General features: G+C 58.2%; 2 protein-coding genes across 3 annotated transcripts; both read right to left on the reverse strand.

Moving 5' to 3' along the window:
- Positions 1–6,602: 6,602 nt before the first annotated feature.
- Positions 6,603–7,920, reverse strand: FOXL3 (forkhead box L3). The gene is made up of 3 exons (XM_068524919.1): positions 7,814–7,920; positions 7,322–7,490; positions 6,603–7,013 (listed from the first exon to the last, which is right to left on the reverse strand). The coding sequence occupies exons 1-3, from the start codon at positions 7,918–7,920 to the stop codon at positions 6,603–6,605; spliced, it is 687 nt and encodes a 228-aa protein (XP_068381020.1).
- Positions 7,921–15,717: 7,797 nt separating this feature from the next.
- Positions 15,718–54,255, reverse strand: FAM20C (FAM20C golgi associated secretory pathway kinase). 2 transcript variants are annotated; one of them, XM_068565373.1, is made up of 10 exons: positions 52,577–54,248; positions 50,640–50,815; positions 44,697–44,775; positions 24,808–24,900; positions 24,283–24,398; positions 18,727–18,907; positions 18,063–18,172; positions 17,823–17,904; positions 17,145–17,204; positions 15,718–16,584 (listed from the first exon to the last, which is right to left on the reverse strand). In XM_068565373.1, the coding sequence occupies exons 1-10, from the start codon at positions 53,185–53,187 to the stop codon at positions 16,335–16,337; spliced, it is 1,758 nt and encodes a 585-aa protein (XP_068421474.1). In that variant the 5' UTR covers positions 53,188–54,248; the 3' UTR covers positions 15,718–16,334. The 2 variants fall into 2 exon arrangements, with proteins under 2 accessions (XP_068421474.1, XP_068421475.1); XM_068565374.1 differs by lacking the exons at positions 15,718–16,584; positions 17,145–17,204; positions 17,823–17,904; positions 18,063–18,172 and adding an exon at positions 18,209–18,524 and having other exon boundaries at positions 52,577–54,255.
- Between the last annotated feature and the right edge of the window lie 15,042 nt (positions 54,256–69,297).

A 69,297-nucleotide genomic window follows, 5' to 3' on the forward strand; every position in this document is an offset into this window, starting at 1 on the left:
GCAAGAAAATAAAGTGCATCCAGATTGGAAGTTACGAGATAAAACTCATAATTTATTCACTGAAGACATGGTCATCTATGTAGAAAATCTGATGGAAACTACAAAAAGCTAATAAGTGAGTTTAGCAAGGTTTTGGAATTCAAGATCAATATACAAAAATTAATTGTATTTCTGTAGACTACCAACAAGCAATCAGACCTTTAAAATTTTAAAATACAATTCATAGTAGTATCAAAAATATGAACTACTTAAGATGTCAGTTTTCCCGCAATTGATCTATGGCTTCAACACTATACTAATCCATCACAGCAGGTTTCTCATAGCAATTTACAAACTGATTCTAAAATTTATTTGGCATTTCAAAGGCTCTAGAATAGCCCAACCAACTTTGAAAAAGAAAAGCAAAGTTGTGAGATTAACACTCCGCACTTTCCATACGTATTTTAAAGCTATAGCCATAGATACAGTGTGGTATTTGTGCCGAATAGACAAGCAGATCAATGGAACAGAACGAGAGTTTAGAAATAGACCCATACACGGACAACTGATTTCCAACAGAGACATCAAAATAATCCCACAGGGAGAGGGAATTAATGGTGCTGAAATGACCCTATCGGGAAAATAAACTTTAACACATTCCTGATGCCATACCCAAAGCTTAATTCAAGATGGAGTGTATAACTAAGTGTAAAGTATAATACTGTGAGCTTCCAGACCAAACTGTAATATAAGACGTTTATAACCTGGGGTTACCGGAAGGGCAGTGGGGAAGGGTTCCTGGATGAGGCAGCCTGGGCACAAACGTGAGTTAGCAAGGCTGAGAGCGAAGGCGCCCAAGGCGAGGGCCTGACGTTTGGCCCTTTACAGGGAGCAGAGAGCTGGGCCGCCAGGCACACTCGGCTCGGAAAGCTGGCAACTCCCGGCTCTGGGTCGGGGAGCAGGACATGGTCATGGTCTCTTGAGGCAGAGAGAGGGGAAGGGGCCTCTTTTATTTACTGCAGTTGTAGAAATGCTAAAAAATGAAGAATTATTTTTTTTTAAATGGAGTAAGTGGCCAAACAGGGCTGCGAGTTTTAAGAGTAGTTTTAATGCTTACGTTTAACAATGTTTAATACCGACTGCAAAGCGTCATCTCATTTGGAGATAATATAGAAAGTGTACCTGCAGCCCTTTGCAGACGTGAGGCCCGGAGCCCCGACATCCTGCCACGGCTCAGGCCCTGCGCCCGATCCTGGCTGTCCGAGGCTGCCTGGAGGCCCTGGGGAGGGCCTTGGCCCCATTTGGAGTGTCCTGCGTGAGGCTGGCAGCCACAGGCAGACAGAAGGCACTGGGGCCTCGACGGAGCAGGGCAGGAAACAGGCTGCATGGGGAAGTCTGGGGGAGGAAGGCGTCTGCTGAGCTTTCTGTCAGGCTCCTCGGGGACGATCCCAGGATGCATGTGCTCTCGGGCCATTTGGAAAGTTCTCGTGGCCTGACCCCGTATTTGTGACGCGTCCTGGATGTCCTCAGCACCAGCAGACCCGGGGCCTGAGCGCCGGGCACACACTCCCACCTGGGGGGCAGCAGAGACTTGCGTCTGGAGTGAGGGGCCATCAGTCTGGGGATGTTGCGGACACGGTTTTTCCGAGGTTCCGTGAGCAAGGCCCAGTGCTTGGTCCTGCCCCAAGTTATGCCTCAATCAGTGTTAGAAGGCGTTTGACATTTCCTTTTGATTTATGCACCAATCTTTACAACCGGCAGCTCTGATCACGTTCATCAGCTGTGGGTGCCCCTCCTCTGAGAGCACGTCTCACCGCGTCCCGCTGAGCGGCTCCGGGAAACGGGGCTCACCACGGAGACCCCAGTGGGACCCCCACCAGCCACTCCACAGAGAAGCTGTTCCTGCAAGACCTGGGGAGCTGCCAGGCACCTTTGCTTTGCATACACGTTTCTTGGCACAAGAAGGAGCGGAAAAGATGTTGATGTGACACACACTCACGCGTGTACACTGGTGTGTGCACACACTCTCGTGTGCACACCCGTCTGAACACACTTGCAGGCGTATGCTCTGCTCAACCATGCGCACACGCAATGCACACTCATCCACACCCACGTGTGCACACTCACCAGGGCTCACAGAAGCACACCTGGCAGACACACACACATGGCCCGTGCACGCCCAGTGTCCAGACACACACAGAGCACCCCAGGTGGGGAACCCTCTCTGCTCCCAGTGGTCAGGGCCCAGGGCAGACAGGACTTCCCGTCACACCCGGTGGACGCAGCGATCCCACTGACGGTGCCCTTGGCCTGGACCAGTATCTGAGGGAGGCGACGTGCTGAGCCCCTGACCCTTCCCCGCAAAATGCACCAGGCCTTCCTCCTGTGTCCCTCCTCTGGCTGAAATGCCAGGCTCCCTGCGTGTGGATGGAGTCCAGGCTGCCGCAGAATCAGTGGCGCAGAATCAGTGGCGTGGCCTCCCCAGGCTTCTTGTGGGGAGCAGACCCTCCTGTCCCCGTCACCTGAATGAGGCTCTGTCATCCAGGATGCCCGTAAGTGGGTGGGGGGGGGGCAGGCGGTGTCACCCTCAGGAGCCTGGCCCCTCAAGCCTCGGGCTTTGCTGCGCCCGCCATGTCTCCCACACCGAGAGGCCCTGGGACTTGCGGTCTGTGGCTCCCCATCTACATTTGAAGGGATGGAGGCAGGTATGAAGCAATTAATGGCAGGAATGGATACAGATCCCCTCACCATCTGGAGCCCAGTGCTTTTCGTGGGTGTCTGAAGAGACAGCTGGTCTGAACCCTCTCTTCTTGCCCCCAGTTCAGGGACAAACAGTGTGGTCTCTTGGATCGTGGGTCCCTGGGCTTGGTGGGGCAGAGGGCACACATCAGCTGCCCCAGAGGACGGCGGGCTCCTGGGTGAGAAGTGTGGATGGAAAACCACCACCTGATGGGCAACAGGGTGAGGCCCGGGCAGGAACCCAGGAAGGGAGGACCCATCCTCCCGCCTCCCCACTCGCATCCCGCACAGAGCCAAGCAAAGTCGGAGGACGGAGAGCTCCAAAGCTCCCACTCCATTTCCGCTTTTTGAAAACGGCACAGCCGCGCAACCTCTCTCAGTTTATTATAAATCTAATACTGGGAGTTTCAGCTGAGTGAACTCACGTCTTGTTTGGACTCTGGGCCTGAAGTCGCCTAAAGCTGGGGAAACGTAATTGCACAGCCGCACGTGAGGACAGTTAATTTGTCCTCAGCGGCAGCCTGACAAGCTGTGCCTTCGGTTCTGGGGAACCGGTTTCTCCAGAACAGCAAGGCCCATTTCCATAAGATGCACTTGGTATTTTTAACAGGATGAAAACAAGCAATTTTGCAAATGTTTATGGACTGTTAATTTGGCCAAACGCAGAAGCAAATCCAGGTAACAGACTGTCCTTCCTGGGTTCCTCTTGAAGTCAGGCCTGCGGGCCTCACACCAGGCTGACCCCCGTGGTGGGGGGCGAGGGCAGTGCTGACTCCCGCCTGACTAGGGGGGGCGGAAGGTTAGTCTGCTCAGGGGTCCACACCCTCGAATTCCCAGATTCGGGTCCCTGGCACTTGCTCAGGGGTCGAACGCTAGTGGACGCAGTGAGTGGGTGGAGGGGCCCGGAGTGTGATTACCTCTAACCTCCTGGCCAGAGGGTGTTACCTCCTTCTCAGCCAGGCATCCTGGGCACTTGGAGTGGGGAGGGGGGGCCCAGGACCTGCCCCCCTGAACCTCAGTTTCCCCATCTGTGAAATAAGGCTGTGTGTCTGCCTGTCGCTGCTCACAGGGCTGCTGGAGCTGGCAGGACAAGGCCACTCGTGTTTACATATAGGCTTGGCAGTCGAGGGCTCTGGAAAGGGGAGCCACCCCTGTGGGGATGAGGGGAGGCCGCCGGAGGGGGCATCCACCCCCCCCCTTGGTTGTCATTACCCTGTCCTCCCCTCAGCCCTGCAGCACCCAGCTTGGGTGCAGGCCCCTCGCTCGGCCGGCTGCTCTGAACAGGGACACCCCACGGTCCATGGGCGGGATGCCGCACAGCCCGGCAGCCTGCTCCGCACAGCGGCAGCTCGCACGCGTCTCCCACACGCAGCCCCCCGACTTTGCTAATGGAAACCTGGTGATCCATGACGCGTGTGGCCGACATCTGCTTGGGGTAATGTGCTGGTGATGTACGTATCGGTGATCAATCAGCGGATTTGCAAGAGAGGCATAAAGTGTTTAATTATAATTGCGTTGGGCAGGTGTGGCTGGTGGAGGCGACATTTGAATAGGTCAGGCCAGCCCTCGCCCCGCTGTGTTGTTGGGGATTAAATGCCATTCACTCTGAGGGCTGGGAGGCTTTCTGAAGTCGCAAGGTGTCACACGCTGGCAAATTGAAAATGTCCCTTTGCTTCTAAAAACATGATTGATATCCTTTGCAAAACAAATGCTACACCTCACAGTACACAGATCTCGCGGCCCGGTGCCGCCCCGTGGCTGCGGCCGCCGTGGGCCTTTGCCCAGGAACGTGTGCAGGGAGGCCTATCCGAGGCCTCCTCCCACTCCAAGGCTGGTGCCTCCAGATTGTCTGCTCAGGGCAAAGCGTCTTCCCATCTCAATGAGGCTTGATCACCAGAACGAAACTCAGGAAGAGAACTCGAAAGGTAAAATGAAACGTTATTTGCTCAGTTGGTAGCAGAAAAATATATCTTCAGATACTCTATATGCCGTATACTTGTGTATAGAACCACCTGTATCCTGTCACCACCTGAATTATACCTGGTATAATTTAAAATGATGCTTTCGGCACAACTGACAAGGGGGTATAAGTAAGAGGAAGGAGACAGACATAACACATGCCCACGAGGCACACGCATGCACACACGTGCATGTGACCACGGCACGGAGGAAGCCGTATGTTAGCAGCCTGACCCCGGAGTCACACGCCTGCGTCCTGGACCTGGGCCTGCTGTGCTGCAGGTCCCCGACTTGTAGATGGGATGAGGGGAACAGGGCTGGGGTGCTGGCCAGCGGACAGTTGGCACTGGGGGCTCAGCACTGTGCCTGGCCAGCCCTGAGAGCCCACAGACACTGGCTGCTTCCCCAGCAAAGAGTGCTGGCGTGGGTGTTTGCGAAGGCACGGTGATCTCCACGTTACAGACCCTGGTCCTCTCCCATTGACAGAGGCTGCCTTTGGCGGCCTGGCCAGGCCGAGAGGACGCTGGCGGAGCGAGTGGGCACATCACCGCCAGTGCCCCTCTCTGGAGTCAGGGCTCGGCACCTCACATGAGTTACCCCCCTCTTCTCAAACCAGTGAAAGGAACACGTGGGGTTTCTATTTACAGGGCGGGTGAAGGAAGGAATACTGTGATTTAATGAAATGCCCAGCCTTCTGAATCAGACGCGACGCCGAGTGTAAGCGTGTATTTTGCGTGATTCAGCCTGTCTAGGCTGCTGCCTGCCTTCATCTAGCCCCAGCCCCAGTTTCTCCGAGTCCGATAAAGCAAGACTGTATTTCCCAGTCGAGACAGCCGGCCTCCTTGGGTGTGTTTTTGCCGTTTACAAAATTAGCCAATCATTGTCACCTAGTGAATCAGATTAGGTGTAATCCATACTAATGTTCAAATTAAGTCAGGGAAAGCAATTAACTCTGCAAAAAAGGGCTGGTGAAAAATGACAAGGTTGGTCAAATAGTTTCAGTGTGCATAATTGTGTTTTTTAAATGCCCATCTTTACACGGTAATTAAATCATTTACATTTCAAATGGATGCACCCACCTCCAATGCTTGTAACTGTGCACTCCCTAACCATACACCTCACAGTGCAGCGGGAATTTACCAGCCGTCTGCCTCGGAATGTCTGCTTTCTCGGGAAACCAGCTGGATGGACTGTGCCAGAATAGGGCTTACTCCCTGCTCAGAAGAATCAAGAAAAGTGTGCTTTGCCCCCATGCTGTCCCAAATTTGGACCTCCCTCCCTTCCCCCTCCCACCCTTCCTTCCTTCCTTCTTTCGTTTATAAAAAGTACACAGAAGTTTTAAAACAATCATCAAATATTCTGCCCACAACACGAGATGCATTTGTCACTTCCAATCACATTACCCATAACAGGGACACAGTCAGAAACCTTGGGCCACATTCACGGGATTGATTAATAGCTGACTCGACCGTCTGCACTTTATTATTATTGCTTTCAGCTCTAAAGGAAGATGCCCACCAGCTTCACTGACTGGACACTTAGCTCACCGGCAGCTTCGTGCGCATCCGTCTGTGAAGCAAACACTCCAACGTTACCTTGACTCTAAGTGAATGTGACCCTGAACCCACGTTCTTAGTCCTCAAGCAGGATCACCCGGTGAGTCTAGAGCAAACCCTTAAGTCGTCAAACGGGAACCCGATGGGTTTCATCTGAAGGGATAAAGCCACAAAATGGAAATGAGTGCCTTTCATCAGATCACCGTCTTTCCCTCCAACCTAGGCTGGTTTCGGCGTTCAGCCTGAGTCTGTGGAAGTCTGTGGGATGTGGCAGAACCTCATTTCTCCATTTGAGGTGGGCCCAAACCACCCAGAAGACCCCAGACTGATTGGCTGCCAGCCCCGGAGGGGGAGCAGCCTCAGCCCCTCTCACATCGTCCAAAGGTGAAGGTTCATTTGCTGGGCCTCCAGCCGAGGGTATCTGCCCGCCTGCGCGTAGGTCGACCTGAGCCCGGGAAAGGGGTCGGGGGCGGAGAGGATGTAGTCGATGCTGAACTTGATGTCCCTGTGTGCCTCCCTCCCCAGGGCGGCGGGGCTGGCTGGGGTTGGGGCCTCGCGGCGGGGGACGGGGTTCCCCCTCGCAGTGGCCGGCTCAGGGGGACCCCGGGGCGCTTCCGCGTCTGCCGCGCGCGTCCCCCTCGCCTCCTCGCGCTTGGGGCCGCGCCGCCGCCGCCGCCGCCGGTAGTTGCCGTTCTCGAAAAGGTCCAGTAGCGACTCGCAGCCGCCGGCGAAGGTCCAGTAGTTGCCTTTGCCCTTCTCGTGTCCATGGGTCCGCGGCACCTGTGCGAGCGAGGGGCTCAGCGCCCGGCTGGCTCCCAGGTGCGACCCGCCCGCCGTGCGCGCTCACTCGGGGCCACTTAGGGTGAGCCCTGGGCAGCCCTGGAACGACGCGCCCCGGCCTGGGGTTGGGGGCGTCGCCTGGTGAGCCGGCGGAGGCAGCCCAGTTTGCTAGGAATGAACTTTCCAGCCACCGCCGCTGCAAAGTACACCCCCGCTCCCCCCGCCAATCAGGGCTGACTCGGTCCAGGTGTCGCAAGGCCTGGGACCCTCAGGGGCCGCTCGGGGGCGGGGGCGGGGAAGGGGCTCACCTTGACGAAGCAGCTGTTGAGGGACAGGTTGTGGCGGATGGAGTTCTGCCAGGCGCGCTGGTTGGCGCGGTAATAGGGGAACTTGCGCATGATGAAGTCGTAGATGCCCGACAGGGTCACCTTGCCCGTCGGGCTCTGCTGAATGGCCATGGCGATCAGCGCGATGTAGCTGCAAACAGGGGCGCTCAGGCCAGGCGGGCGCCGGAGGCGGGACCCCGGAGCGCGTCTGGAGTCTCCCCCGCCTGCCCTTCCCGGCCGGACCCGCTCTGCTCTGCCTTCCCGCAGGGCGCCGAGAACTCCCAGCGCCGCTCTGCGCAGACCCCAGAAGCTCTCCCTCACACCTGGGGGTTCCCCGGGGAGGGTGGAGAAGCTTCTCGGCTACCTCCAAACGTGCGGACGAGAAGAGACCCCTGCCTCATCCCAGGCGGGTCTTGGCCCCCTCGCGGAGGAAGGCCGCTGTCCCCTGCGGCCCCGCCCCGGCTCCGCGGTCACCTGTACGCCGGCCGCGTGAGCCGCTTCTCCTCGTCCGAGCTGCCCGCGGGGTAGTCGTCGGCGTCGTAATTGAAGCAATTGTAGGGATACTGCGAGCTGTCAAACATCGTGGTGCGCCAGGCGCCTGCGGGGCCGCCGCTGCCGCCGCCTCCTCCGCGCCGCCCGCCGGCGCTCCAGGTCTGCGCGGAGGTTCTCCCTGGCGCGGCGCAGCAGCGTCTGAACTGCCGGCTGCTCTCCTCCTGAGCTGGGAACCCAGGTTTCTGGGGTTCCCCCGCCCGCCCCCACCCCGTCCTCTCGCATCCAATCCCGGAGCAGGGGAGGCCCCAGTCACCGGTAGAGCGGCCGAGGGGAGCGGAGCGGGCTCGCGGTGGGCCTCTGACCGGCGGCAGGAGGAGGGAGCCGTGCGCTGGGTGGACCGACGGGCGGGGCGCCCACCGCCACCGCTCCGGCCTGATGCGCCTCGCGCTTCCCGCGCTGGCCCCCAGGCTTCAGGGCAGAGCTCGCTGGGTCCCCCAAGCCTGGACCCACCCTGAGACATGTAGGTTCTTCCCTGGCTCCTGGCTCCCCAGAGTGGGCTCCTGAGCTGCCAGGAGCCAGGCCACAGAGAGGGCGGGGGCTATCGCCCCCTCCCCACCAGGCTCTGCACCTCCGGCCTGCAGCCCCAGAGCAGCAGTGGTCCAGGGTGTGTCCTGCCTGGACACTGGGTCAGAGCCGGGCCAGAGACACAGGGTCCAGCACATCCTCCAGCGCCCTGTGTCCCCGATGCACTGTCTCTCACTGTCCCTCCTCCAGGGGCCCGGTGCGGGGCTCTGAGCCCGGTGGCCACCTGCTCTGTATCCGGCTCCTGTGGCCTGGGGTGAAGAGCTTGCACCTCTCAGCCAAGCCACTGTTTCACTGGTCCCTTCTGGGGGGGATTGGGCCACGGGTGGGGGCATGTGGGAGAGAAGACAGGGGTAGGACGCTTTAGGAAGAAGAAGTGAGGTGGGATCTTAAGGGGTCCCCTTTGTTTCAAGTTGGACGTGCCACCCAAAGGCATTTCCATGAATAATCCACAGAATTCCGGCCATGAGCCTTGTCTGTGAGTCTGCCCAAGGCCAGGACACCTGGATAGTCTTCCAGAAGATTTTACCTTCCAAGCTGCACCTGTAGCTCTGAAATGACCTGTGCTCAGTCCAGCCCATTGGCCCAGGAGGGCCTGCTGCTGCCCACCTTGCTGAAGAAGAGTGGTGGGCCTGCTGGGGTGGGGCGCGTCCAGGTCCTGGGGCCCCCGGGGCAGCTATGCCAGCGCCCTTCCCGCTTTGGCTCCTGTTCGGGTGGGATCTGAGGTGCACTCGGGCTCAGATGCATTCGTTGGCTCCACAACTTCCTCTCTACCAGGTGTCAAAATTTAAAATGCTGGAACGTGAGAACAGAAACCGGTACAGCCCTCGGGAAAACATTTTGGTTGTTTCTTTAAAAACTAAACTTGCAACTACCACGCGCCCCGGCGGCTGCACTCTTGGGCGTTTATTCCAAGTGAAGACTTAACTTCACACAAGCACTTGTGACACGTGTTCATAGTGGCTTTATTCCTCTTTTCCCCAAACTGGAATCAGCCCAGATGTCCTTCAACAGGGAAGCACTGGACAAGCTGGGGTCCAGCCACATCAGGGGCACCACCAGCAGCGCAGAGGGACCAGCGGCTGATACAGCTGAGACCTGGGTGAAGCTCTGACAGAGGCAGGTCTGCACAGTGAAAATAGCAGGACTCCTACCCTCACAGCAGTAAAACCTGAAATCTGCACAATCACGACTCTTCTTGAATCTGTCAGAGAACTAAGGTTTCAGGGCAACAACTCAAGCCCCGGGGGACAGGCCCATCAGAGGAGAGCGGGGCTGAAGGCCCACCTGCCTGCAGCAGGCGGGCGGACAGGATGGTGAGTTGCTGAAGCCACGCGAGTGCTGGCGGGAGAGCCCAGAGCCCTGACAGGACAGGTGGAAGCACGCCCTGCTCTCTCGTGGACCGGCTCTCTCAGGGACCTCACTGGATGCACGGGAGGAAGAGAGGGAGCAGGGGACCGTCTGGAAAGGTCTCCTGTGCGCCAGGCCTGGGGGTGTGGAATCGCACAGCTCCCTCCCGGAACAAAACAGAATCTGCCCAGGCAAGGTGACAGCCAGCTGTTGCCCCGTCCCAGAGCTGCTGCAGGTCCTGAGACAGGGAGGAGCTTCTGAAGCATTAAAGAGGGGACGGTGGAGGAAACAGCTCCATTTGTTCACTAGTTTAATTGAATAGAAAATGAAGGCTGGCTGGTTAGAAAACCTCCCAAACGTGTTTTGGTTTCCTAGGCTTCTGAAACGTGCTTGACTTACTTCTGAAAATAACATTAATTTGGGGCCCGGCAGTGAGAAGGAAGGCTTCTCTGGTCTTTAAGCCAAAAATTCCCTCCAAATACCACTAATACTGGCAGCACCAGCTGCAGTCACAGGCCAGCAGTGTTCTAAGATTCTTTATGCTTTTTACGCTCACTCACTTCTCGGGACAATCCTGTGAGTCAGGCCTTTTGTTTAGTCCCCTTTACCGGGACGGAGAGGGCAAACGGCTCGCACGAAATCACAGCACTCGTGTGGGGTGGAGCAGGATTTGAACCCAGGCCCTTCAGGAAAGGACGCGACAGCAGTTCCAGGGGTTGGGAGGCGGCCTGCGGGAGCTTGCACGCCTGTCCACCGGGAGGCCTATACGAAGATGTGGGAGACCAGCCGGAGGCGGCTGCAGCCTGTCTTTGGGAACAGTCCTGGACCCCAGCAGCCCTCACCCAGCATGTCTAATGCAGAAACGTCACAAACGGTACAAGAGGAGGCTGTGTGGGGGGGGGAAGACGGGACTCACGTGATTGCTATAGCGTCTTAGAAGTTACTCATACGCTTTTGTGTTTCGTAGTTAAAAGCTGTGTTTGCTACAGAAAGTTTATAAAGTAGAGAAAGGTGAAAAAATAAAAATCCTCACACATGGCAGCTCTCCCCCTTCACAATAGGTCCAGAGAGAGGGGCAGGAGCCCGGGGTGTCCTGTAGCCCAGCTTTGGCCGTGACCTGCTACCACTCACATATCCTATTGGCCTCAAAGACAATTTGGGCACCTGGCGGCGGGGGCTCACCCGGCGTGAATATCAGGAGGTGTGGACCCCTGGGGGCCTGCTTGGGGGCTGCTACCACACACGGGGAATTGGGAACCCTCGACCCCAACGGCGGGGACTGCGTGCGGTCTGCAGAGGATCAGAAAGGCTGGAACGATGGGCCGGGCCAGCCTGGATGCAGGGCCGGGAGGGCTGTGCCTCTGTGGAAGCTGACCATTTCAGTGTCAGGAGAGCAGGCCAGGGCGGAGGGGGCTGAACCAGGCAGAGCTGCCGGCCTGTATGTGCTGGAGCTGTGCTCTTTTTGTCCTCACGTGGCTCCCAGTCTAGTGGGAAGTGGACACTGGCCAGATGACCTCAGAAACACATGATCTGATGGGGGGGGGGGGCGTCCATGGGAGAACGCACTGAGGTCACCCAGGCTAAAGGCTAGGAAACCTTCCAGGATGAGACGTTTGAGCAGCACTTGGAATAAGAATTAATGAAATAAGGGTGGGGCGGGGGCAGACAGCTCCAGGGTGGAAGGCTGCGCTAAGACCCAGGTGCACCATGGAGATGGTGCTTCTAGAAGCTTCCGGAAGGCCAGAGCACGTCAACCCTCCAGATGAATTCCATATTCTTCTTCTTCTTTGGTGTTGGAAGTATGTATCAGTGTACAGAACTTGTATTCAACACTCACTGAAGAATGACCCACTGACTCTATAGGTATTTTTCGGCCCAGGCACTGTGCTAGGTCCTGGACAACAGGGGACCAAGGTCGACAGCCCCCTCACCTGGGCTCCGGGCCTGGCCTGGGGGGCTGGTGGGGGCCACCCTGAGCCCCTGGACACTGAAAGGACAGGCTGGCCTGGTGGGGGCCTGGGGAGCCACTGGTAGGGCTTGCTGATGGTCTGGCTGGCTGAGGGACCCATGTGCCAGGCAGCTGAGGGTCTTTGTACCCCCTCTGCTTCTGAGGTGTTGGATTCTGATCCTGAGGACCTAGGGGACTTCTGAGGCCAGACTCTGGTCATCTCTGCCCTGGGGAGGCTGGTCTTGCTTTTCTCAGTTTCTCCTCTAGATGGTGCAAGGGGACCAGATATGGGCTGTGTCCTCAGCGCAGGCCTCCCAGGCGCCCCCAGGACGGCAGTGACCACAGGAATACATCCAGCTGAGTGTAGCTGGGGTGCTGCGACCTGCAGCAGGGACGGGACAGAGCACAGGCCTTGGGCAGGGCTGGCTGCCTGGAGCCGCCACAGCAGCCTAGCTGGGCTGCCCTGGGCCTGGTGTGCACCCCACAGACCCCGCACTGCAGCCGGCCCCGAGGCCCCCTCATCCGGTGTCCTCTCCCCGCTTATCCCATTAAAGCCGAGAAGCCAGGAGCTGCCCCTCCCCTTGGGGACGGGATGGACACTGTCCCAGGCCCTGGCCAGCCCACACCCCAGCTCCCGAAAGCCAGCTCCAAGAAGAGTAAGAAAGACCCCTCTGTGCAGGTGGGGACCCCGCCCACAGGGGCTTTGGAACTCTGCTCTCCTGATGAGGGTGAGGTTCATTCAAGCCCCCTCCGGTCCCCCAGGCCAAGGCTTCTGAGGCGTCTCTGCTCACCTGCTTCTGTCATGGTCCCTTTGGGTGGGGGGGACATTGGCTCGAGGGAGAGCTTCCTGTGAGGGCTGAGCAGGACCTCCGGAGGGTGGCCTGGGGGCCATTGCGTCTGGCCTCCCGGGGAGCCTGCACCTCTGGGCATGGTCTTTGGGGGACTGGCCCCAGGAATGTGCACATTTGACTTGCTCCCAGGTGGGGAGGCACCGGGGAGGGCCAGGGCCCATGAGGGCCCTCTGCCAGCCCCCTCCTCGGGCCTCCCTGCCCTTCATCCGTCTCAGGCTTGTGGGTGGGGCCTGGCAGTGAGGGTGAGCCCACCACCTGCACCCCTGGAGCCCCACTGACACTCTCCGTCCCTCGGGCCCACGGGGCAGGGGTCCTGCACGCGTCCGCAGCTATATACTGATTTATTTAGTCATTTACTTGTTTTAATTCAGGAAGTGGTCTCTGCCCTCAGAGGGGTTGCCTCCTGCCTCTTGATTCTCCACAACCAGGCCCCAGGCCGACTGAAGGAGGGTTTTTGTTTTGATTTCCCCCCAGCTGGTTTTTTTAATCATTTTTGAATTCTTAACCCTTTCTCCTCAGCCCTGTGGCAGGTGCTGTCCTACTGTGGGCCAAGCAGGCTGCCTAACTCTTGTGGGGGAGCAGACTTTCACCTAGAGGAATTTAACCGAAAACCTTTTCTTTCATCTTGTTCCGGCCTTCCTCCAGCACCCTCGCCCCCTCAGCCCCTCCCTCTGCAGGTCTGGGTCCCAAACACCACATGCTCCCGCGTTAATTCAGGAAAGTCCCTTTACCTGTCTGGGCCTCGGTCTAGATGGTGAAAATGGGCAGAATGGAATTCAGATTTTACCTGCACGGCTGTCGTGAGCAGCACACGGGACAAGGCAGGAGGGCCCTGGGCTGGCGGCGTGCCGGTCTCGCCGGGCTCACAGCTCAGGCCCTGCCCCTATCTCTCCTCCCATCCAGCAGCTTTACCTGCTGTTTGAATTCGTATCAAAGTAATAGATAAACACAGTTTTAAAAGTCAAATAACACTACAGCTCAGATCATGGACAAGAGCAGACCCCTGCCCACCTCACCGCTGTTCTCGAAGCAAAGACCCAGAGAAATCACTTTCTGTAAGTCTCCCTGGGTGTGTTGTTCTTTGTCTCGTTTGTGCATTACCTCCATGTCTCTAAATGACAGGCTTTTCATTTTTAAGTTTTACAAAATACCTACCAACTTCCTACCTGAGAGAGGACCAGCCCCTCCCAATTCAGTTGCATCACATTTTCCTTTTGGGGAAACAGTGCTGATTGCTGACAGGGCCCTGTCTGTGAACCTCAACATGGCCGAGCCAGACCGTCCTCGACTGTGTTTCCTTCCTTGTGTGACTGTCTCCCGGAAGTAACCTGTTCTCCCAGCTGCCGTTCTAGGCCTGTCCTCACCCTGACGAGGCCACAGCCTTTTCCCACAGAAGGACTGGGTCCTCGCTCTTCCCGTTTTCCTGGGGACTGTACTCCGAGCCCTGTTTGGTAACTTTCATCATCACGCCGGGGTCCCATCCCCCGTCCCGTTTTCCTTTTTCTTGACTTCTTCCTGGTCCCACACCCCCCGGCAGCGTCCTTGGGGCCTCGAGGTGTGTGCACACAGTCTGTTTGCTGCATGTCTGTCTCTCCCAGCCTCACCTCCCGGCTTCCCACTGGCGTCTCGGCCGCTGCCCCAGCTCTGGAGCCTCTGAGAGCACTGCTTGCTGTGTGCTAAGGGGACGAGACCCTGTGCTACCCGAGAGGTGTCAGTCAGGCTCCTCCGAAGCTCCTCCCAGCAAGGCCTCGACTCCCGTGTCTGGCTTTGCATCAGCCAATTGTAGCAAGAATCCTGTTAACTCAGTTGGACGAGAGACCCCTGGCCCGCCATCACCGAGAATCCTGGTTTAGCCAGAACCCCTGATGCAGTGATTTCCCATCCCCCACCTCCCCTGCTCCTTGGCTGTCAATCCCTACCTTCCAGGCTGCATTGGGAATTGAGCCAGTTCTGCACTGAGGCCTTTGTTTGTCCCCACTGCAATGCTGCTGAACGAACCTGTCTCCATGGCTTTAACTGCTGTCCAGCTCTGGGCCGCTTGGGCAGCTCTGCAGAGCTCGGAACCTCCTTTGTGACACTGCTTGGCCTTTGAGGGGGAGCAGATGTCACCTAACGTGTGCCTCTTTGGCATAACGATTATTTTGAGCTGATTATTTTGAGAAACAATGGCGCAGAAATTGCCCTTTTGGGAGGGACGTTCGCATGGTTCAGGAAATCTCCCTCTGTAAGTGTCTCTCTCTCTGTACCTGAATGGGGGTGACTCTGGATCAGGAGAGGCTCTTACTGGGGAGAAGCACAGATTTAAATCCACGTAACCACCACACCCTCATTTCTGTTCTTCTTCGTCACCCCCATAACTGGCTTCCCCCACACCCTTCTTCTTTTGTTTTTAGCTCAGGGAATTCTGAGGGGCTGAGAAGCTCTGTCAGCAATGGGGGACAAAGACCACATGTGTATTTCTGATCATGCCCTGGGTGCCGTACCAGGACACCACAGACGGCGCAGCTGAAACACAGACTCTTCTCTCTGTTCTGGGGTTGTCTCTGGTGAGGCCTCTCTCCCGGCTTGCAGGCGGCCGTGTCCTCCCCGCATCCCCACATGGCCTCCCCTCCTGTGCTCGTGGGGAGATCTGTGGGCTGGCAGGTGAGGGAACCTCTCGTAAAAGGCACAGGGGCTGTGATTTCTCTGCTCCATGAACTGAGGTTCACGTGAGTCCTCGCCGTCCGGCAGGCTCCCTCCAGGGTTGGGCCCCGCCCACACGCCCCAGCCTTTGGGCTGGGAGGCGGCCAGTGTCCCCTCCCTCCAGCAGGGCGTTGGGGGACTCAGGCCACCCTTGGCTCAGCCCCTCCCTCGCCGTCCCCGTGGCCAGTCCAGCCACCACTGTCCTGGCTCCTGCTGGGTAAACACGGTGCCCACGTGATGCCAGGCCTGTAGAGACTCTGGGGCCCACATGTGACTTCAGGGATCTCCACTCAGCTCCCTGGGAGCAGCCGCACCAAGAGCGGGACAGGCCGTCCCCGCCACCCCAAGCCCCTCCTTCCAGCCCGGACACTGGGCCACACCTGGTTCTAGGACTCACTCTTTTGGAGGGCGGGTGGGCAGGCAGCTGAGCACCACGGAGTGAGGGACCCAGACCCCAGCGAGGCCCCAGCACACACTTGCTGAATCTTTATTGCACTTTTACCACATTGCAAACTAGTCCACGAAAATGCCGTGAAAGTAACCAGCTGCCCGGCCACATGACCGTGTCACACACGTGCACAGGCTTCCGAAGCAAGTCAGAAGGTGCTGTGAAGACAGACTGGGCAGCCAGGAAATGGGTCCTTCACGTCGCCCAACGCCTACGTGGTGTTCATCGGTCGACGTGAGTCCGTGACAGCCTCAGGAGCCCCCTGCAGCCCCAGACAACCCTCAGCCCCGGGGAGCGAGGAGAGTTTTTACTGTACGTTCGGTCCAGAGTGGGAGCCCTTCGCAGGAGCACCTGGCCCTGCTGGGCGGCCCTCCGTGGGATTTGCCGGGTGGTCGGGGTCTGCAGAGATGTCTCTATTTATGTACATTTACACCAGGTATAAATACAAAATAGTAAATAAAGACTTCCTTTCCATACGAAAGGGTGGTGGCCCACCGCCAGGCCGCCGCTGTCCACGGGGGCAGCGTGCTCCCGCCGGCCCGCCCTGGTCTGCAAAGTGAGGAGCACGCGTCCCCGGGCAGCCTGTCCGCTCCTGCGCTGGCCCGTGTGCCCGGCAGCTGGCCTGGCCACGGCTCGCGGTCACTACCTCCTGGCAGAGGCTCTGTGCTCGGGGCTTAGGTCGTCCTCCACGACGCTGTGCAGGCCGTCCTTCTCCACGCAGTCCCTGACCGCCTGCAGCACGACGCGCAGCCGCCGGTCCAGAGCCTCCAGGTGCGGCTGGTACAGGACGGGGGCCACGCGGTCCCCGCGCAGGGACTCGGCCATCAGCAGACTCAGCTTGTGCTCCTCCTTAGCCAGGAGCTGCAGCCGCAGGTACGTGGACCTCCTGATCCTGCAGGGAGAACGACGTCAGGCCGGCACTGGGAGGAGGAGCCTGGCCGTCAGCTGCAGCTGCCCCGAGCAGGGGCGCCGGCTCGGCCCCGGCCCACTCCAGCCCCGGCCTCTCAGAAGCACGCGGTGAGGGTCCTGCCTCCAAGAGGGGCCCGTGTGGGCCCAGCGGTGTCCCACGGTCCCCCGTTATTCCCGGCAGATGGTTGGGGGAGGGAGGCAGCCTCAGCTTGGCTTGCTCGTTGTCTGGGCCGGGCGACACGGAGCTGCCCCGGAGCCGAGCAGGTGTTTAGCCCCACAGCCTGTTTCCCCATCTGCTAAAGGAGGGGCTGGGTTGGGAGCCCCGAGAAGGGTGGCAGAGTGGGAGCCCGGGGCTTCGGTGTCTTCCTCTGCAAGGTGGGCTATTACGGTGACAAGGAGCTGGGTCCTGGGAGGAGCTCTGGGAACTGCCGGGGTGGGGACGGGAAGGCTTGGCCTGATCTGCGGCCGCGGCAGCGTCTGGCCTCCTGCGCAGTGACAGGGCCAGCCCAGGGGTGGGGCCCTCGGGGAGGGGCAGAGCCGCACCTGCAGCACTGCTGTAAAGGCACCAGGATGGAAAGCTCATCATGGGAGTATTTTCCAAACCTGCGGGAAGAAGAGCAGAGCTGTGGAGAGGCCGCCCGCAGGGGGACACCGTGCGCAGAGCCCAAGCACGGGGACAGGAGCATCAGAGCAGGCGGTACCCGCGTGGGCCCTGCCAGGCTGCGAGGTCCGTGGGGGCCTGGCAGTGCGGCCTGGCCCCTGCTGTCCAGCCCCAGGTGCAGGGCCTGGGACGAGGCAGGTGCCTGAAAGCAGCCTGACCTTCTGGCCACTGGAGCGAGCAGAAGTTCAAAAGTGAGAGGTCCTGGGCAGGCTGAGTGGAGAAGGCTCGAGGGCGGGTCAGCCTAGGGTCTAGCTGCAGGGGCATCTTTTACAGCTGGGAACGAGTGACCCACAGACGTAACTGCCTAGGTGCCCAGAGCTGATTCCCCTGAGACGTCTGAGAACTTGCAGTTCTGACCACTGGAGTGGCCTGTCCCCTGCACACACACCCACTCCAGGCCTCAGTCTCCCCAGCTCACAGGCTCACAGGAGTCCTGGCCAGAACCCTGTGTCACATAGGGGGGCCTTTGGGGGCTGTGCCGTCCCTCCCCACGGAGCGCCCGCTCCCCCAGGCCTGGGTGGGGACACGGCCAGCCCTTCCCTGCGTCTGGAAGGACTCACCCTCTCCCATTGTCCAAGTGGATGATAAACGTCTTGTTCCCAAACTTCTCGAAGGTCTCATAGTGATGGCGGTCCATGTTGCCTGTAGGGACAAGCCTGCTGGGAGCCTGTGTGCAGCTCAGAAGCGTCCCCTCCCTCCCCCGTCTGGCCTCCAAGCCTGGGGAACCGGGTACGAGCAGGACCACAGTGGCTGGATCTGTGCCAGGTGTTCCCAGGGCAGGCCGGTGGCCCTGGACGTACCCATGAGGAAGTCGAAGATGGTCATGTCCATGACGTCCAGGATGCGGTGGCTGCTGTCGTAGGGCGGCGTCTGCTTCACCTCCTCGCAGTAGTCAGGGTCTACTTCCCACCTGCAGGGGAGCCGGCATGAGAGGCGCAGGCTCCTCTGTAGACAAGGAGGACCCAACCAGCCTCTGGGGCTGCCCGGCTCAGTACACCGGGTTCACGGGGCAGCAAGAGGGACCGGGTGAGAAAAGGTGTCACCGCAGAACAAAGTGTCTGCAGATGACACCCGCCAGCGGTGGGCTGAGGCTGCGTTAACAGGAGCATGGGGCTGGGAGGTGATGGAGCCACACCACGCGGAGGCCACGTGTTTGCGGGGGGGGGGGGGGTGGGGGCTGGACAGCACACTTGCAAGGACGTCTCCGTGGCTGGAGGGACTGTGTCTCTCTTGCAAGAAGAGCAGGGGTCTGAAGCCTCGTCCTAACACGGAGAGATCCCAGTGGCCAGTGAGCACCCAGTTCCCAAGCGAGGGGCCCATCTGAGCATCTGCTCCCACACACTTGGCCCCGCCGCTCCTCACACCGAGCTTGTTCCCTGTTGCAGGTCGGGCAGAAGCCAGCCCTCTGGAGATCCCGGGGAGTCAGGATCCTGGAGTCCCCGGCCCAACGTGCCCCCGACTCACTCTGCCTTCTTGCGCTTGTGGTATGAGCGTCGCCAGGGGTTCCGCCAGGTCTTCCTCTTGGCCAGGGACAGGTCAGGCAGAAAGGCAGCCAGCGAGCCCTCGATCTGGTCTGGCTTCCCGCACAGGGCATGCTCCGTGGAGCAGTAGTAGGAACACTCCCCGTAGAAGCAGATGTTGTTGGCTGTGGGTGGGGGACACGCCGTCAGCGGGGCCCCTCGGGCAGCGTCCCCGTGCCGGCCTCCCCCGGGCACCCGTCCTGGGCCAGCGTGTCTGCACCACATCCGACTCGTCCCTCCCCTGGGCAGGGCTCACCCACGCTTGACCTCAGCCGCCTGCTCCAACCCCGCATCACAGACCACGGGGCCACACAGCTCGGGACTTAGAGCTCGGATCTGAACCCGAGCTCTTTCTCGGCACCCTCGAAACTAAGTCTGGAGTCTGTGGAGATTCTGTCCAGTGGCTTGAAAAAGGCCCTCATACCAAGAAAAAAAAGAGACTCAGCCGGGGGGGAGATGCTCGCAAACCGTAAGCATCCAGTATTTGCACACAGAAGGGCTCCTACGTCTCAGTAACGAAAAGATGAACAACCCAATCAATAAAGAGCTCCTATGTCTCAGTAACGAAAAAATGGACAACCCAATCAATAAAGAGCTCCTACGTCTCAGTAACGAAAAGATGAACAACCCAATCAATAAATGGGCAAAGGAGCTCAAAGGGTATTTCTCCAAAGAAAATATAGATATGGCCAACAAGGACACGAAAAGATGCTCGACGCCGTTAGTTACCAGGGAAATGCAAATCTGATCCACAATTTCTCAACCAGTAGGATAGTTTTGATCAAAAGAACAGATAATAACTAGTGTGTTGAGGGTGTGGAGAAATTGGATCCCTACCACAGTGCTGGTGGGAATGTCAAATGGTGCAGCTGCTGTGAAAAACAGTCAGAAAGTTGGACACAGAACTACCACGTGACCCGGCCATCCCACTCCCAGGCACACGCCCGAGAGGAATGAAGACACACATCCACACGGACACTTGCACACAGGTGTTCACAACAGGCCATTCCGGCAGTCAGAGGGGAACCAGCCCACATGCTCGTCAAGGGATGGGCAGATCAACACAGTGTGGTTCATCCATAAAATGGAACAATATTAAACCACAAAAGGAATGAAGTGTAACACCTGCTACCACGTGGATGAACCATGAGCATTATGCCCAGTGGCTGAAGCCAGACACCGCTTACGTGCAACACTGGGAACAGGCAAATCCACGCGGAAACACTGGCGGCTGCCAGGGCAGGGTGGGGGTGACTTTGAATAGGGACGGGGTTTCTCTTGGGGTGAGCAAATGTCCTGGAATCAGAGAGTAGTGACTTGCACAGCACTGAGAATGTACTAAAAACCACTGAACGGCACACTTCAAATGTTGGGTTTACGACGTGTGGATTATATCCCCACAAAGAAGAGTGATTTGAGAAGCATTGGGCGGGGAGCAGGCCGCAGCCATGCCTCAGTGCTGGGCGCGGTGGGTCTGTCCGTGCATTTACCAACGGAACCATGTTCTCAGGGTCAATCACTTCCTTCCTTTGCTGGGGAAACAAACCCCGAGACTGGGGTGTGCAGAAATACAGGGCCAGAGCCCCAGGCACCACTGCAAGCCCCCTTCCCTGTGCGAATGGCTGGTTTCCAGGCCAGGGGTCCCCCCTCCTGCTGCACATCCTGCCCGAGTGACACTTGTGACCTTCTCTGGCTACAGGCAGCAGTCACACCCCTTGGAATGGAAGCACAGGCTTGGCGGTTCCTCTGAACACTCAAGAGTCTCAGCCAGGTCAGGACACGGGGATGGGAGCCAGCTCCCACACACCCCGCTTCCCCCACCTCAGGGTCTCGCAGCTGCTGCTGAGTCATGACTATCGGGCGATCAAAGGAAGATCAGCCTGAGATCTCGTCTGTGTAGACACAGTTCAATCTCAGCCCATTTTCAGGAGGAAAATACTTTTCTGAGCCCTGGAATTTGTCCCTCTAATAGCCTAAGCTGGCTTTAGATGGATTCATGTGAAAAGAGAGGCAGTCCCTTGGGCCCACGGCCTCTTCCTCATCAGAGACCCAAATCCAGTCTCTAAAGGGACGTCCAGGGTGGGGCTCCGATAGCCCATAGCCTCTCGCTTCTCAGCTGTGCAGCCTCGGGGGAGGCCCTTCACCTCTCTGTGCCTCGGTCTCCTCTGAACGGGGACTGCAGCAGTTTTGAGGCTGAGTGTTAAACTTGTGACCCGAGGGAGGAGTGAGGGGCCGGTCACGGCAGCGCCCTGCACGTGGAGAGAAGGGGGCTTGAGGAGGTAGTCCTGGCTCATCTTAATAATGACACTCAAGACAGACAGCTCGGGGTGGCCGGGGCCAGGTCACCAGGAGGGCCTGCCTGCTCCAGCCCCCAGAGGACTTGGATGAGATGCGCTGCCTGGGCAGGCAGCCTCGTCTCGGAGAGGATCAGGAGGTCCCAACACCCGCCAGCCTGAGGGTCCCGGAGGCTCCAGGCACGCCCTTCTCTGAATGTTTCAGGGGTCTGCCGGCTGGAGGTTGCCAAGATGTCATGTGGGGCAGGGCTTCTGGGGAGGGGCCTGAGGATGCCCGGGTGCAGTTCTGGGAACCCCTCTGGCCCTCAGTGGGACTCTGGACACTGACCACAGTGTGTGGACAGAGGCCCAGTGACCACCCAGCCAGACAGCGGCCGACATGGCAGGAAAAGAGCCGATTTACAAGTGGGGCTGAGTGGCTGGGAGGGGGCAGGAGAGGCTCCTGGGGGGTTCACACGGGGCCCCTGTAGAAGCCCACAGATTTGCACAGGAGGACGCGGGCTGAGCTCGGGATATGAGGCACGTCCATAGATATCTGCCGGGAAAGCACAAGAAACGTGTTCCGTAGAAGACGTGGGCTCCAGCTGCTGGCCTCCGCGCAGCCCCACAGTGGCAGGCACTCAGCTGTCCCACAGCCCAACGTAGCCCTGCACCTCCGGCCACTCACTGCTGCCCCGGGCCCACCGGCAGGAGGGCCGCCTCCACCTCTCACCCCCTCGGGCTCCCTGCCCTCCACTCAGGCCCCTGGAGGCGGAAGGGAGTTGGCGTGGATTAAAGTCTCCAGGGAAGCTCGGCATCTGTGGCGATTTTGGCCTCCGATGGGTGCAGAAGTGCAAGCAGAGCCAAAGTGGTCCAAATGAATCCCAACAGATTTCATTTTCCAAAATGAGATCAAAGCTGGCTCCTGTTATCCTGCTGCTTAAGAGAAAACCAAACCTTTCGCAGGGCTTTCAGGAAGAAATCTGGCTGACAGAGCAGGGGCGGTGGGAACAGAAACAGTCTGGTCAGAGCGGGTGGTGTCAGGAGTGGCAGGCCAAGCTGCTCAGAGGAGAGGGTTCAGGAGCGCGACCCAGGCGGGGAGCTCGGGCGCCAAGCAGGATTCTCGGATAAACCCGCGGGGCCTGGGAGAGCAGCTGGGAGCTGGGAACCTGAGTGGGTCCAGCTGTCGGGACCGACCGCAGAGTGACGGCTCTGCTCAGGGTGAGGAAGGCTGTCGGCATCAGGCCGTGTACGCGGGGACAACCAGGGAGACCGACAGTCACGATTCGTGCGGAGGACAGGGTGGGACGCCCGCATCTCAGCTCATCTGCTTAGGCTAACCACTGACTCCATCTTCTGGTTGTAGAAAGGAGTCCCCACTCAAAGCCCAGGCTAAGGCTGCCTTTCCCCAGGAGAACACGGCGCGGGCATCAGCTTGGAGGCCCCTCTGCCCCAGAGGAAGTGAAATCCAGCACAGAAACCCCTTGATTTGTGTCCCTTTCTCGAGATTTCAAACTTCAATCCTTCCCTCTCCTTGTGGCAAGTTACATCATCCCTTCTGCTTAGGGCCCTCAACTGTCGGGACAGAGCTCAGAAATGAAAGAGAAAACGTGGGGACAGGCAACAGTGTGGGTGACTCTCAAAATAACCACGTCGAGGGAAAGACAAAGAACATGCCCAACGCCACCCACCCTCCACTGGCAGAAGCAACACAGATAGAAGGTGGGTCCCAGGCCATCTGGGGGATGCAGGGGCGGGAGGGGACTCCGGGGGACAGACACGGTCACCATCTCGACCATGGGGATAGTTCAGACTCCAAACGTCAGTTAAGCCATTTAAAAATGGGGATGTGGAAACGACGGGCCACCCCAGGGCCTGAGCGAGGAATCCCACGCCGGTGCTCGGCGAGGCTGGGGCTCCTGCCGCTGTGGCTGCGTCACCTGAACCCTCCCACCTGTGCCACGACGGAGGCAGGGGCACACGCCCCCGGACAGGCCTGTCCCACCCATCCACGCAGCTCGGGCACGGGCAAGGCGACCGGAAAGCCCTCAGAGACCCCTCCCGACACAAAGGCTCTCACCTTGCCCTTTGCTTTCTGGTCACATGGGTGAGACACTGACGCAAAAGGGAATGAAAACCCTCCTGCCTCGGGCGGGTGGGTGGGTTTCTGCCCTACTTTCCTCTCTTTATGGGCGCTGAGAGGAGGAACCAGTCGAGGCTCTCGGTGGGCACTGGATGACAAGGATGGGGCTTCATGAAATTAAGGACGTGTGGGCCTCAATTCTGATGAATTTAGGAATGCAGCCGGGAAGCGTGCCGAGTGTGTCAATCCGAACATCAATCTATGAGAAAGGAGCTTCTGGGCTGGGCTTTTATTCGCCAGCAGGTCCTCAGACACAGACAATCCAGGGCCTCATGTGGCTTCTGTCGGCATGTACTAACTGGGGTGGGTGCCAGGCACGGCCGAGGCATTCCTGCAGGGGCGCGGGGGGCGAGGTCCACTCTCTGTGGATCTCGGTGTCCCAGCTGGGCCACTCCACTCTGCTTTGCCGGTGTCACCGGGACAACTCAAAATGTTCCAGGATGAAATACAAGAGAGTTCCCCACGGCTCAAGCCTAGTGAGTGTGGGCACCTGGGGCAGCTCAGCGCAGGGCCTGGCGCAAAGGAAGTGCTTGGGAAAGGGACGGGCGGATCGTGGAGCCCCAAGTGCCACATCTGCACAGGCTGGGGCAGGTAACTCAGCAGAGCGAGACTTGCGTTTATGTGTGCATTTAAGGTTTATAATATGAAGTCTTGGAGGTTTTCATAGACGTCAGCACCTCATGGTACATGGAGCGTGCAGGGTACCCGAGTGCGAGGGGAACCAGGGCCAACCCTCCAGGGGACCAGGTGAAGTTGCTGCTCCCCGCCGGCACTTGCCACTGTGGGAGGGCCTTTCCGGGATGTTTTAAATCTGGGGGAGTCCAAAGAACGGAGTTCCCCTCTCGCTGGACCACCTGCAGGACACCCCCCAAGAGGCTGAGGATTTCCTTTTGCCTTTGGTAGAAACAGCACCTATGCCAGCCCAGGGGGCAGAGTCAGGAATGATCAAGACCCTTCTGGCAACTTTTAGACTTAGGGTGTGTGGCACGCGGTGACTTGGAACACAGCAGCTGAAGCCAGCGCCGCACGTGGTGCAGGGGCAGGTTTTACCTGGGGAGTGAGGTTACCTGGGGAGTGAGGTTACCTGGGGAGATGAAGAAGGTTCTCCACAGCTTCTTGTCCCGCGTGACGTCCCGGATCTCCTTGGTCATGTTGACCATCCTGCCGGCCACGGGAGGGACCCGGCGGAAGTCCAGGATCCTGGCAGAAGGACAGGGAAAGGAGTCCTCACCTCCGTACCCTCCAGCCGCTCCCACCGGAGCTGAGTGGACACCTCACTCTCCTCCGTTAGTCCCAGACCCCTGACGTTGGCTGCCTACCCTCCTCCCCAGCAGCAAGGGGCCTGTGAGGCCAGAAGGAATTTGCGTTCTGCTGGCAGAGCTGCCCTGAGACAGGTGATCATGGAGGGAAGGAGCCCAGTTTTGTGAGACTCATGACCTTCGGTCTTGCTAGAGAGGCTGATGCCCTGTGAGTCTCCTCTTTTCTCTCCTTTATTCCCGACGGCCGGCTCTCTACCCTGGGTCACCTGGGCAACTCCTGTCGGCCAGGCACACAGCAGGGCACGGCCATGGGGTGACAATGCCACGAGGGTGCCGGCGGGAGGGCTCACCTGTCCAGGTGGAAGGCAGCGATCTCTGCGTTGTGCCTCTCGTAATCAGAGAAATAGAAGAAGTCAGGGGGTGTCTCCTGCTCCCTCGTTTGCCTGGAGAAAATGGAACAAAACGGGAGTTTATCATAGGGAAATCCTCCCAGTGGAAGGGGGCGTGGGGCTCGTACCAACTCCGGGGAGCTGACTGTCAAATTCCCAAGGATTCTGGGAACAAGTCGTTAGATGTAGTCATCGTTAAAAATTAAATTATATAGGGAATTCCCAGGTGGTCCAATGGTTGGGACTCCAAGCTTTCACTGCCGAGGGTGCGGGTTCAATCCCTGGTTGGGGAAGTAAGATCCCACAAGCTGTGTGGCACGGCCAAAAAAAAAAAAAAAAATTAAACCTACAGCTAAATAAGTTGCATTTAAGAATAACCACTTAGATCTCACGATGTCCCAGCTATTTCCTGAGCTGAGGCTGCTCCTCTTGTCTGCAGGTGGAAACCCGTGCTGGGACACCTGTTCCCAGCCCACCTCTGCGACCTCGTGCTGGGAGCCTGAAGCCTGGAAGTGTCTGCACTGTGGAAACAGGCAGACTCTGCCCATCAGGCTTTAATAACCACAGGGGCTGGTCATTAAATGATGATCAACACCCCCCACCACCGCCCACCATCCAGGCCACCAAACGCAGATTTCTCAGGACAGGCTGCTGGCGAGGGTGGCCAGGCAGCAGAGGACCCGCCCTGAGCAAGCGACTTCCCCGGGTGTGAGCCGGGGCCCGGGTCAGGTTGTGCAAACTGACCCCAACCTGCTCTCGCTGCCCGGCCGCTGCCTGGACAGAGGGCTCCCCGGGGGTGTGCAGGAGGCACGAGGACTGCAGGACCCGTCTCTGAAGCCCACGAGGTGACCGCTGTCCGTGTCCCCAGGGCACCCTGGCATTCAAGACGAGTGACCTGCCTCCGCCCCTGCCCTGGGTCTCACCATGTCCCTGAGTGGAGGTGAGGTCACCACACTGTCTCCTGGGCCTCTGCTCTGAGGCCTCCGCTCCGCTGTTCCATCTGCCTGGAAAAACCTTCCCTCCATGTCTCCCAGCGGCTCAGTCGGCGTTCCCAAATGTGTGTCCCACCCCACCAGGCCCGCAGGCGCCCAGCACAAAAGGAGTCCTCAGTCAAAGGAGTTCGGAGTCTGGGTAACGGCCCCGCTGGAGCGCACGTGAGCACCGTGAAGGCTCACCAGCGCTGCAGCCTCGCCCACGGGCTTCGCAGCACAGCGCCATGCTCTGCACTGTGAGGGCTGCTGGCTAAGCTCTCAGCGCACGTCCCCCCGCCGCCCGAGGCAGCTCCTTCACAAGCCTTCCACGGCGCCACGGTGAGCACGGCCACCGCTGGTCCCTCCCCTCCCAGGCTGGTGAGCAGACAGCCGTGTGCTCCGCCCCACACCACCTCCGGGAAGCCCTGCGCTGCACTGGCCGCCCCCGTCGCAGTGTGTGTGGGCAGGGGGGCACCGCCTGGCCCTCCCCGGACTCCACGTCCCCCCAGGATGTAAGGACTAAGGAGCGCCAGGAGCCTGTCGGCTCTAATGTGCCGGGCCCCACCGTGAGCGGCAGACAGCCCCTCCGCCCGGCCAAGGGGCAGGAGGCCACGTGCAGGGCTCTGCTGAAGGGTGGACGTCACCCTGTAAACATCAGTGCTTAGCAGGCGCCTGGGGGCAAACACGGTGAGGGCCAGTGTTTGACCTCACATTTTGGGACGTGTGCCCACTGTCCAAAGTCATCTGGGAGCAAACACGCTCCCTGCATGAGATCCAGGTCCGTTCCGTGCCCTGCCTCCACCGCCAGGGACGATTTCCCCAGGTGGCCACCTGGCGGCACCCAGGGAGGAAACCCAACCCTCAACCTCATAAGAATTTACCAAATGCCAGCGATCTTCCGAGCTGGGAAACACAGATCGGGCGAGAGTCAAGGCCTCACATGACCTGGCCCACACCTCCCACTCAAGGCGGAGGCTGTCCAGTATGGGCCTGAATGCGCCAGCGACAGGAGACTCACCACATTTCCCCAGGTAACTCTCCCAGCCTGTCTTCCCTGAGTCCTTACTCTCCAAAATGCAGCTCGAGTTGGCCAGAGACCCCCCGACCCCGAGCATCTGGACCCAACTGCCAGCCGACGTCACTGCTAAACACACTTGCACACGCACAGGTACTGAGTACTGGAGAGCCACCCTCAGGAAACTGAGGCCACGCGGGGAGGACCAGACCCAGGCCTCAGTCCAGCGGGCTGCACGTCCACTGGGGGGGTCCCTCGCTCCCTGTGCTCTCAGAGCTCCTGACGGGACGAGCCCCTTTCCCCGTGCTTCCCCAAACGTCACCTGAATCAGCCTTTCCAGGAACCAGCTTGTGGCTCTGCGAACAGACCAGCGTTCACAGTTCCAGCCGGCGTAACTCTGGCTGGGGACAACCCTGGCCTTGCACCAGTCCCCTCGTGAGCCACTTAGGGATACGCTGCAGATGGCCGCTGGTGACCGAGGCACAGGCCACCTAGTCACCCGGCTGAGCTGGAGATGGCTGGCGTGCACTTCCCGGTCGCAGACCCTGCAGGGGGCTGGCACCCAGGGCGGGGACTGCTCGGCGCCCGGGAGAAGGGAAGGCCGCGCTGGCCAGGGCTCCTGAGACATCAAGGAGACCGAGTCCCGGCTTCCTGGTGGAATCTCCTGGCTTTTAAAATGCCGGCAAGTAAATTTCCTTTTTTAAAAAACACTGGGGGTCGAATTAAATATGTGAGCCTCCCTCACTGGAAGCCACCCATGCCCTGGGTCTGCAACGGCTGGAGGGCTGGGTATTTCTGAGATTGAAGGTGGTGGTTGGCTCAACTGAGAATCCCTGGTCGAGCCAAGCACTGTCTACACAACACTGGTTCTACGGACTTTGACGTTTTAAGTGGAAAAGGGCTGCTGCAGATTTAAGCCAGATTTCTTCCCTGCACACCCCAGAACAGCCCTCCCCGCAAGGCAGCGTCTCCCAATTGCACAGCCTGCAAACCCCACCCGATACGTCCCCGGCCTTTTATTTTTTCAGTCTGTCGTGGAATTAAGAATTATTTTCGTTGGAAAATACATCACAACTCACCACCAGCTCCTGGGGCAGAGCCCCTGAAAGAGAACCCTACAAAAATGTACGAAGCTGTGGGCCCTCAGAGGCCCCGGAGCCATGCCCGGGGCTGGCAGCACAGCTCTCGCCTATGCCGTCAGGGGATCAGCCATCCTCGCCCCACCCAGGGGCTCCGGGTCACTGACTCTGCTTCTCGGTGTGGTCTGCACTGCCCTCCCCAGCCCAGCAGGACTTTCCTCAGCGATGGACATGCTCTATACCTCACAGGCACACCCAGATGTTGGACACAGGACCCGACTTTCACATTTTATTTTAATTAACTTACACATTAACAGGCACATGTGGCTTGTGGCTACTGTCCTGGACAGTGCAGATTTAGCGGACGGCCTTTCTGAGGCCTCTGCTCCCTCTGACCGTCCCTCTGTCTGCCCGTATATCCTCACTGGGTGGAAGGTGGGGCCTGGGTCCTTCTCTGCCCTCTGTCTCCCAGGCTCTGCCTCTCCACTTAGCTCATGGCTCCCCTGACCCAACAGGGCTCTGCCTGCCCTCCCAGTGGACCTTCCTTCCTCCACTTTCTCGGCCAGGCCATCATCACCATCTCCATCATCACCATCACCAGTGCTTTGGCCTTTGTTCCCTCTCCCTCACCCTGGCCCACCCCTCTGAGCAGGTCACACACGTGGAATGCAGGTGGCTCTGAGCCCTGCTGCTCTGGGAAAAGCCGCCACTTCCTGAAGGCACTGTGACCAGGTTCCAGAACAGTTCCTGGTTCCTTCCCATCTCCCGCCTTGGGGTTTTCCGGTGACCTCCGTCCCCGGGCCATTCACAGGAAGGCAGCTCTGCTTACCTCCTGGCGGAGGTCCTTACCAGCCAGTTCACGCCTGGGACAACTCAGGGAGTCTCAGAGTTCTGTTTATCTGCCGTGGGGAGGACGCTGGCACACCTCAGGGCCCAGGTGCTGAGCAAGGGACAACCTGGGAGCGTCTGTGGGATGCCAGGGGCCAGGGGCACCGGTCCCACTGGGGAGGCTGGGACTTCTTTCCTTGCACTGAGTAGGGAGAAGGTGGACCATGAGCCCCTCCATGGGGGGCCGGCCACCTTCCTGCCGCTTCCTGGGCTGCACTGGGGAACAGCAGGTACTTTGGAAAACTACTGAACCCAAAGCACCGGGCAGGAGACTGGACTTGGCTGAACCGGGTCACCTGGCAGCCTCTTCTTCCTCCAGGTGTCCCGGCGGAAGGTGCGCTCAGGTGCAGGAGGGCAGGTGTGGGGTGTGGCCCGCCCCAGGCTTCTTCCTGGGAGGGGGGCATGGAGATGTGAAAAGGAGATGCTATCGGACCCTCTGGAGTTGGCTGAGCACCCAGGGCTCGCCCTGACGAGGGGTGGGGAGCCCAGGGGCCAGGGACCAGCACTTCCCGGAACGGCACCTGGAGCCCAGGAGTCACGGCCCTCCCCCACTGACTGAGAGGGAGCAAGGCCGGTGGCAGCCCCTCCCCTGGGATACACTGAGACCTCACGGGAGGAGCCTCCCGGGGCCCACTGCCCTCACACGTGGAGCAGCCAGCACCTGGAGGCCCCCTCCCGCTGCCTCGGAGCTCAGTGGGGCACCCTGGCCTTGGGACTGCAAGGCAGGAAAATGAAAAGGTGTTAAGGCTGACTTCCTGGTCAAACAGCAGCTGAGGAATGAGGCAAACCACAGATTAGGTGCCTGTTGAAGTGAAAGATGGCTTTGGCAACGGCAACTGGGGTTAAAAAGGGAAGAAAGGTAGAAACTGGTGGAAGTGGGAAGGGCCAGGGTCCGAGGAAGGTTCGCGTCCACTCCTCCTCTCAGGAAGGCCCTGGAACTTCACACTCCGCCTGGCTCAGACAGTCAGATGGAGCCCCAAGGCCACCAGAAAGCAGGCACTGGAGGGCGGTCCCTGATACCCTCAAAGCCCAGACCCGCTAAACCCTAGTGAGAGGCTGCTTGGTACCAGTTCTCAGGGCCTCCTGCATGTCCCTCTCTCCTTCCTCTCCAGAGCTGACCACACCCAAACCCCCTTCCTTTAGAGGGACTTCCCTTAGCTCGGAAGGAAGCACAACACTACCTGATTGTGGTTATTCACACTAAAGTGAGAATGACTGCTATGTTGACCTCTCCCAGGAAATCTGTGATCTAAATCCCCAGAATCTGTGAATACGGGTACCTTAAATGGCAAGAGGAACTTTGCAGATGTGATTTAGTTAAGGATCTTGAGATGAGGAGATTATCCTGGATTATCTGCATGGACCCTATGTCATCAAAAGGGTCCTTATAAGAGAGGGAAGCACAGGGAGATTTGAAGGCAGAAGAGGCTACACTGGAGGCCCCGAAGATGGAGGCTCTGGGGGGGAATCTGTTTCCTTTTTAGCTTCTAGAGGCGCCTGCATTCCTCGGCAGGAAGCCAACTCCAGAGCCTCCAGAAGCCCACAGCCCACAGATCCATTTTAGATTTCGGACCTCCAGAACCGTAAGAGACCAAGCTTGTGTCGCTTTAAGCCACTAAATTTGTGGTAATTTTTTTACCGCAGCAACAGGAAAGGCGTATGGAATCTTTGGCAACACCAAAGCAGCACAAAGGACACAGTGATTTAGCAACCTTGGAGAGGTTGTGAAATTCCGTCTGTTTCCTCCAGATCTGGTCACGCTGAAATGCACTACACTTTTAAGAAGTGACGCAGAATGTTTTGAGAGAAGTACCTCTGTTTTCACATAAGCCGAGGGGGCAGAATCCAACGCACATCGTGTGTCCTCCCTGGGCAGCACGATTTGTCCTTGGGGCGCCCCTCAAGGCTCTGATCTTTGCCCCTGTTTTAATGACACAGACGTCTGAGGTTGGGAAAGGGGGAGGGACGTCTGCAGAATCACACGGCTGGAAATGGCCGGCCCTGGGTCAGGACCCGGGTGTCTGACCCAGTCCTAGGCTCTTTCTTTAGGCCCCAAGGTCAGACATGGCTCTGGGCGTGGGTCTCGAAAGCCTGCGTTTCCTCTGGGATCAGAACCACCTCTGCGCACAGCAAGGCCGGAGGACGCTGGCTGCCGGCCGCCAGGTCAGGTGCCTAGGCTCACAGGGGACAAGGGGCTGCAGCCCCAGAGGTGCGGCTGCAAGAACCGCCCCCACGTCCCCAAGAAAGGTCCTGGCTCCTGGTGGGAGGAAGGGCCCACCAGCGTGTCCAGTTCCTGCCAGACGCTTGGCCCAGCCCCCAGCAGGTCTGCACCGCTGCACCCCTCTTAACAGCTGTCAGACCCTCGTCCCCTCCCATAGACCAACAGCCCCCCTGCTGGTCTCACTGCTACTGTCAACATCTCAGCATTCTTTAACTTGTGGGAAAACAGAAAACTTGCTCTGATTAAAAACAGAGTAAATTGGCAGCTTATGACCAAAACCCATGAAGGAATAAAAGCCAACATTTTTCCGGCTCTTACTCTGAGCTGAGTGCCTTGCTGAGCGCTTTCCGTGCGTTCACTCCCTGGGTCCTCACGACCCCTGTGAAGTGTCCCCATCCTACAGACGTCCTACAGACCTCTACACAGCCAGTGAGAGGTTTCAGCTCACAAACAGAGGGGTCCCGATACAGGGCCCAGCACTGGGGTCCAAGGCCCTGCTTTAGTCCAAGGGGACCCCTGGATTGAGATGGGGGGACGGGGGTGGGGAGTGGGCTGGGCCATATTCTCTCCACTGGACACCTTGGGAGCACAGCTGGTGGGGAAGGGTCTGCTCACACAGGCCTGCCCTGGCTGCCACCCTCTCCAGGCCGACGGAGCAGGTGCGCCCTTGGTGCCTCTGTGAAGTGGGGCAGGTAAGACGGCTCAGGGGTGACGCCGCCAGGGGAGCAGAGCCCCGCCATACCCCCTGCTGCTGGCTGCCCCACCAACGTGTGCAGAGACGGACTTGCCGAGCTGCACACGGCGAGCCAAGGCCAGCTGAATGGGGATGCGGGAGCCAGGAGAGAGAACAGCAAACCGTCGGGTGAAACTTTGGAAAAGGGGCAACTGTGCAATTTGCCCAGGGCACACACAGCTGTCACAAGGCTTTTCCGTGTCCTCGTCAGAGCTAAGGGCCCCCGAGATCCCTGAGCCCAGACGGGAAACTGAGGCCCAGAGAGAGGTGGGCCACACATACACCTTTTGTGTGTCATGCAGAAGGACCGGCATCCCAGACCCAGCAAGACAGAGGCAGAAAGAATGAGAGCACTTCCAAGACCACGTGAGAATCGCGAAAGGCACACCTTCAGGTGTCACTGCAGGTTAGCCCGCTCGGCCCTGGAGACGCCCCCAGACAGACGGCGGTGCTCCCGAGGGTCCGACCCTGGGTCCCCGTGCACCCAGCCTCCTCTGACCCTCTTCTATCCATTATTCAGTAAGCTACTGATGACAGCAAACCCTCCTGTAGAACTTTCTAGCACCCGGCTCTGCTGTCAGCGTTCCACCCACACTGACGCACACAGGTCAGGACTCTGGAAGGCAGGCAGTGTGACTAGACCCACCTCACGGGTGAGGCACTGTAGCCGGGTCACCCGCTGGGAAGCGGCAAAGCCGGGCGAGGCACGTGGACCGGAGAGCCTGGCGGCGTCTGTATCCCCACCGCCTCCTGGGATGGCTCCTCCTAGTTCCAGGAGCTGGGGGCCCAGGAGGCACGTGGATGGGTGTCCTGCAGCCACTGTAACAGATGACCGCAGACGTGCTTCACACAGCAGGAGTTCATCCCTCACCGTTCTGAGGACTAGGATCCAAAATCAGGGCGTGGGCGGGTCACACTCCCCCCAGGGGCTCCGGGGGTGGGGGGTCCCCCCAGCCTCTCCCAGCTTCCTCGGCCCCAGCTCTGCCTCCATCACCACATCCCTCCTCTGGTTTCTCTGTGTCCAAACCAAGGACACACGTGACTGCATTTCGGGCCCATCCAGGAGTCCAAGGTGACCACCTCACCCCAAGATCCTGACTCCATCACTTCTGCAAAGACCCTTGTCCTAACCAAGTGGCCTGATGTCCCGGGGGCAGAGGCCACCGCGGGAACGAGGCTCTGGCTCCCGCCCCCAGGCCAACCTCAGGGGCAAAACACCCGAGGAGACAGACACTTGCTCGTTCCTCCAAGACGCGCAGTGGATCCGGACTCACCCGGCGCAGGCAAGGAGGCAGAAATCAGCCCTTCTGTCTCGGACAATCTTCCCATCACGCACACGGCAGACAGCGAGCACCTTGTCATTAAGGAGATATATTAAGCTGTTTAATATCAGGTTTTCGGCTGGTAGACGTTCTGGAAGGGAGAGGAGGCCGCTCCCTGGCAGTTACCTCGGCGAGACCTTCCCGTCAGTATCTCCTGCCAGTTTTGGCAACGCTTGTCCTGGCCCCTGCGGGGGTGGGGATCTGTTTGGTAAAGCATGCTGTCTTCCTATTCAGAACCTCCAGCACCTGTTGTTCACTCCTACCAACCTATTTTCTTTTGGGGGAGGATTTCCCTGAAGGCTATGGGCCTCATAATGACCACACTCAAGGAGGGGTTCCCCCAGCAACTTGTTACTCGCCCACAGACCTGCCCATGCCCCGACCGGCCACGCCGTGAGCCACAGCCAGAGCATCAGGACCAGTCAGTGATCTGCCGCCATCAGGTGATCACGAGGGGCCTTCACACCCGCTGATCCCCCTCCCCTTGGGTCTCCAAGAGACACAGCAACAGCTGTTCAAAGTAGGACACAGGGGACAAGTTGCTCACTTATGGTTGGGTGGAAAAATTAACTCAGAAGAGACTCAAACCTCTTATGGTCAATTTCATGAAAACCAATTTAAAAGCAATTCAAAGATCTGTAACTGCAAAGAAAGTCTGAAGTCGTTTCCATTTAAAAATAATTGCAGTGACTCAGACTTGCGTTCCAAAGCAAAGGGTCGGGGCCGGGGGGGAAAGAGATTTGCTTGAAAGTTTAAGATCTACTGTGTTTTAAATACTTTTCTGCCAGCTCATCCGGAATTTGGGGACGTGACTAAGGAATGAAATTAGAGTGGAAATGAATGCTCTGTCCCTGGCAACCATGAGCACAGGCCCCTAGTTCTTCTTTCTGTATTTAAGCCTCCGTCACTCATCTTTTTATTCAAGGTAAAACAAGATGCTCAAATCTACTAAACCGTGTATTAAATATTTAGCACCAAGGCTACTGCTGTGATGTTGTTTTTCCTGCTGAACGAAAAACAAACTCAATCCCGAGCGTAGGGGTCGATTCCAGCTTATTTTCGAGGCTTTTTAAGGAGATGTCAGGTCTGCAAAATTTCCTTTTAGGGTGTAAAAAACAACCAGCTGATCAAACTGCTCTTGAGGTGCCCGACTTGGTTTCTTCTCTGGCATGTGGGAATGAAGACCAGAGTTTCTTTCCTTCTTTTCACCTTCTTCCCCTTTCACGATAGCTCAGGGACGGCCCCCAGAGACCCTAACACCAGGGAGAATCTCCACGCTGCCGTTCAGGAGGATGTTTGCAGAAAAAAATGACTTGCTTGCTTTGATTTGAACAAAGGGGATAATCTTTTCCAGAAGCTCCCAAGGAAACATTTGTCATGGTCAGCTGGGGCGGGCGTCCAGACGAGGCTGGGGGCGCTGGGAGCCGGCACAGCCCCCCACCTGCTCGATGGGGGCAAAGCAGGGCGCGGGGGCCAGAACTGCGCTCTCTGCAGGTTTTACTGACTTCTTACCATTTACCCATTTCCCTGCCTGCTTCCCTGCTACTGTTATAGAATTGTTAATAATTTCCTTTTTCTTTTATTTTGTCAAGCAAAGGAATTCCCAGCTGCAGGAGCAGCCGAAGACAGTGAACTCCTGTGGTTGCCCAAATCAGGCAGTTTTGGCCGACGGTGAAACAGCAGGGTGTTTGGGGAGCCGGAGTGACCGTGCCCTGGCCACTCGAGCCCATGGACAGTAGCGGCCCAGCATCACGGCCAGGCCAGCCGCACGGAGCCACCCGGGAGCCCGGGGCAGGCGGTTCCCTTGGCCACGACGCTGGCCTCGCAGCTCTGTGGGCGGCCATTCCCTCCCTGAGGCTCTGGGTCCTGTCTGAACGGGCGAGGATGACGAGCCCCCGGGGCTGCAGTGGGGACCAACTAAGAGAATCCTCCCAGCGCTCAAGTGTGCCAGCGCCCACGGCACGTGGGAGGCGGTGGTGCTGTGCTGTTCTCGAGGTCCCCCTGCCTCGGACCCTTGGGAGCCCCTGACTGGGCAGCACCAGGCCAGCCTTTCCTGGGGGCTTAATAGCTCAGCTGGACAGGGGCAACCATGTCCTCCACATGGGGACGTGGGGACGCTTGGACCCCGGGGAGAAGGCTTGCAGTGGACCCTGGAAGCGAAGCAAGGATTGGAGCGGGAGAAGCCCCTTCTCCAGCGACCCTTCCCCGAGGCCTGGCACCACGCTCCTCAGGCAACAACCCCCCACATCTCAGGCGAGCCCCTCTGTCCCCCAGAGTCTTCTCCTGGCCTCTCGTTTCCTCAAGACACTTACTCTCAGTGATGGTGGATCTCGAAGGTGGACAGCTGGCTCCCGATGGTGCCGTCGGGCAGAGAGCCCAGGGTGGCCGTGCAGCCTCAGCCGGGGTCCCGGCTGCTCTGCCCCGAGCCTCCACTGGGCCAACAGCTCCGCCCCGCTGCTGACAAGCTCGGGAGAGTCTCTCAAAAGCCTGTGATGGGTTGTTACTTGTTTTTCAATTAATAAAGTCCACGGCTTTCTGACTATAAAAGTAACCCATGAAACTGGAGACAACCTAAGTGCCCTACAACTGGGGGCCTGCAAGGTGATCAACCACGTGAGACTTGGTGTCTGTTCATCACTCCCAGTGGCGTGGGGGTGGGGGTGGGGGCGCCGTGGAGATGCACCAAAGACCAAGGACTGGACCTGGAGTAGCTGCTGGAGAGCCCCCTGCATGCTCAGACCCTCACAGGTCAACCGCAGGACCCGTCCACCCCCCCCGACCCCGGCACAGGGCCTGTGCTGGCTGAGGAGGACCCCCTGGGCCTGGCGCACCGGGCGCTGCCGCTCTGGACGTTTTCTGTTTGCACCACCCGCAGAGGCCAGGACGGCCCTCAGAGGCCCTGCTCCTTCAGGCAGGGGCCACGTGGAGACACCGGGTGCTGCTCTGAGCCCATGGGAGCCCCGCACGGCGTCCCTGCTGGGCTGCACATGTTAACTGCAGGAGTTTGGAGCCCGAAGCTCCCCTGGGTCCACTAGGCCCTGTGCTTACTGGAGACATAGATGGGTCACACCCAGGGCTCGGTGGGGGGGGTCAACTGAGGTTGTGGACAAACTGCAGGGCACTGGGCAGCCCCGGATACGGAGCGGAGGTGGGGCCCTCCCCCGAGGTAAGTGCAGGAAGGGGACTCTGGGCACCAGCGACCAGCTGAGGTGATGAGACCAGGCCAGAGGGGTGCAGAGTTCCAGAACGACCCAGCGACCCCATCTGTACTTAAATCCCACAGTGGCTCAGGGAGGAAACAGCCAGCCCGGCTGCCCTGCTGTGTTCCTGGTGTGCCCCCTGTTACAGGCGGGGACGTCGAGGCCCAGGGGAGCTCAGGGCCCACAGGAGGTGGCACCTGCCTCTCTCAGCAAAGGAGACAGCTCTGCGGCTCACAGCCCAGCCCCCGCCGTACAGGACCCATGCGGCATGTCTGACGGGAGCATCAAAAGAGATTAAATATAGGAGAGGCGCTGTTTGACTCATATATAAATTGGTCCTGGAGACCAACACGCAGTACAGGGTCATGGACAACAAAACTGCATTTTACACATTAATCTGGGACGGCCGCTAACCATGCAGGGCTGTAGCAGCAGTTGTGCTGCAGTGTAAGCGTGGCCATGGCTCCCTCTTTGGCGGCCAGGGGAGCACAGCATTTCATTGGAGCCTCTTTAAATCCTCTCCTCGTAAAAGTGATGAGTGGAAATAGCGTGCAATGGTTTCATGCTTTGATAACGAGGCACAGAGCCCCAGGTCCACCGACGCGGTGGCCACGTGGGGACCACGGAGAACGCCACCGTAGCCCCTCTGCCTGCCAGCCCTGGAGGGAGGGGGGAGGGAGGAGGTGTCAGGGAAGAGCCAGCCCCTCCTGTCGCCTCCCACATCGGACAACTGTTCCAGGGACAGATAACCTCACAGAGTCAAGTCCCTTGTGACTCCTGCCCTGTGTTGGCCCCGGAGAAGCTCACCTCATGAGGTTGTAGCGAGTGGGCTCCCCTGGGCCGGTGCTCACGACAGCTGGATGCGGTCCTAGTGCGGAGGCGCCCCAGCGAGGGGCAGGGCCAGCTCAGGGCCCGGCAGCGGGTCTGGACCACCGTGTCACTAACCAGAGGCAGTGTGAGCACTGGGAAGACAGCCGAGAGGGCGCCCGTCTGAGCGCCACTCCCAGCTGGACACACTGGTCATGGGGGGGGGGGGCGGCCTTGGCGGGGCCTGGAGGGCAGGCAGTTCAGTGAGGCTGCCCGCTCACGCCCCTGGGCCCCAGCCCGGGGCCTGAGCGGGGCTCAGCAGGCTGAGGTCGAAATCACCAGGGGAGGCCCTGCCCTCCAGCGCTTCCTGTTCTCAGGCCCGCGCTGCCCCCTGGCGGGCCAGGCTGGTGTTGGGGGGCGGCTCTGGTTTCTGCGGGGAGAAAGGCTGGCTGGCCAGAAGGTGTTTCTGCAGCTGCCTCTGTGTGTGCATCTCGGCTACGAGGAACTCCTGGGCCTCCAAACAGCTGCTCAGGGATGGTTTCTCCGGGAGATGCGCGCGTGCACACACACGCACACACACACGCGCACACACACATACACCCCTGTTCTTTGCAGAAGTAGTGCAGGTACTTAGAGCCTCTTCACGTGCGACGCCTCCGGGAGGAGTGGGCAGCATGGCGCCTCCCCAGCAGAGACCCCGGGTCCAGGGTCCCCGGCCGGCCGAGCCCCGGCCTGACGGTGCCTGACAGGCCTGGGACCTGATGTCCGAGAGCCTGGAACCAAGCCCTGGCCGGCCTCCCACTCCCGATTCACCTTTAAACCCTCGGAGCCTCAATTTCCTCCTCCTTGAAGGAGAGCTGGTGATAAAAGTAAAACGCGACGTGTCAGCTACAGGGGCACTGGCTTCGCCGGCCAGAGTGGAGGCTGTCAAACCCTAACAAGCCTGGGCAGGTGTGGGAACAGCTTCACTGGGGGGCAGAGCCGCGGCCGAGCGTGGCAGCCGCAGGGGGACCAGGCCGTGGCACGAACAAGGGGCGCGTGGTGGGCAGAGGCGGCCGTGTGTCCCTGCAGGGCGGGCAGCAGCCCCCGGACGGACGTGCAGACACAGGCCCCTCCCCCCGCAAGGCCACACACACGGCTGTCCCTCCAGACCAAGGCGCCCAGAGCTGGACAGAGGGGAGCTGCTGCCCGCAAACAAAGGGAGTGAGGCCCCAAGGGCCAGACGTGGGGTTAGGCCTGGCCTGGTCCACAGGGACAGGGCATTCACAGCCTGTGACCTGTCCAGGCTCTGTGTACGGCCATCACAGACATTGGCGTCCAGCCTGGGCACCACACCCTGCCCGGGAATGAGCTGCTGGAGTGTAGACCACAGGATGGCTGCCCCGGACAGCAGCGCTACTGAAGCCAAGCTGACCAGAGCCCGACCGTGCCACCCAGCACTGTGCTCCTGGCACAGCCCTGCCCCCAGATGAGCCCTCAGAAGTACGAGAGCGGGCAGGGCAGCTCCACTGACAACATCCTTTCACTGAAACCGCCCACAAGTCCATCAACAGGAAAGGGAAGAAGAAACCGGAGGTTTTCACACAACGGAATGTGGCTTGGCCACGAGAACAATGGGCCACGGGAGAGGCATCTCTCAGACGCGTGGGCAGCATGGACGGGGGCAGGGGGTGGGGATGCACTCGCTGGGAACCGGGGGGCAGGAGCCACCCTGGGAGGAGGAAACTGCAGGGGCCACAGGGGTCTGGGGGCTGTCAGTTGGTCCTGACCTGGTGTTGGTTACCTGGTCACCTGGTTACTGGCGTGTGTTGTAAACATCCGCTTACCATCTGTGTGCATTTCCATATGAATGTTACAACTCAACAGAAACGTACATTTTAGGAAGGTGGGAAAGTGGGGAATTACAAGTGTCGGTAAAGCTAAAATTGTATTGGATTTTACCAGCACTGATAATATTTGCCCTTGATCTAACTGACGCTCCTCATACAACATACAGAGGAGACCAAGGCAGGCGGGGTGGCGGGTGAACCCATCAACAGTGAAGATGAAAACTCTTTCCTACCTTCGTCACCCAGGCACTGGGAAGAGGTGTGGGTATACACGGAATATAGTCTTACCTGGACGTTGGAAAGGGTTGAATTGTGTTCCCCAAAAATGGTATGTTGAAGTCCTAACCCTGGGGACCTGTGACTGTGGCCTTATTTGGAAATAGGGACTTGGCAGATGGGATTCATTAAGAAAAGGTCATAGTGGGTCAGGGTGGCCCTGAGTCCAGTGACTGGTGTCCTTATAAGAAGAGGGGAATTTGGACACAGACCCGCAGGAGAGGCCATGTGACAACAGAGGCAGAAGAGGGAGTGACCTGGCCACAAGCCACAGAACGCTAAGGATCGACAGCCACGCCCAGAAGCTGGAAGAGGCAGGAAGGACCCTCCAGAAGCCTTCGGGGGAGGCAGTCCTGCGACACCATGGTTTCTGCTGTGGCCTCCGGAGCTGAGGAAGAAGAGCTTCCTGATTCTCTAAGCTGCCCAGGTCGTGATGCTTCCCGACGGCAGCCCGGGACGCTCACGCAGTGTGGACGCATAGGCTTAGAGCTCAACTGTTGTTACGAATTAAGGAACCAGAAATGAACCCACATGTTAATGACATCAAAGACGATGATGGCCACTGCTTTGAGATCCGAGTAGGGACAGTGCAGTGGCTGCTCCAGCCACATCTACTGCTGGCCGGTGCCCCTAGGGGCCCTCGGGCACTCTGAGCTTCAGTCTCCTTGTCCACAACAAGGTCTACGGGGTGACAGTGGCCTCCTTGTCTGGGTCCGAGAGGCACTGTGCCTGGCGTGGCGCCCTTTCCTGCACCCACGACCTCGGCCCCATCTGCCTCCAGGCTGGGGGGGTGCCTTCTTTGGGGGCGCCTTTCACTGTCCCCCCAGCTCCTGAGCCCTGGATAACAAGTGCTCAGTAAGCCAGACTCGAAATGACCCATTCCAGACTCACTGAGCCCGGCCCGCGGGGTTTTCCTCCTTTTCTTCTGCTTTGCGAGCGATGCCAGGTCTGTGTAGCACCAGCGACCGGCCCGTCTGCACTGCAGGTGTCGTCCTGCTGCTGGAGTTATTTTCCCCTCAAAGCTACCGCGGGGGCAGGTGTGCTTTCCTTCCCTCCCTGCGTCTGAACACGCTTTGGATCCCAAAACACACACAGCACAGAGGGCGCTGTAGCTCCGGATTCCAAACGCTCAGGAGGCAGCCCAGCTGTTTTGGTGAAGACGGACCGTTAAAGCAGCCTCGCCAGGCCGCGGGGAGCGACGGGTCGCCTGCTGGCAAGTGACCTGAGCAGAAGCGCGGCTGCAGCTCCGTTTCCAGCCTGCGTTCAGCTGTTGCGCCCTAAATAGCCACTGTTCAAGTGCACCAAATATTCCTCATCCCTCGACTGTCTGCAAGTCAAAATTGCAAACTCCAGCACACCCAGACAATCAACGAGCAAGGACTGACTCGGGGAGGGGACTGCAATGGCTCCTGGAGCCCCACCGGTGCTGAACTTACTGTCTTCCTTACCGGAGATACAGAGGTCCCAGAAGGGCAGGGTCCCGAAGCCTCCTGTAATCCAGTCTCGTGCAGCGTAAGGCAACCGAGGCCCAGAGAGGGGAGGGAGTGTTGCAAGGTCACACAGCAAGGATACTCTCTATGGCTAGGCCTCACCTTCTAGGTGCCTCCACGTGCACCTGCTCCCTGCCTGGACCGCCCCCCGCCCCACACACGGCCCCGCAGGCCACTGGCACCTAGGTCGGAAGCCTTCACTCTCTCAGCCCCGACCACGTCCGTCACTGTGCCCAGGGGGTCTGCCTCTCCCAAGCGTCTCTAAGAGCCACGCTCATCCCCCATCCTCACGCCTCCTCAGGCGCAGACGCCAGCACCTCTCATCTGACAACCGATAAGCCCTCCCACCCTCCCCACCTCCATCCCCGCATAACGTGGCTGACTGACTCTCCTGGAAAAAATCCAAACATCCAGGCCCAGATGCCCTGCAGAGTCTGGCCCCTGCCCCTCTCCAGCTGCCTGGACTCGTCCCCCCTCGAGTTCTGCGCTCAAACACAGAACTGTCCCACAGAACTTTCTGTGATGCTGGGCGTGTCCAACACGGCACCGCCAGTTACATGCAGCCACTGATGCCTCAGGTGTGGCTGGTGTGACCGAGAGACTAGGTTGTCACTTCATCTCACTTAAATTAACCTCAGTATAAACAGCCACATGATGGAGTCCTCTGCACAACAGCACTGGTCCTCCAGACTGTAGAAGCCACCCGGTCCTGGAATGTGCCGCCTCCTCCAGGCTGGCCTTCTGGCCTGGGGTGGTGTCCACCTGACCGTCACACTTGTGCTCAGGCCTCAGCTGGAGGTCACTTCTGAGAAACCTTCCAGCTGCCTCCCAAGTGCTCACCAGCCCTCAGTCTCCCGTCTGCCGTCAGTGGCTCGTTCTCTAGTTCGTTCTGCAGACGTATGTGTAGCACCAACTGAGGACCAGGCCCTGCGCGGTGGGGCAGACACACTGCTCTCTGTCCCGCCCTGAGCAGCAGTGCCGGGCCTGAGTCACGCCTGCATTCCCTGCGCCTGGCAGGAGGCCAGGCCGGGCTCAGTGTTAGTGGGGTGGCTGAACGCAGATTTCTGCCAGGAGGTGGTCACAGCTAGTGCTATGAGCACACCTGGAAGCTTCCTTTCCAAGAAGCAGGTTGAATCCTGTTGCAAAGCCCGCACACTCCGGTGTATCTGCCCAGCCCCACCCCGACTTGCCAAACACCAGCTCCTCCCGGCTTCCTTCTGTAAACTTGGTGCCCTGCGTCCTAAACCAATCCAATAGAGTTTAGAACTCACACCTCTTCCTACAATGCCTTTGTTGACAGATGGATAAACTGAGTCCCAGTAAGGGGGAATGAATTTACTGGAGGTCACACAACAATGGCCTTGCCAGGCCTGCTGTCTCTGTGGATACACCAATGCTTCTAAACTTCAGCCACACACATCACCTGCACCACTATTACCCAGCGTGTACATTTTTCGATATTAAAATCTAAATACTACACCAAAAGCACGAGCAACAACAACAACATAATAGTTAAATCCAACATCCTCAAAATGAGAAACTTGTGCCTCAAAGGACACCACGTATGTGATAAGGGTCTTATATCCAAAATATATAAAGAACTCTTACAACTTACTAATGGAAAGACAACCAACTAAACAACGGTAAAAGATCTGAACAGACATTTCTCCAAAGAAGATCTAAATGACCAACAAAGACATGAAAAGACACTCGACACCATTAGTCAGTAGAGAACTATGAGTCAGAACCTCAAGGAGACACCATCTCACACACCCACCAGGGTGGCGAGGACCAAAAAGGTGGATAAAGACAAGTACTGACGAGCAGCGCGTGGAGACGGCTGGTGGGACTACCCGTTGCGCAGCCGCCGAGGAAAAGCGTCTGCAGCTCTTCAAACAGTTACACTTAGTTATGATGTGACCCAGCAATTCCACTCCCAGGCATACAGCCGGGAGAAATGAAAACGTATGTCCACCCAAAAACCTGTACATGAATGTTCATACAGCATTATTCATACAGCCAAAAAGTGGAAATAACTCAAATGCCCATTAACGGATGAAAGTACAAGTAAAATGTGGTCCATCCACACAGTAGAGTATTGTTCGGCCACAGAAAGGAAGGAAGCTCTGACACTGCCCACAACGTGGATGAACCTTGAACACATGATGCTCAGTGAGAGACGCAGACACAAAGAATCAGATAGTGTGTGATTCTGTTTACGTGAAACTCCAAGATGGGCAAGTCCACAGAGACAGAAAGTAGGCTAGTGGTTGTCCAGGCCTGGAGGCAGGGCAACATCGGACAAGGTTTTTTTCTGGAGTAACGAAAAGGTTCTAAAATTGTGGTGATGGATGCACCGTTCCGTGAATATACTGAAAGCTATTGAATTGTAGACTTTAAGTGGCTGAATTATGAAATATGTAAATTACATCTTGATAAAGCTGTTAAAAAATCTTACTTTAACACTAAAGCAAGAATACTCAGCAACTCATGGGCTAATGTGCTATTTAAATATTTTTCAACGTCTATTAAAAATATATACCCATTAAACTTTAAGTGGTGGGGCTTCCCTGGTGGCACGGTGGTTAAGAATCCGCCTGCCAACGCAAGGGACACAGGTTCGAGGCCTGGTCCGGGAAGATCCCACATGTCGCGGAGCAACTAGGCCCGCGCGCCACAACTACCGAAGCCCGCACTCTAGAGCCCGCGAGCCACAGCTACTGAAGCCTGCACGCGCTTAGAGCCTGCGCACAGCAACGAAGACCCAACGCAGCCAAAAACAAAAATAAATAAATTTAAAAAAAAAAACAACTTTAAATGGTCATGCACATACCACGTAAATTACACTCTGCAGGCCCCCCAGGCTCTACCTCCCACCTCAGGGCTGTTCCTCTCTAGACGCTCTCAGCATACATCCTTCAAGATCTCAGAGGAAAAATACTACCACCTAATTAATTCAGAATCTTCAACTTACAAAGCTCTGGGCGCACCTGGAGACGACTTACTGGACTGTGGACAATACACCACCAAGACGGGGGGCCTGTGTGGCCGACGGGGCAACAAAGACACTGTCGTTTTCGGCTATTGTCCCGGATTCCTGCCAGGGAGGGGTCCAGGCCCACCTGTCACCTGGCCGTCCATGCAGCATCCGAGCTCGACCCTGCCTGGCACACCCTCCTCCCCGCACAGATCCATACTCACTGTTGGCGACACCAAGAGGCCTGGAAGGGGCCCCTCTACTCCAGCTACAGTCTGAGAGGGCACAGAGGAGCCCACGGTGGCCAGAAAGTTCTATGAGGAGCCCCCTCCCCTCCAGAACCTTCCCCAAGGAGCCCACGTGCAGCCTAGGCCTCACCTTGCCCATATCACCCCTCATGAATGTTGGGGTTCTGTGTGAACGCTGGGGTTCTGTCCTGTGTCAACCAGGCTGGCTGTCCACCCTGGTCACGGATAGCTGCTCCTTCTGGGGGGGCCCATGCCCTGGAGCTCTGCCGCAGTCCCTACCCAGCCCAGCAGCCCCACATGACCTGAATGGCCTCATGGGCTTTTGGGGGTGCAACCCATGCTTTAAAAACAATGAACCGTCTCAACAGTGCAAAAATGGCCCTGTTTGAAACTAACCACAGATGGCAAACAACCTCGGCCCATGCGGGACAAGCAAGTGCCAGGACCATCAGAGTGGACACCACAAGCCACAGGTGCTCATTTCGGGAGTAGCCTGGCTTCCAAACGTTCCTTCTCCACCATCCCCACAGTTTTCAGATGCCACTGAGGGGTTCACTTTGATTTTTGTAGCACAGTTTCTATTTTATCTAGAATAGGGATCAGGGGTCAAATCAGCTGACCCACTAGTTTTAGAAATAAAGTTTTACGGGCACGGCTATGCGCATTCACAGACATAGAGTCTGGCTGCTCTCGGGCGAGGAGAGCAGAGCTGAGAGGCTGAGACACAGATCACACGACCTGCGCACTCCCGACCACAGCCCCTCACACCTGACCCCCACCGGCCCGGCACTTACTTCATGGGTTTGAACAGTGCTTGCCCGTAGTTCTGGAAGGTCATGATGAGCTTGAGTTGTGTGCCCCCCGACTTCATGGCTGCAATAGGAGGGAAAGAATACAGGGTCACCTGCTGCCTCGGGGCAGGCCCGTGAGCTTGATGATGCACTGCTCCAGGGTCTGGGGGGACCCCTGGGTAGCGGTGACCTGAGGCTGTGGGGTTAGGTCGGGGTATGGGTGCAAATGTGAGGGTCGTGGCAGTGGAGTGGTGAGGGTCCGCGACCAAGGCCTGGGGCAGGCAGATGTTTCAGGGTCAGGAAGCGCCAACCAGGGGCCAGAGCAGCCGTGCTAAGGAGGGTGGACGGGGCCTGGGAAAATGGGCCGACGGCAGAGGTGGCGGGAGGGTGCCACACTGGAGGGTTGGGTCTGCGGTGGCCCCAGCTGGCGCCCTAGACGGTGTTTCCGCTTGCCCCGACCTCGGGCCCCTCTGTTGAAGGGGGCTCAGCACACCCACCCAGCCTCCCCCATGGGGCTGGGGCCAGGGCTGAGACCCACTGGTCGGTGCCTCAGGGGACTCAGGTGAGCACGGGACGCGTTGCACCCTCTCCCGGGGTTGCTCTCATGGTGACCGGGGTCACGCTAGTGAAGCACCTGGAACAGCGTCGGGCATGTTCAGGTCAGCGGACTTCAGGGGCGAGAGAGGCAGGACCTCAAGGTCCAAGTTCCCAGATGTTTCAGGGGCTGCAGGGCTCCATGGGCGCCGAGGCCAGACCTGTCCTCCAGGTCCCCGGCCACCTGCCTGACTCCTGCTGTCAGGTCAGCAGCTCCATCTGAAGGGGCCCTGGACTCAGCATCGGAGACAGTGTGACCCAGGTCTGTGGGTGAAGCTTCCCGAGCCTGTACCCTCCCCATTCCTAACAAGATCCCTGACCCGCATTTGGATGGGCCACCCTGACTTTAAATGAATGAACTCCGTCTTCTGGAGACTGGTGGACCACACAGACACCTCCGTGTGGGAGGTGCTGCCAGGTGCCAGCAGGGCCAATGACGTTGTGCCCTCGGCCTCGGACAGTTCATCTGTGAAGTAGGACCAACGTCTGTCCTTAGGGGTCACGGTCAGGACTCTGGTCCAGCTGTTTTCACAGCCCCTGCCTTGATTTAAGGGTCAGAAGAAGCGAGGCCTGGCCCAAGGATGGCTCAGATTTGGAGAATGTGACACCAGGAGCAGCTGGGTTCTCTGTTCTCCCCGCCACCCCACAGCCACGGAGAAAGGCGAGAGCGCGTCCATTTACAGGCACTGAGGGGCCAGCCCCGTGGGCACCTGCCCCACGTAAGCCTGTGCTCCGGCCTGGGTCCTCGGCCCAACTCAGGGGTGCGGCCCAGACTTCAGTGCGTGACACAGGCCCCAGGATGTCTGAGAAGCAACAGTTTCCAGCCTGGAGTACGACTGACGCCGTGATTTGCTACAACCCAGCGCACCCCTCCTGGGGGAGTTCTGCTTCTTGAAAGGGAAACCACAGCACTGCCCCAGGTGGAAACCAGCTCCCGCCCTGGACTTAGACGGAGCCCAGCCGGAACACACGCCTGCTGGATTCCGGAGCCGTGGCTGCCAACGGTTCAAAATGGAGAAAGCAAGCGCTGGGGGGTGCAGCTGGGTCAGCACCGCACAGGCTTTGTTTTTGACCTTCAACCCGACAGCGGAGAGAGATGAGGAGGAACTCAGCTCTTCACCACCTTCTCCGGGTCCCCTGGGGTGGCCTTTGTCCTTCCTCCAGGATGACTGAAGGCCCCTCCGGCCCTGGGCTTGGGCGTCCAGCTTACTGGGCATTTTCAGTTCCCTTCCTCCAGGTCAGTCGAGCCAGGCTCCTGGGACTGGGGCCCGAAGCGGTGGTGTCCCCGGGGTAGGAGGGGGACTGCAGCCTTTCTGGGCCCAGAGCCACCTTCCTGAGGAGCCCACTCATTAGGCAGGGCGGCCCTACGGCCCCCAGGGCTGCTGTCCTAGCAGGTCAGTGAGCGCCCAGGACTTCTGTCCTGTGGAGCCGTCTCCACTGCTCAGCACCCCCATTGGCTTTGTCCTGATCTGGATGAGCAACTGTGGGGTCTGTGCTTCAGGCCAGAGGCTGCCCGAATCCTCTCCTGCTGAGTGACTTCTTTTTAAGTAACTCCAAGTACAGAGTAGTTAATTGTGTCATTTATTCTTTGCATCCATGGTTGTGCACAATAGTGATTTAATTATCAACACTATCACTGGCCCAGCCAAACCCTCCGCAGGCCTGGCTTCAGGGTCCCGAGCCTCTTTAAAGGCGGCTAATAGCCATTACCAAGCAGCCGGGAGCCCAGCTCTAAAGAAATCTCCGCTGGCCACATGCGTTTTGTGAGTGGATCAAGGGGTCTGAACGGGAGCCTTGACGGAACTGTTCTGAGGGAAAGCATCGGGGGCCTTGCAGGACCCGTTCTCATCGCCACACCATTTCTGGGCTCACGTTCCAAGACTGAAGTGACCGCTTGGGTCCAGACACAGCCCAGAGCTGGGGGCAGAGATGTGTTGACCGTGGGCAAGCCTGCCCTCCCGGAAGCCTGTTCCCTGATTTGCAGGATGGGGTTGGGAGATCGGCTGGATTTCTAGCTCTTCCATTTTAAGCTCAAAAGGATGGCGCTGCTGAACCCTGACTCCCAAGGCAGGTTCCCGGCTCCCATGGGGCCTCCGAGGGCTGCGCCCCCGCAGGTCGCAGCAGTGCCAGGGGCGGGGCCTCCAGCAGCAGACAGCTCTCGTCCAGGGACCCCGGTCTGCAAACCCACCCAGTGGCTCTGCTAAGCCAAGGGCCCAGTCAGAGGCTGCTGTCTCAGCAGCTGGGTGTTCAACAAAAACGACCAGCTGGATGTGGGGGCAGACACCCCCGGGAAGGTGTGCATCCCCGGGGACGCCTGCAGCCTGGCTGGGCCAGCCCCTCTCCTGCTCCCCGCCCAGCAGGATCCTGGGCCTGGACACTTGCAGCCATGCTCCCGGAGGCTGCACTGGGCTCCAGGTGAGAAGATGTCCTGCTTCCTCAGGAAGAGGGCCTCCTCTCAAGTGTGAACTTGCTGGGAGCACCTCCAGGCACCTCCAGGCCCAAGGCCGCACATAGCGGGGCTGAGCGTCCGGTCGAGGCCTTCAGCAGGCTCCAGCTTGCCCAGTGCTGGCCGCCCCACGCAGAGGTGACCAGCGGGGTCGCTGCCTAGCCTCTGCTCCTACCTCTTCCTCTTCCTCTTCCTCACCAAAACCTCCCAACAGCCCCGTGAGGCAGGTTTCACGGGTCCACACCCGTCTTCAAAATCTCTGGAGCAGAAATGTTCAGGGGTTTAAAAAATTTCAGATGACAAGAGTTGCAGGTGGTGTATCCATCCCCCCAGATTCTGTAGCCCTGAGCGGGTCGGGGGAGAACCCCGGAATTAAATGCACTCCATGGGAACATTCACTCCAAGTGAGAAAAATAAGGGTTTATAAACAGTTTCTCATTTTAGGTTTTGCCTCCATGTCCATTCATGTTGGGTCAGGTTTTGCTGTCAAATGGGTTATGATTTCAGATTTGCAAGCTGGAGATTACAGGGTCGAGGATATGACCACCTCTGTGATCCACAGGAGACGCGGGGAGGTCCACAGAAGTTAACCCACCTGCCCAGAGTCACGCTGGCTCGTGACTGGGGCAGCTAGGACACACCAGGCCTGCTGTTCGCTGTGCATCTGCCCAGAGCCACGCTGGCTCGTGACTGGGGCAGCTAGGACACACCAGGCCTGCTGTTCGCTGTGCATCTGCCCAGAGTCACGCTGGCTCGTGACTGGGGCAGCTAGGACACACCAGGCCTGCTGTTCGCTGTGCATCTGCCCAGAGCCACGCTGGCTCGTGACTGGGGCAGCTAGGACACACCAGGCCTGCTGTTCGCTGTGGGTGATGACACCCGGTCCCATCAAGTCAACCTTACCATGCTCATCAGGCACCCGTGAAAGCCAGCCTGGGCTCTGACCGGCCCATGCTCCATTCGGACCAGCTAGGCCAGGGTAGTCCAGCGGGTGAGAGCAGCTCAAACAGCCCACAGGGCACAGATGGGCAGGCACTCACCCCAGGTCACCCTGCCAGGCGCAGAGCAAGCCAGAACTCTGGGACGTCAGGCAGCCTAGGCACCACTGCCCAGGACAGTTGGACCAAAGGGGGTGGGGGTGCCCCAAGGCCAGGCCCCCGGCAGAACAGGGGAGGAGGGTGCCCAGGGCGGGCAAAGCTGCCTGTGAGCCCCCAAGGCCTGTCCTCTGCCTCCAGCGGCTCCCTGGGCTCCTGGGCTCTGCTCTCCGCACGGGGCAACGTCCAGTGAGAGCTGGGAGGCTGTCTGTCCCCTGAGGGGTATGGTGAGCCCGGCTGGCCTGTGGGATCCTTGCAGCCCTGCCCCTAACCAAGACCCTGCACAAAGCCGGAGTTAATACTCTACAAGCCTGGGTGCACTGTCCATCTTCTTGACATAAGACGCAATGTGCCTGAGCCCACTTGACAGATGGGACACCGGGGCAGACAGCAGCCTGCAAGCATGAATGCTGCACTTCCCTAAACCCTAATTTTAAAACGCTGTTGTCATTTTCCCGAAAGGCCCACGCTCCCTGCCCCCTTCCATCACGAAAGCCTTCGCCCCATTCAAGACCTGGTCCTCCCAGGTGGAGGTCACCTCCTCGCTAATCACTCTCGACTTTATCTGTCCATCAGCATGTGCAGGTCAGGATGCAGCAGAAGCTTGTTGAGGCTGGATTCACCCCCAACTCCCACTGCCCAGAAAGGGGCCCTGAGATGCAGGAGGTGCTCAAGAGAATCCACTGAACAGACGACAAATGGTCATCGCATTGGATGTTTCTCTAACAGCCTCGTCTACTCAGGAGAGAAGGGGACACCCCAGCTGTGGCCTCTCCCATGCGGTCCTCGTCGTCCACACGGATTGCCTTCCAGCACAGGAGGAGGGCTGGGTGGGGCTGGGGGCCGGGAGGCACTCAGAGCCCTCCTGGGCAGCAAGAAGGAGGGGAGACCACCGTCGTGCCCCGGCGAGTTCTCTCTCCCAGGGTGAACAACTATATGCTAGGGAGAGGGTGGTGCTGGCAAACAGCTCAGCGCCGGGCGGAGACACCCAACACAGCCTCTAAAGAGCTCTGGAAACCCAGGCGCCAGCCTCGCAGGCAACCCCCAGCTCCCTGGCCTCAGCCCAGGTTAGCAGAGCCCTTTCAGCCTCAGGATGGCCCAGACACCAGTAAGACAGTGCCTGGAACCCCCTGCTCCCAGCACTCAAGCTCCTGGGGCCTCCCTCCACCCTACGCGCCTCCTGGGACTGTTCCTCCCACCCAGGGCCTCTGCCCACCCCCTCTGCCCTTGGAGCTACTAGTGACTAATCGGGACCTTCACAAACAATTGCCTGCAGGCCTGAGAACAATGGCATCAAACCTCCACACTCAGAAACCACTGCCGACACATTTTCCTGAAATCAGTAACTGGATGCCCTGAAACTTCTGATTCAGCAGATCCCAAAGTACTCAGAGATGTCTCCTCCGAACTACTCAGTGTATGGGGCTCTGCCCTGGATAGAGTTGAGCCCTTGTCACTCCCCGCCCACACGAATCCCAGGGGCACCTGGGGGGCTCTGAGGCAGAGCCTCCCCAAACAACCAGAAGATGCTGAGCTCTCCAAGGCGTCTCCCTGCAGCTGCCAGGGGTGCCTCTTCTTAACCCGCGGTGGGGCCCCGTGGTGCGCCCCCCACAGCAGAACAACAGGACTGGCCGGGCGGCGTCTTGCCCTGCCTTGCTCATCTTGCAACAGCAGAAAGCAGCCTCCCGCTGCCCCCAGATACCGACAGCATCGAAGGCCTGCAGGCGCCTCCTCTGGGAAGGCTGCCAGTACAACTCGCCCACGAGGTGATGCTCCTGCAAGGAGAGCTGGCCGGGCAGGGAGGGCACCTACCGACACTGGTGATCTCCTGGGCGCTGAGGTCACGCAGCAGGGCCTCCACCGCCGGGTTGTGCCGAGAGTACAACTCATAGCGGTTGATGCCGATGTGGAATTTGAGCCAGTTGGGATAGGAGTCCACGGCCGCGTCCCCCGTGGGTAGGAATTCATCCTCAGGACCTTCGTGTGGCCTGCACAAATGAAGGTGACCCAGGTCAACAGGGGAAGAACAGAACAGCAAGGTCTCGAGATGGATGGGGGAGTTGGCATCGACGCCAAGGTTTTCACTTTGAATCCAAACAAATATAGATCTATTCAGAGGTGCCTCTACTCAAACGCGACCCTGCGACGGCCGCACTTTTTCTGTGGCTGTTGTTCCACCAACTAACAATATATTTGAAGGCCTGTAATTCTCACTTACCCTTGGGAGACGCCACAGACAGCTATAACTAAAGCAGACCAAACCCAGACCGTCAGCGCTAGGCCCCGCCGCGTCTGTCCCAGGGTCACTGACACAGCCTGACAAGCGTGATGTCAGCCTGGGGTGCTAGGGGCTGCCGGCTTCCTGGGGGCAGATGAGCCCAGTCTGGCGGAAACCTTCGCTGGGTGCTCTGCTTTGGGGCAGCAATGATGCAAAAGGCTAAATTTGATTTTCAGGAAGCAGCCTTGGGTGGGGAGAGAGGAAAGTGGCACTCACTCCAGCCGAGGCCCAAATCGAGGACCTGCTGCCAACATGGCCCATCCTTGTCTCTTGAGCCAAAGGGCCAGTCTGGGGGAGGACAGGCCCTGTTTGCTGCTGGAGGTAAAAGCGGAACTTGTCTAAGCGCTAATTCACCTACAAGTGAGGCCTTTTCAGCCCCAAGTTCTGCCCACAACGGACACGATGGGCTACGAGAAGTTGCCCAAGGGCCCCATCCCTGACCAGTGGCTCTGGGCTGTCTCTCCTGCAGAGAGGCCCAGGCCTAGCACACTGCTCAGCCTCTCACATTTCTGAGCATTTCCGTGAACCTGGCCAGCAGACAAAGCTCAGAGGCCACCAAACACCTTGGTGTGTTTAGACAGAAAACACTGGGTCTGGTCCAACTGCAAAGGAGAAAGGATTTTTGAGATGTTTTGGAAACCTGGCCTCTTCCCCTCTGTTGCTTGTGTAACCTTTGCAGGTACTTATTTATCCTGGCCTTGCTGTTGGTTAATATTTCACCACCCAGGGCGGCAGCATCTGCTTATTTTGATCTGTGTGGCTGAGGAGGGCCTTGGGGGAGGAGTTTAAACCAGGACAGTTTAAAGAGATGCTCCTGGGGGCTGCTACTCGCCTCTTAGGAAGCTGTCACCCCCTTGCAGCCTGGGCGGGGGCAGAACCCCCTGGTTATGCCTCACGGGGGCCAGCATGCCCCTCTGGTAATTTTTTCTCAGGGACTGGTTTACAAGGCTCATTAGGCCTCTCCAGACCTTCCCGACATGTCCACCAGGGCGGTGTTGCCACGCACCGGCAGGCAGCAGCTTCCCAAGGAAGCACCTTCACTCACTGCCTGAGTCCCTTTGTGAGCCTGTGACCAGGGCCTTGCAGGCCAGCACTGCTTTCCTGCAAATGCAGAGCTGACTCTTCCCGGCTCCTGCCTGCCCATGTCTGCCTTCCAGGCCAGTGGCCACAGGAAACAGCTCCCAAACCACCCAGCAGCCCTTCTCAGGGAGGCAGTCATTCTGGAGACAAAGGCAGTGCCCAGAGCCTGCACGCTGCCTGCCCCGCAAAGCTCCCCTTCCTGCGGCCTCTGCCACGGGGTCCACGCCCTCTGTGAGTCTCTGACCCTGAGCCTCTTTACCCAGCGCCTGGGATGTGCAAGGGCACTTTCTGGGAAGGGGCACTGGGGTGGATCTTTATTCTCACGGGGCGCATGGCTGCCTTGGGGGTCGGGCCTGCCAGCACCCACCTCAGCAGCCGCAGCCCCACTCACCAGTCTGGGTTCTCTGCTGCCGCCGCCTTGGGGTTGAACCTGATGTCGCTGTTCACGTTGAAGAGGACGTCGTCCTCCGTTAGCGGCGGAATGGCTACCTGGTACAGTGGGTGCTGGAACAGCCTGGCCAGGAGGGAGCCGTCCCCGCTCGGGCCGGGGGGCGGCACAGGTCCACGCGGACCGGGGTCTCTGAGCAGCGGCCGGTGAGCGGAGTCTAAGGGTCGCAGGGCGCCGGGATCCTGCCCCGGCAAGGCGCCCTCGGCCGGTTCGGCTGCGGGTGGCAGTTTCTCAAGCGAGTGGGACGTGAGGTTGGAGGAAGGGTCGGAGCTGAAGTCCTGCAGGATGCGCAGTGTGTGCTTGTTGGGCCAGCCCGCGTCGCCGGCGGCGGAGGCTGCAGCCGGGGGCTCCCCCGGGCGTCCGCGCGCCTGGGCCCAGCCGGGTGCCGCCGCCTCGGCCGCGGGCTGCGCGCAGGAGCAGCCGGGTTCCCCCGAGGGCTGCGCTCCGCTCCGCTCCAGCTTGGGCAGCAGATCCAGCACGATGTGCAGCGCGCAGGCCACCAGGAACGCCATCAGGATGAGCACGCGGAACCTGCGCACCAGGATCATCTTCATGGCCCGGCGGGCGAGCGGGGCCTGGAACTCCGGGCGCCCCCAGAGCGCGCTCCGCCCGTGCCCTTCTAGTCTTGGCTTGGCACGAACGCGGTGCCGCGGCGCGGATCAAGGTCCATCTGGCGTCGGCCAGCTACTCGTCCCGGGGCTGTCCCACGCGTAGGGCGCCCACCGCCAAAGCGCCCGCTCGCCGGGCCATTTCGGGGCCGTTCCCTCTCGCCTCTCCGGAGCGGCCGCGCCCTCAGCCGGCCGGGCCCAGCGGCCCTCGTCCGCGAAGCTGGGGGCGCAGCTCGGGGAGGCCCCGCGCACGTAGCGGCCCGCTTGGGTCTCCGGGGCCGCGGCCGCGCTCATCAGGCGCTCAGGGGCCGGACACTTAGGCCCATCCCGGCCAAGGCGCGGCGGCCGGGGGTGGGGGTGGGGGTGGGGGGTGGCGGCGACCGCGCGGCGCAATCCGATCCGAGGCTCGGCGCAGTCTCTTGCGCTGCTCCGTGGGCCGCGCTAGGCGCCGGGCCGGCCGGGCGGAGAAGGGGCGGCTCCTTCGGGCAGGGCTCGGTTCTCTCACGCTGCGGCCCGCAGGCGGGGACCTGGAGGGGAATGAGGGCGCAGGGCCGCGGGGACCGAGGAGGGGGCGGGAGCGGGGGGTGGCGCACGGAGCGTCCGGCGAAGTCCCCGGGCAGGTGCACCGGCCGTCCCCGGAGCGCAGCCCCCGCACAGCCGAGCCTCTCCCCGGGCGGTCAGATATCCGAGCGCCGCGGAGCCGCCCCCCGCGTCAGCGCCCGCAGATTGGCGGAGCCGCAGCCCCGCGAGCCCGGGCCTACGCTGCTCCCTCTGTTTTCTCCTCCCCTCGGCCGCGCCCCGCGATGCTCTGCAGCTCCCGGCCCGCTAAAGGGAGGGCGCTTTCTTCCCGCGGTTTGACCAGAGAAGACAGAGAGGAAAGCAGACGGCGCTGATCCCGCGCTACGGGTTCTGCCGAGAAGGGCTCCCCGGCCTGGCTGCTGCGCCCAGGACCTCGGCCCGCCCGGGGCAAGCCGCCGCCAGCTGCAGCCTCTCGGCTCCTCCCCGATAAGCCGAGGGCCAGAACCCAGGCCAAGTCCCTCCCCGGAGGCGCTGGGCGTCTGCGCCGCCGGATGAGCTCCCTCTGGGCGGCGACCTTATGCCCCACGCCCCCGCCTCGGGCGGGTGCCGCGCCCCAGGCGGCCGGCGAAGGGGAGGAGGAGGGGGCGTTGGGGTCGCCACCGCTGGAGACGATGAGAGGAGCGGGGTGTTGGCCCAAACCCCGAGGGGAGGCCCGCACCGGGGCGAGGCTCCTGCACGCTGGGGCCCCATCCCACCTCGAGGGGACCACGCCTGCGCCTTAACTATGGCGGCGCCGGCGCCCCAGTTAGAATTCGCTTGGCACAGAGAGGTGCCCGGTGTGTGCGAGAGGTGGCACCTCCCTCGCTTTGGGCGGGACTCTGTGTGTGTGTGTGTGTGTGTGTGTGTGTGTGTGTTTGTGTGTGTATCAACTGGCCTCGCCAGATGCGCAAAATTGGCCACCTACAGCCAGGGGCGCGGTACTTCTGTGCCCACACAGCTTCTGGACCCCCAGCCCCCAATAGGGAATAGTTTTTAAAAATTTATTTATTTAATTTATTTATTTTTGACTGCGTTAGGTCTTTGTTGCTGCACACAGGCTTTCTCCAGTTGTGGCGAGCGGGGGCTACTCTTTGTTGAGGTGCATGGGCTTCTCATTGCAGTGGCTTCTCTTGTTGCTGAGCTCGGGCTCTAGGCGCGCGTGCTTCAGTAGTTGTGGCCCACGGGCTTAGTTGCTCTGTGGCATGTGAGGTCTTCCCGGACCAGGGCTGGAACCCGTGTCCCCTGCATTGGCAGGCGGATTCTTAACCACTGAGCCACCAGGGAAACCCCCCAGTAGGGAATACTAATGTGCATTTCAGCCTAAAGTCATAGTTGGGAAGGTAAGTGAACCTGGCCAAAGGAGACGGTCACAAACACACCTACCACCAGGCTCACTGCCCCCTGCCCTTCAGGGGCTGCAAGTTTCCAAGGACGAAACCTCTCTGGCAGGACTGAGGGGAGGCCAGTCTCTGGTGGGAGACCTGGGGTGGGACCCCTAGTCTCCCATTGACTGTACTGCCTTCTCAGGACTGCAGTTTTCTCCTGCATGAATTCAGGGTCCATTTTCCGTGAGACTCACCATTGAATCTCAGTGCCTGGCCCAGTGCCTGACATTCAGAAGGCGCCCATTAGATACCTGGGGTGAAGGAGGGGAGTCCCAGCCCAGCAAGTCAGTGAAATAGATGTTTCTGAGGCCATCTGAAGTAAGTGAAGGGCTGGGCCCTCCTGGAACTGGATCTGGAGGATGTGTTGGGGCCAGGGCCGGGGGTGGGTGGGGACCAGAGGGTGAAGGTGGATTTGACTGGAAATGGAGCATTTGGGGGCATTTTCATCCCCTGGAGATGGAGCTCCTCCCTACCTCCCTCTCACACTGACAGCACCATTTGTGTGCAGAAGAGGTAACTTTGGACAGGGTTACTCAGAGAGGCCAAGGAGGTGCTGTGCAAACTGAGATGGAGGTTGAGAAGCACCCCCCCCCATCTGGGGGAGGGGGAACCAGGCAGGAAGGAGCTTAGGTCTGTGGTCACCACAGTGTCTCCCTTGGCCTTGGGGTTCTATAGGCTCCAGCACCCCACCCACCCACCCGGGCCTCCCATGTTCAGTGTCCTTAGGGTGGACGTGGGGTGGGCGGATCCCATGAACCATGGACATTAAGAGTGGGGGCCTCACTGGGGCTCCCTGTGCAGTTAGGTTACCTCTCCCCCCACCCCCATCATTCTCTTGGGACATATATTATTTGGACCTCACCACTGGATGGCTCCCGTGCACAGTTCTTGCTTTATCTCAACTATCACCTTGGAAAATCATTGTCTCACTAGCCTCACCCCACTTCCTCTCATCCCACCACTCTAATTATTTTCCCAGCAACGCCATCACCATGTGAAGATACTGTACCGTCTTCTGTTCTCATTTATGGTTTGTATCCCCTAAAATGCACATGCTCCACTAAGATCAGTGCCTTGTTCACACCCGTGCCCTGGGCAGATGTAGGGCATGTGTCAAAGAAGGGACCACAAGCCACCATCCAGCTTGGGGTCAGGTGTCAAGAGGCAAAGGTGACATGAAAAAAGCCTTTGAAAACAGAGCACTCACCACAGGAGGTCAGAGTATGGAAAACTCTTGGCCAGGTCTTTCTGCCTGGTTCCTTATATTTTGCTCTGAGCAGTAATTTGATTTGGTTTAATGGACTCATCCAAGGAAATATACACATACACACACAGACATGCACAGATGCACACATACACATGCCCACACAGAGAGGCACAGCCACAGACAAATACACACACACACTCGGAGACATACACACAGGTACACACACACGCACGCAAATGCGCAGGGTCCGAAGCTCCCTTAGGCCTCTGCTGTACTGTCCCTGGGCAGAGGCCAGGACAGGTGGGGTTACTCCAGGAAGGGCACCAGGGGGTTAAACACGGCCTCATCCAAGACTGAGGAGTAGCACTGGGAGCTTTTTCCTCCCAAAGGCTGGCGCTCCGATAAACCAGTGTTAAATATGCCGGGTGGTGCCAGGAATTACGTAGGAAAATAAGGTTGGTACCACAGAGAGGGAATAATGCACGTTCTGGGTGAGGGGACTGCTATTTACAGGGGGACGGCCCCTGAGAAAAGGACATTTGACTAGAAACCTGCATGGGAGGGAATAAGCAACTTGGAGGTGTGTGGGGCTGGAGTCCTTGGCAGGACCGGCCCTGGTCCTGAGTGGGGTCACCTGGATGTTGAGCCTTGCGTTTGTTGAGGACCCTGGGCAGGAGCCACTTTCTCCACTGTGTGGCCTCACCTGGGCTTATCCAAGGAAATCCGACCTGAGGCCCCGGCTCGAGGCGCAGCAGCTGCCCTGCAAGGACAGGAGGAGGATACTGGGGCTGCAGGGGTGGGTGCACCTCACAGGAGGTGCTGGGACTGGGCCAGAGGACAAATGGGGGTTCCCAGTGAGGAGGAGTGTTCCAGGCAGAGAGAGGTGAGGTCCCTGGGGACAGACACAGGGGAGACGCCACCTGCCTCTTACCCGTTTAGGGCCCCTGGTTCCCCCACGTGCCAGGTGCTCCTTCCACCCAAAATCTCCCCAGGCCGTGGGGAGCCGCCAGTGGGCCTGGCTCAGGGGGCTCCGTTAGTCTTTTCAAGCAGAAAGGGCTGCCGGGGGCGCCTGGAGACGGGAGAACAGGACAGTGGCTGCTTTTGTGCAGAAGGGGAGAGGTGCACACACTCGCTTGTGGGTGTCATGTGAGGGGTGTGGGACCAGCACTGGAGCCTAATCCAGTGTCACCTGTGAAGTGGCACCCGGAAACCTGGGACAGGCTGGGAAGAGACTTGGACCGTGAAGTTCGAGTGTGCATTTGGGGCGGGAGGGGGAGGACTGTCCCAGAACCTGTGGGCCGACAGCTGCAGGGTGACAGTTGTCCTGCAGGGCTGGGGAACATTCCAGGAGGGCCCAGGACCCTCCTTCCTGAGTTGGGGGGGTAGAAAGGGGAGCAACATAGCCTGCAAGTTGGCATGCCTCCTCCTTCTGGGACACCAAGCCTGCCTTCCCCACTGCAGCCCCTCTGTACCCGGCCAGCCCGTGTCCAGCCTGGAGTGGACGAAGGAGGGCTGGAGGGACCCGCCCACCAGCTCAGGTCCCAGTCACACCCCTGTGTTTTCCTAAGGATGACTCATCCCAGACCCACCAGGGAGGCTCCTGGGCTGTTTACCACAGGCCAGCCCTGGCCGCAGGCTATTCTGGGAGCTGGGGGTGGGGCTAGCTGGGCTGGTGGAGGAGGCTTGTCTCTGGGCAGCTGGGGGGGGACATCCACGTGTGCCCAGGTATCACGGGGTTTGGGGTTTTAACCCTTGTCAGGGGGAACTAGAAAACATGGAAAGATTCTTGCCCTCCCTCGCCTGCCTGGGACTTGGGGCCGTTGGGGTAATGGGCCTGGCGAGAGGGATTTACACTGACCGCTAGCAGGAGGGACGCCTCCATAGGAGAGGGGGACAATAAGACCAGTGTTATCTGTGCTGGGCTTGGGGGACTCTGAGGGGCGGCCGCAGTGGGGTTAGCGTCCTGTGGACGAACCTGGCCCCACTGGCCCCACCAGCCAGCCCATTGAGTGCCTCCTGCTGGGACTCTGGCCCATTCATTCTCCTGTCCTCATCCTCACAGCCACAGCCTGAGGGGTCTTTGGAAAACAGAGCCCCTTTGTTCTAATTAAAAATGACAGACCAAGAAGCCAAAACAACGAGCAAATTAAACAATAAAAAAGCTTGACTTTATTTTGCACATTTTGTATCTCTCAAATACATAATATGTTATTTTCTATCATATATGGAATAGCCACCCAAAACTGACCATCTACTGACTATAAGGAAAATGGTCAAGAAATTCCAAAGGAAGAAAATCTACAGTCTGTTCACTGAGTATGTGTGTGTGTATGTGTGTGTATGCACACAGACACATGTACATACAGATACATAAGCATATATAATCTACAGTTGGTTCATGGAGTATGTACGTATATATACCATATACATATATACAGATACATATGCATACATCGTCTACAGTCTGTTCACTGAACACAGTGCAGTTTAATAAAAAAAAAAAAAAGCTAAGCTTTAAAAATATTTCTACCTGGAAATTAATACCACAAATAAAAGCACTGCTATATATAATTTGGGGGTTATGAAGGAAACCAAAAGGCAAACTAGACCATTTAAAAATGAACACAAATGAGAACGGCACCTATTAAAACCTGTAGGATGCCACCTAAGGGGTACTCAGAGGAAACTTGGAGTGATAACCGCATTTGTTAAAAAATGATAATGACTAAAAATAAGCGAACTAAGCTTCCAGTTAGAGAAACTAGGAAAAGAACAGTAAACTAAGCCCAAATAAAGAAGGAATGGATTCCTACAGAACAAAGCAAAAACAAATGCCATAGAAAACAAACAACAGTGGAGATGGTAAATAAAACAAGAAGACATTTCTTTGAAAAGACCAGTGGAAGAGTCAAAATGCTGTGAAATCTGATGGAGAGGAAAGAGAAGAAAAAGAGGCCTCTAAGCGAAGGGGCGGCGTGCCTAGGGGAGTGAGTTCTGGTCCCGCAGATCTGTGGCCTCGGGAGAAGCAGGGGAGAAGGCGGAGTGCTCGGAATCTGGTGGTGTAAGATCTCCCGTGCCCAGGGAGCATGGCGGGGCGGGGGCCGGGGCCGCTCCACGAGGGCCCCGCAGGGTGGGGGATCTGGCAGATTGAGAAGAAGGGGACAGTTACTGGGCAGAGCGTCCAGGGCACCTGGGGCAGAAGTGGATCTCTTGAGGGCGTCTGCAGCACCCATCTCCCAGAAGCTCTGGTGCAGGTTTTGTGGGTCTGGGTGCTGGCTGGGCACTGTTTGCTGTATTGGTCCAGCTGTGGTGTCCAGCTGGCACCATAGTGCACTCTGTCCTGTGAACACACAGATATCACAACGCAGGCGCCTTCAGATCGAAACGGAAAGGCATGCAAGAGTATTTGGGGTGCTGCTTTGGGACCACCTGAATCATCCAGGGCCATGGCCCCCGGGATGGCAGGGTCTGGGCAGGATGAGGACACAGTAATTAGAGACGTTATTAATTTAGTTGTCTCTTTCCTTTCAATAATTGGGGGATAATAGATGTCCACTGCTAACCTGAATAGCAGAAGCCAAAATTGATAAGACTTACTAAATATTTTTGTCTCCAAGTTACCAGTGACACCATTTTGTCTTTTCCGGGGTGTAGGGGAATAATTTTAGAAGGAGGCATTTTGTGAAATTAAAAGGCCTTCACCAAACATTATTTTATGCATGAATGTAATTTACAGGTTTAATGATTAGAGATGAAAATGCAAATATCAGACAAATAAGATTTGATATTTAAAGGCAAATGCAAGATTCAAGTGAGAGAATAAATTACAGCAAAAATTCTTATTCAGAGCTACCAAATTTCTGGATCTGGAGCAAAAACCTCACGCTGACAAGCCACATGGTGAGACGTCAGGTCCTCCCTGGGGGAACAGCCTGCTGTGGGGCCCATTGACCCCACCCCAGCTTCAGGTGCACCCTGGTGGCCCCATCCAACACCCCTGTTGCCACAGTGATGACTTCCAGTAATCAGCCCTTTTTGAGAACTCCATCTCCTCCTCCGCCAACCCATGAAGATTCCACGTCTCCTCTGGTGTCGGGGGGCAAGCCCCAGGCTCTGCCCTTGGCGGGGCATGGCCAGAGGGGTCCCCTCACAGCCCTGGCCAGGGAGGACCCCCTGAGTTAGGGTTTCACGTCCAACCCAGACAAAACCTGCTGTTCTTTATGGTGCCATAGAAACGGATACAGGACAGAGCTCAGCTCCTCCTCCCTGGCAAGTTGGAGATCGCTGGCATTTCTGGCCCTGCCTGCCAATGCGTCTGGGGGCAAAGGGCACAGGAGCACAGCTCTGCCACTTGTCACTCAGAGGGACAGTGGCCTGTGCTCCCGAGACTGCTTGCAGGACCACAGGGGAGGGTTTAGGAAGGGTCAGACAGTGAACACGGTAAAAGTCAGGGGTGTAAAATGGTTTCACGTAAATAATCTGGAAACAGCTGCCTAGAATGTTCTTTACATTGGAAAGTATGCTTTGAGGTGATTATTCAGGATTTTATAGGCCATTGCTTGCCTGAGCCCCAGGCTGGCTTCTGGCTTTGCAGAAAAGTGATGTCGTGTTTTACGAGTGGCAGATGGCTTTTATCACACCTCTGCATCATCGCTATGGTGACAGGGCTGTGTGCTGCCCTGGGACGGGGTACCGCATGGCTGCACGCGGGCAGACTCTGCAGATCGGGCCTTGAGCAGGGGCCCCTGGACGAGGCCTGACCAAGTGCGTTCCTCTCTGCAGCTTCCCGGCCGGTCACGCGGCTGCAGCAAGGACAGCGCCCGTGCCCCCTGCCCCACCCCCGCAGGGATGGCATCCACTCCAGGGCCCACGGAGGCCTCTGGCCTCCTTTATCCCCACTTTGCTCTGCAGTCACCTGCACAAACTTCCTTGGCCAAACCCCACTCTCTTTATCAGAAGACAACAAAAGCAATTCTTCTTCTTCATCTGCGCCCCTCCAGTCCAGGCCCTCATCGAGGGGTAAAGGCCAAAGCCTCACTCCCCTCTGCTCGCTCCCACTGGACGCGAGGTCGACGGATGCCTGCCTCCCGGGGGCTCCCGTAAGCTTGACCTGCTCCAGCCTCCCAGGCGCTGCAACAGAATTTGGAAAGAAGGACCGAGTTCACTCCAGGGAAATCACTGTGTTTGATCCAAAGAGGCAACAGCTTCAACTTCCCCTCAAAGCTTTGGCTCCTCGTCGCCACTCTCTCCAGAGATTAAAGGAAAACTTGGGCCCACCAGAGGGGGCCCAGCACCCAGGACCCCAGCTGAGCCTCCAGGATGAGGAGTCAGAGAAAGGCTCAGAAGCGTCGGCCAGGGCAGGTGAGGCAGGGCGGAGCCCCGGGGAAAGAATGGTCCAAAGCCAGGGGCAGAGGGACTGAGGCGGCAGAGATGTGAGTAGGGGGTCCAGACCATTCTCTAAAGGATGCCAACAGCCCAAGCCCATGTCTCCAGCTCACAGGAGGGAGGAGAACCGGGCGTCAAGCTGGCCCACTTCCCTCGGGCGCTCTGTGATCTGAGTGACCACCGAGTGGACCCTGTGCCTCCCAGGCCGCACTCCCCACCCCACCCCTGTGCCTCCCAGGCCGCACTCCCCACCCCACCCCTGTGCCTCCCAGGCCACACTCCCCACCCCACCCCTATGCCTCTGAGCAGAGCCCACTACAGGCTGCTGCCCCCAGACAGGATCTGACTGTGGTCCACGCTGGTGCCATGCAGAGTGGTCTTTATTTTCTCAGAGGAGCCAGGGAGGGGCCCCTGAGAGGCTGTGGGGACGCTGAGTTCTCTTTAGAAAGCACCCCCCCCCCACCCCGGACTGGCCCTAGGCCTCAGGGGACTTGGAGGGGATGGGACCCTTCCCTGGGACGCAGCCTCTGCAATGGTCTGTGCTCCCCCATCATGTCTGACTCTCAGCCTGGCCTCTCATTTCAGAAGGCAGGTGTGGAGGAGATCTGAACGATGTTTTCAGACGCCTCAGCAGTTTGGACTAAAAATAGGGTCAACGAGAAGTGGAGAAGCAGGAGCCGAAGGCTGGACAAGCACTAGTGGCCACAGCGACGCAAAGCAATGGAACTTTCCAGAAATCCCACCCTGCAGTCCTGGAGCCTTCGCCCCAGTGCTGAAGTCCCCTGCCCGATCCATATCCTTCACTCTGCAGAATGGTTGGGGTAGCCCCCAGCACTGGGGTTCCCCCAGCAGCCTCCCAAGGCCCCGCATCGCCTACAGTGGGGTGTGGCCTCCCCGGAACACAGGGATCTGGAATTGCTCCCCCGGATTCTGGGCACAAGGCCAGCACTACCAGGCAGCAGGGGGCCAGGTGTGACTGGAGGGACATTGTCAATCCTGAGTCCCCGGGAAGTGACCTCTTGGACAAAGTCACCAGGCTCCCAAAGGGCTGATGTCGCCCTCGGAGGCCTGCGGGCCTGGAGCCACGCCCGCCGTGAACCCAATCCAGTGTCTTAGGACCAAGAACAAAGTGAATATTTGGGGTGTGGCTAATGTTATTCTAAATACCCATGGAACCAGCTGATCTAAAAACAAAACCGTTTTCTGAAAGCACTGAGCTCAAAGCAGCCGAGTATTCCTTCCCCTCCCACCAGGGGGCCCGGCTCCGCCTCCCTCATGGTCGCTGCAGGGGGCGGGAGGGGTCGGGTGGGCTGGGGGCCTGTGTCCACCTCCCTTCAGCTCCCTCCGTCCACACAGGTCTCACAGGGTGGTCAGGCGAGTTTATCAGAAACACCACAGCCTGGGCGGCTTAAGTAACATTTATTTCTCAGTCAGGAGGCTGGAAGTCGAGATCAAGGCGCCGGCATATTTGGCATCTGGTGACGCCTCACTTTCTGGTCACTAGCCGGCTGCCTTCTCACTGTATCCTCGTGGCTGAAAGGGAAAAGAGCTCTCTGGGGTCTCTTCTCACCAGGGCCCTGATCCCACTCATGAGGCCTCCACCCCCGGGACCTCATCACCCCCCAAAGGCCCACCTCCTGCAATAGTCATGTTGGGCATCAGGTTTCAATACACGAATTTTGGCAGGGACCCAAATGTTCAGTCTACAGCAGAAGTGGTGCAGGACCTGCCTGGGTCTCATCTCATCCCAGAGTCCAAATCCTTTGGCAAAACAGAAGGGGAACTGACCCCTGCCTGGACCAGCCACCAGCCCGCCCGCCCTCCCAGTGGACGGCACACGGCTTGGGAAGAGCTGGGAGGGGAGGCTGAAGGGGAGGGGACAGCCAGCAAGCTCCTCTCCCAGCAGAGAGACCCTGGGAGACCCTGGAGGACCCCTGCCAGCCCAGCTGTTGGCCCAGGCCCCGTCCATCTGAGGCCCGACCTCCACCCTCTGCCCGCACCCTGCATGCCCGGCCCGGCTCAAGGAGAGCGCGGCCACTGCATTCACACTCACACCATCTGCAAACCCCTGGCCATTTCTTCATCCACGTGGGGGCCGTCCAGCTGGCCTCCAGGCCTCGGTGCTCAAAGCAGTGTCTGCTCCAGCCATGATCCAGCGGCCTCCTGGGCAAGTTATTCCCAGTCCCTGGGATCCATCATCTCTCTTCTGCCAGGAGGACCTGGAGAACCAAGGATGCTTGGCTTCCTAGCCTCGTCGGGCTCTGCCCCAGCCCTCCATGCAAGCCCAACACAGGAAGTCGGGGTGTCTGGAGCGGAAGAGGGCGTGGTCTGTGACACGGAACATTTTAGCCTCTGCGGGTGTAGCTGGTGGGAGGCTGGGCCCAATAACACTTTATTATGGACACTGAAATTTAAATTTCATATAATTTGCACGTCAAGAAATATTCTTCTTTATATTTTTTCCCAACCACTTAAAAATACAAAAATCATTTCAGTTTGCTGGTAAGCAAAGATGGAGGCAGAACAGGGGCTCAGATCTGCAGTTTTCTGCCCTGGCCTTAGATGGTTCTTTTTAAAGAGACCCTTTGAAAGAGACCCTTTGGTTTCCATATTTTAAATACAGAATATTTTATAAAGTTTCCATTTATACACATTTTTAAAAAATGTTACTCTAGGACCACACTTGCCACTTGGTTTGGAATTCGTAGATTCTGTCCTACACTTCTGGGCCTGAAGCCCCGCCCCAGGCAGCCAGTCCCGAGAGCCTTGGGGAGGCAACTCCTGAGACCGCAGCCCCTGGCTCACACGTATACATGGGGCAGGGCACCCCCCCATCCACCCTCCCACAGCTCGTTCCATCCGAAGGACCCAGGACGCCTGGAACCTCGCAGCAACCCCCAAGGCCAAGGGGGTGTCCACCAGCTGAGGGAGGCCAGCGGTCGCCCAGGCTCCAAGTGAGGTTCAGAAACATCGGTTTTCCGGGTCAAGCTCTGCTCGCTCTGGACCTTGTATATAGAGGTGTGCATACACCTCAGAAACACAGGGCCTGGGCTGGGGGCCGGTACACAGCCATATGCAGGTGTGGGGACAAGAAGACAGTCCCAGGCCTTGGCCCCGGGTCCTTGCAGACGTCCTTCTGATTCAGGAGCCCAGTGGGGCCTCGGGAGAGTGGGGAAGGGTCAGTGTGTCCCACATCGCAAATTTCAAATGGACACCAAAGCAAGGCCGGGAGGACGGTAGGTATGACGTCCATGCCTGAGTGTCCCACTGACACACGGCCTCCCATGGGTGCTGGAGGATCCCCGGCCTTCTCGGTCCCTGTGCAGGGGGATGGGTGCAGCTTGGGGGCAGGGAAGTGGGGGGTCGTTCCCCTAATACCCCCAGATGTGTGGTAGGGACACACTGGCTTCTGGCCAGCATAGGAGGGGTGAGACCCCCGATCCCCTGGGACGGGGTCCGCACAGCGTTTCCAGGCAGAGAACCGCCACAAAAGACCAGACACAGAGGTTAGGCCTGAAGCACTTTTCCAGCCTCCCCCCACAAAGAGAAAAAAAGGCAGAAACTTTCTCTCTAGGCCAAGGATAAATTAGCCGAGGGCAAACACAGCACAATGATCATTTATCATCTTGAGCCAGAGGGGGTACTGGGAATCCTGTCCTGGCCTCAGGACTCAAGGTCAGAGCTTCTGCTTTCCCTCATTATTTCTATTTTTAAATATTGTGCTCAGGTCTCTTGCAAAAATAGCAAGAGGTGAGGACATGTCAAGCGCTAACATGCCTCCCCTTTGTCAGAAAACTGCAGGGATGCAGGAAAAACCAGCCAGGATCTGGGCAAGTGGCATCGCGTCGTCCACCACCAGGGTTGGTGGCCCCCCTGCTCGCTGCACAAGTGAGTAAACTGAGGTCCCCCAGGGCAGGCACACACCAGGGTCAGTCCAGGAGTAAGGCCCTGGAGCCATGGGTACTGGTCCCTCTGAAACACTGGCCCAGGCGGCCAGAAGGCCCAGGTCCTGGGGTCCTGATGGCAGGGGAGCAGCGAGAGCAGGGCTGCCCACTTGTAGGGCCCCGACCTCTCTGCTCTGACCATAGGGCAGGGCCTTCCCAAGCAGTGCCTGAGAGCTTAGATGCTGGACATTCAGTCCCATCACAAGGAAGTTAGGATGTGCCCCTTTGGGAAGAGCTGAGGGACAAGGAACACACATGTGTGCACACACAGACGTGGGTGAGTGTGTACACGTGTACACGCATTCGTGTGTGGATGTGCGCGCGCACATGTGTGTGTGATGCGTGTACACGTGTGTTCGTGTGTTCAAGTGCATGTGCACACACGTGCGTGTTAGTATGTATATGCGTGTGCACAGCCCCCTTCCAGGCCTGGAGGAGCAGGGATTCTTGAAAGGGCCAGGAAGCCCCTGCTCCTCTCCACCCAGAAGGCTAGGCATCAGCCCCCATCCTGGAGCAGCTCCGTGGAGGTGAGTAAACCCAGGGCAGCGGGCCCTGCTGTACCTGACGTTAGAATCACCAGAGCAGGTCCAAGTCCGCTGGGCCCTGCGAGTCTGGAAAGGGTCACCCTCAGCTGACGCTCCGGGGCCACACTCCACCTCTCCTTTTCTGTCTCCATCTAGAATGCAGCATCTGGCTCCAGGCCCGGAGGCAGACCGGTGGCCGTGGAAAGAGAACAGAGAAGCAGCAGCAGGACGGCCGTCTGCTCTGTCCTCCCGCAAGCCCCCCGAAGGCCCCCGACCCACCCACTCGGAGCCACGTTGGCAGGCTGGGGCTCCTTGGAAAGGACCCTCTGGGGCTGACTGGGGACCTGCCTTACACAGAGGCCTTGTTTAACCCTCTGATCTACTCACCCCTTCGTTAACTGAACACACATCCCAAAGTGCCCACAGGGAGCCAGGCTCTGTCCTCCGCCCTCGAGTGTGGTGCGTCCAGGACGAAGAGTAAGAGGGACGGGGGCTCCCGTCCTTCCTGGGCCCAGGGCTCCCACTCATCGCCAGGAGACCAGCGGCATCGCTGCATCTCCCCTGGGGGTGGGTGGGAGCCCCAGGGTCACTTTCCCAAAGGCCTCATGACCCCCTTGCAGGACAGAGGCTGCTTTCTACACCAGAGCCCTGGGGAGTTGGTGTGCAGACAGCCCTGGGCCAACACGACATTGCAGAGCAAGGGGTAGCTGCAGGGCAGGCTGACTGGGGGAGATGGCTGTGTGGACCCCTGACAAAGGGAAAGGCACTGCACCATAAAGTGGTCCAAAGCCGGTGCTACTTACCAAATTGCCCAGGACCCAGCATCATAATATGACAGCATTTGGCTTCTCATGTTTTCTGTGGTCAGGGGATCTGGCGGCCTGGCTGTGTCTTCAGCCTTGAGGACTGTCAGGGGGTGGGTTAGGGGTGCCATGGGTGCCCCCAGTCCATGTCATGTGGGCCCCTCTGCCTCTTCATTGGCTGCTCACAGCAGGGCAGCAGCCTTTCTAGAGGGAGAGAGAGAGAGAGAGAGAGAGAGGTCAGAGCCCTTATTCCCTGATCTCTGAGGAAGAGCCCTCTATCCCCACACTCTCCCATTAGAACCTAGACCTGGGTCCTGGCTACACACACAGTGAGGGGGGTGCACAAGGGTGGCTACTGTCTGGGGTGATAACACTGAGACGTGACACCTTAAGGGGAGGGGACCCCACCTGACCCCAGAGCCGCGCCTGCCCCTTGTTCCAAGTGTCCTGCCTGCCATGGCTCAGTTCTGAGGACCCACCCAGGTCTCCACCGAGTGCAAGTGTCGCAGCCCTGCAGTCTGCACAACCTTTTTGAAAGTCAAGACCCTTAAAGCTAGGGACTTCCCTGGTGGCGCAGTGGTTAAGAATCCGCCTGCCAATGTAGGGGACACGGGTTCAAGCCCTGGTCCGGGAAGATCCCACATGCCGCGGAGCAACTAAGCCCGTGCGCCACAACTACTGAGCCTGCGCTCTAGAGCCCGCAGGCCACAACTACTGAAGCCCGTGTGCCTAGAGCCCGTGCTCCGCAACAAGAGAAGCCACCACAACGAGAAGCAGGCCCACCACAACGAAGAGTAGCTCCCACTCTCAGCAACAAGAGAAAGCCCGTGAGCAGCAATGAAGACCCAACGCAGCAAAAAATAAATAAATAAAATATAAATAAATTTATATATATAAAAAAAGACCCTTAAAGCTATTCATACCATCGACCCAGAAGGAAATTACTCAGCTGAAGGACAAACAAATAAAAACATAATAGCAACAAAAAAAGGCTTCCATTCCTGAAGATATTTGTGACATTACGTGTAAAATATACACATGGAGGAAAAGAACATTTTAGCATTCAAGTGATGGGAGGTGAATCATGGCTGATGAAGTTACTGGAATATGATTGTGTTACGACAGGTTTCAGCATGACTTAGATCCTGAGAAAATAGTGCCAATTATGTGTTAAAACAAGGTGGTTTGTGCACTGAGACAGAGGCCACGTGGAATGTCCACATTAGTGCTGAAAATGGTAGTAGGTGTGAGCAAATGTGAAAAAGAATGTGCTAAAGTAACAGGATTATGGGTGTGTGTTTTCCTCAGATTTCTCTTTAACAGAATGATCCAGGTTTTGCTAACATAGAGGAGATGAGAGGTCAGGGCAGGGGCTCCTTGCTGAGCCAGAAGAGCCTGGGCGGGTGGGGGGCCCAGGGGCGTGGGAGGTGGAACAGGTGGGTCTGAGGAGGGAGAGGTGGGGAGAGGGTCGGGGTGAAGAGGCCCGGCCTCTGGGAACCTCTCAGTCAGGCTCATCGTAATTAAAGAAAGGAAGATTAATGGTGTTAACATTCTCCCAAAATGATGATGGAGAAACTAGGTACTGAAAAAAAAATTTAAGATAATGGGAAATGAGGTGTGTGCATATAAATATTTTCCCTTTAGTCAGTTGTGATCAAGGAAGGCAGTGCCTCGGGCTCTTGTGACAAGATACGTCCCTCCCGCCACCGTCCTGGCCGGCTGTCACTCAAGCTGGGGCTTGAAGGTGAGAAGCAATTGCCCACCGGCTCATTTTATGGCTCATTAAGCAAGCACAGCAGATGCCTAGTCCTGCTTTCGGCCTTGAGGAGAGTTTGAATGTCTGCACTGCTAATGATGCTGGACTTAGCAAAGGTCAGAGCGAACATTCATGGAATCTGTATCCGAACAGAGTCAGGGGCCTGTTTCCTCCTCCTGCAATCCTGTGGGTGTGACTAAAAGCCAGGCTGAAACCCACACAATGAGGAAATTGCATGACTACCTAAGGCACTGGGGAGGGAGTGGCAGGAGTCTGCAAGGGACAGACACACCTGCGTCCCGGGCATCGGGACAGGAGCAGCCCTGACTTAATGAGTCTTTTTTTGAACCAAGGCCACATTTAAGGATTTCATAGGAAGCGGGGTCTTCCCCTGAGACAGGGAGCAGCTCAAGTCCATTTTCCCTTTGAAATAGTCCTCTTGATTTTTAACATACAAGTGGTTTAGATTCAATGATTTTATACTTGTTAAAAAA

Source organism: Eschrichtius robustus, chromosome 16 (genome assembly GCF_028021215.1).
Source record: "Eschrichtius robustus isolate mEscRob2 chromosome 16, mEscRob2.pri, whole genome shotgun sequence".
Classification (NCBI taxonomy): domain Eukaryota; kingdom Metazoa; phylum Chordata; class Mammalia; order Artiodactyla; family Eschrichtiidae; genus Eschrichtius; species Eschrichtius robustus.

Bases quoted from the DNA above. Each gene is read 5' to 3' on its own strand.
- FAM20C (XM_068565373.1), bottom strand. From the start codon at position 53,187: ATGAAGATGATCCTGGTGCGCAGGTTCCGCGTGCTCATCCTGATGGCG. The intron at 24,901-44,696 runs GTAAGTGCCGGG...CATTTTCTCCAG, and splicing joins GCACTGTTCAAACCCATGAA to GCAAACGAGGGAGCAGGAGA. The intron at 18,173-18,726 runs GTGAGTCGGGGG...GCTCCCCTGCAG, and splicing joins CACAAGCGCAAGAAGGCAGA to GTGGGAAGTAGACCCTGACT.
- FOXL3 (XM_068524919.1), bottom strand. From the start codon at position 7,920: ATGTTTGACAGCTCGCAGTATCCCTACAATTGCTTCAATTACGACGCC. The intron at 7,491-7,813 runs GTGACCGCGGAG...CCCTGTTTGCAG, and splicing joins CTCACGCGGCCGGCGTACAG to CTACATCGCGCTGATCGCCA. The intron at 7,014-7,321 runs GTGAGCCCCTTC...TCGCTCGCACAG, and splicing joins TCAACAGCTGCTTCGTCAAG to GTGCCGCGGACCCATGGACA.